Genomic DNA, 72,089 nt, shown 5'->3' with positions numbered 1-72,089 from the left:
TAGACTGCACCCATTAAGTAAAGTGCTTACTATTACTTTACATGGCAGCTTTATTAAGCACCCAGAGACCAACTAGTACTGCTGCAGGAAAAGCACCTGGTCCCAGGTTTTCACTTTCTCACTCAGGTTTGCAGTTTAAACACAATTTTAATCACAAGCATGATAGTTAATTATAACCATTAAGGTTATCAAGCTGGATTTTGACACAAAGCCACAATATACAGTACAGGCCAGAAGTTTGGACACACACCTTCTCATTCAATGCGTTTTTCTTTATTTTCATGACTATTTACATTGTAGATTCTCACTGAAGGCATCAAAACTATGAATGAACACATATGGAATTATGTATTTAACAAAAAAAGTGTGAAATAACTGAAAACATGTCTTGTATTTTAGATTCCTCAAAGTAGCCACCCTTTGCTTACTAGAATGTAAGACACGTTTTCAGTTATTTCACACTTTTTTGTTAAGTACATAATTCCACATGTGTTCATTAATAGTTTTGATGAATTTACAATGTCAATAGTCATGAAAATAAAGGAAACGCATTGAATGAGAAGGTGTGTCCAAACTTTTGGCCTGTACTGTATGTCACTGCTTTAATATTTCCCGTCCTTTATGGCTTTATTGTGTTTTCTGTCAGGCTGGTGAGATGTGGAATGGATTAGGGATGTCTTAAAGTTAGGGGGAATATCTAATTAAGGCAATCTGAAAAGAAATAACAAGCTCCCTTTAATGGAAAGGCTCAGGTCAATATAGGGCATTTGTACATGCAGCAAAATACAACTCATATTTATGTTTCAGACTGTTCTCCACCACCATCTTGCTGACGTAGTACAAATGATTAATAGTGATGTCACACTTGGAGCGGGAGGGAGGTGGAAGGGTTGAACAAACGGCGCACTTTCAACCAGGAGAACCGGCTTTGGTAACACTTTACAATAACCAACTAAATAATGTTTATAGATGTTTATAAACCAAGAATTAACATTTACAAAGTATCTAATCTTAAAAAAATTTCAACCAATTTCTTAAAGGTATATGAATCATTTCAAAATCATTAACATACTTAAGTTGGTGTTAAAAATGTTAAAATGAGTGCAACTAAAAGTGTTAATAAGCTATTAATTATAATTGAATTGTTTGTTAATGGTACAGTAACTATAAACTTACATTAATATACCATCTATTTGTCATTTATAAATTATTTAGTTAGTAAAACATTAATAAATTATGTATTTACCATTCTAAATTGCCTATATACGGTTTATAAATGATGATTAAACATTAGTAAACTGTTTACCATTTATAAATGATGGTTATTGTAAAGTGTTACCCCGTCTTCTTGTCCCGCATGAAAACAAAAGTCTTTGGTAACACTTTACAATAACCATCATTTATAAATGGTAAACAGTTTATTAATGTTTAATCATCATTTATAAACCACATATAGGCAAATAGATAATTTATTAATGTTTAACTTACTAAATAATTTATAAATGGCAAATAGATGGTATATTAATGTAAGTTTATAGATACTTTACCATTAACAAACAATTTATAAAAATAAATTAATAAAATAAATAATTATTAAATGTTTATCAATAGTTTTAGTTGCACTCATCATACCAATTCTTTTTACATAACTTCTCACATCACCCTCGCAACTACTTCACTCCTGGCATTGATGTACTTTTTTCCCTGTTTAAACTGTCTTTTATAACGCCTAACCAGGAAGTGTTGTGCCCTAAACATAGGTCAGAGGTTTTGTAGCCTAAATTCACAGAAACTGCAGCCGCTTTTTACAACCAAGAACCGTACTTGTTTGTATTATGACGTGTGTGTTATTTTTAGAACTCTCCACTCTGTACCACAAGCCGTGAAACACTCATATGAAACGTCATGGGTGATGCTGACAAATGGTCTATTCTGTTGTTTAGACTGGAAATGTGGTTGAAACCACCACTGGTAAGCAGCTTGAAAAAACAAACCCAGGGAGCATAAGATAGCTCTTGTAAACCAAAAACAAAAATGGCTGTCAAGGAAGCCTTTAAAGAACACAAAGAGCTGGGTTTAAAAACCACCCAGGACAAAGAACAGAAAAACACTAGGAATGATCACTACATGTAAGAGAAGATGCTCTCAGGACCTATGAAGGCGATGTGGTATATTTTATAAGTTCCCTGCTTCACAAAAACGCCGCAGTATGACCTCCAGATCATGTAACAGCTGGTTTAAACCAGAAATAACGTGCTGTAGGATCTGGGATTTGTCAGATATTAGAAGTGTTTGCAAGCAGAATATAAACAGTATAAGTTGTATCTTTTTAAGGTTAAAAGTAGACTTAGCAGCGTGCACGTTCACGGAAAACGTGCCCCATACGCTGGGTGTGGGATGTAACAATTGAATTGTTAAATGCCCTGACACAGACAGAAAAATCAGAGAGAACTCAGGGCTTTTATTGGAGAGACACCTTTTTTCCAACAGTCTTAAAGATTGGACAAAGTTCTCCTCCGCTGTACCTAGGCAGTGTATTCTGATGTCTGATAATGAAGAAAACTAAAAGGAACATCCACATGCTCTTTGATTCATTTTTTTTCACTCAAGGGAGGTAGTAATTCCACTACAGTGACACAATGGCCTCGTTCAGACTGCCAGCCAAAATCCAAAAGAGCCATCCAGTTCCAGTCTGGATGGGCTAAAAATAGAAGTCTGAACAGTCACAAATCACATGAAAGCCGATTTTTGCAGACCGGATCGAAACCACCTTCGGGAGGTAGTTTCAGATCGCATTTGGACAAATGCGTCTCAGTCTGAACCGCTCCAAACACTCAGATCGGTTTTGACTGTCCGTCACATCTCTCTATGCGGCATGCGTAGCGCGGAGACGAGGTGTCCACCGGCAGCCGGGCCCGTAACGGGGGCGTCCATCCGCCCGGTTTCTCCCCTGGTGTGTCTGAGATGTTCTGCACCTCTACTGTACAGTGATAAGGCCAATATACTGAGGTGACCTGCCTCCATCATGTTTGTTGTTGTTGTTCTTGTCGCTGTCGCAATTATATGACGTCAGACGCTCTGACGCCGTTACTACAGCAACCTGTCAGATCAGTCGATAATGTGGCCCAGTCTGAACAGAGCCATATCCAATTTGGACACTTGCTAAAAACAGTGTGGACAGTCAGCCCTAAAAATCGGATTTGAGTAGGAATCTGATTGGAATCAAATTCTCCTGCAGTCTGAACGCGGCCAATGAGTCAGCACAGAGCACTGAAACCCACACTGTAACAAATTGTTGTAAGAAAACAGCCAAATTGTGACAGCAACATACTGTTTTCCATTTAAAAAGGTATTATACTGTAGAAAACAATGCATTCTGGGCAATATTTGTAGGTAGCTTGCCATTTCCCATAAAATATATGATATGTTAATGGCTGTATTTTACTTAACTAACTCAGTCAGTATATGGTATATTCAAATTACTGAGGTTACAGTGAAGACAGCGCTTAATTCATAGTAATTGGCTTTCAGACAGTAATAAGGTCTATTTACAAAAAAAATGACTGTATTCTATACTACAACAATATTGCAACTAGCTAACCAAAAAAAGACACAGAATTACCAAAAAAGACACAAAATTATTTTAAAAAGACACAAAATTACCAAAAAAGACAAACAATATTGCATCTAGCTTCAGCACTATACTGTGTTTTAGTCTACAGTAAAATTCAATGAAATGCAGAATTTTACTGTAATTCAGTATGTGGTTTTATCACAGTAACATACTGTAAAGTAGATAACAGTAGATGAACTGTAAAATTAACAATAGAATGCTGGCAACCCAGCTGCCAGTATTTTACTGTTAATTTACAAGACAATCGTTTACAGTGCAGCTGCATATAAAGGCCTTACACACCTGGGCCAAATCAGGGGCAATCAGAGACACACACACCTGACCTGCACTAAACTGGTCACTGATCCACACTCACTGAGTGGCAAGTGTGAGTACCTCTCACAGTTTCATACAGATTCAAACAGCTCCAGCTCATGGTTATCACGATGGAAAGTGGTGCACTGCTCCTTTATTATCTCAACCCTCTGAAGTACATGAGGGATTGGGCTGCATGTCACTCCCACCTGATGTGTTAAATGCATGTGAAGTGTGACCCATACATGACACACATACCCTTACACTGGTAAGGGGAGTATGGGAGTTGAAGTATGGAGATGTGAGACGTGAGGGGGGTGGTAAGTGGGAGTGACAGAAGTAGAAATGACATGATGTGGGGGTTAAACATACTGGGTAATGGAGAGATGAGGAGGAGGGAGAGAGAGAGATGATGGGAGGGCATATGAATATTTGATCTTGCGGTAAGAAGGGGTTGGCGAAATGGGAAAGGGCCGTCCCAGAAGCCTTTGTGATGAGTGGTGCTGTAAAAATATTTACCTTAAACACAGCACTGTGGGATATGAGCAGCAGGGAGGGAGAGTGAAGAAGTGGGGGGAAAAGGAGGAGAAGGAGAGCTCTGATGTCCTCGCTTCCTTCCTTCCATCTTTCCTTTCCCGCAGCCTTCTTCTTCTTCTTCTTCTTCTTCAGCTTCCCCGTCAAATAAAGTGGGTCAGCATTACACATCAGTACAACCCGCTGGAGGGGAGGAAGGGGAGGATTTAAGCTACGAGAGAGAGAGAGAGATAGATCGGGATGATGGGAAGAGAGGTAAGAGAGAGTGCAAAAAGAAAACTGCAAAGTGTTTATGCATAGAGAATGAATGGCAATAAGGAGAGAGGGAGATAGAGGGGAGTTTGAGAAAGAGCAGGGTTGGAGGAGGGGAGGAATAAAGAGTGAAGAGGAGCGTGGAAGAGAAAGCAATGATTAATTCATCTTTATGTTTCGTGGGCCACAAGCAGCGCGGGTCTGGCGGCTGCTGGCCCTAAGAGGCTCCACATGATGGAGAGTCGACCATTACCGTGTTTAAAGCATCGCCTCCCAACACCCCCCTCACATCTTCTCTCACTCCTCATTTAGATCCTCGGGTTTACGCAGATTTGTTGTCCAAGTGTGGGTGATGATGAATCGATGAAGGCAGAGAGCCGGGGGAGAAGAAGAGAGAGTGAGAGGTAGATGAAGAGATTGAGAGCAGGATTAACCCGGCCATGTGTCAGCCTGCGCTCGTGGGTGTATTTACCGTATCCGGTATCTCTGAACACATGTTTACCCACCTCGCAGACTTCCACAAGGCATTCGTCATATTTCCCTCTGCGTGCCCCACAGGCCAGCGTGACATCAGAGCGGGCCAAAATAGTCACAGACTGTTTCTTATTCTGGGCAGAGCGGTCGCTGATACAAACACAGGTGATAAAAAAAAACCAGGAGGGCACGGTTTGTTATCTCACCAGCATGGATACTACATACTAAACACAGCACAACTCACTTTACTCACCTTTTTATGAAAAGAGTAAAGATTACAGTCAGAGTAAAACACTGAAACAAACATTTATATTGGTTTTAACCCTTTGATGCACAACATGGGTCTAAAGTGACCCTACAGAGTTTTTATGTTCTCTTTGCAATAAATTATTTTCATCATTCAGTATCCCAGGTTTTCCTTAATTAGTTTGTTTTTGATCATCATACATCCTAATTTTATGTTTTCCTTTATTCATTTTTTAAGAAAATCCCTTTTTGTGTCACTAGTCTTCTAATGCACAACATGGGTCAAAAATGACCCAGATCCATTTTTTTAGCTAAGTAGCTTGCTAAGCTAACTACTTAGCTAACTTCTTGGCTAAATATTTTGCTAAGTATCTTGCTAAGCTATCAACTTAGCTAACTTCTTGGCTAAGTAGTTAGCATAGCAAGCCACTTAACCAAGTAGTTAGCTATGTAATAATACAAAAACTTTTTTTTCTTCATAAAGTATGAGAGGCAAAATGGAAATAATAATCCGTTATCAAAAACAAGATATTTAAAGAATAGCTACCTGGACTATTCAATCATAAAATAAGTTGTTATCAAAAGATCGAGCACAGAAACACACAGCAAGCATTAAATAACATGGGAAATGAATGCGAATGAATTACATAATCCATACATTCACTTTGAGCTGTTTCCATTGGAACTACTTTGTACTGAAGAAACAGTTTAAGTGAAAACTATTGAGACTGTGTTCTGTGGATATCCAGGATAACAAGGGCATTTATTTATAAGGAAAGAGATGTTGCTGCTGAATTTTTTAAATGTCATTTTTCACTGTGCTGAGCACGACAAACATTATTCCATTCTCCTCCTCATGATGTATTTATTCAATCATATTTTCTGTACATTTTATTTCCTAATATGAACATTTAAATTCTCTTTCTACACCCACACTCTAGAAGGCATTGATGCCTGACTGTCCATAATCAGGAAGTAATGGATGATGTTGATGAGTCCATTAATTCCTGATAACGGACACCTTGAAGAGCTTTATACCCCTAACACCATGATCCCCTGTTCAAGAAAAAAAAGACCATTAATTTGAGTTATTCACAAGCCATAACTCACACCTGAGGGGTTGACTAATGCCTGGAACAATCATTACCACCCCGTGGGGTTCTTGCATGCAATGAAAACATTCTCCAGTAAATAGGACAAACCTTTCACACAACTTGGCAGCAGGAGGATTCAAAGTCAATAATACTGTGTATAGTCAAAGGTAATATCACTTGACAGTGATATAAAAATTAAACTGTCTTGTTTTTGTCCCTAAATCAATTTCAAGAGTTTTGCAAATGACAACAGTAACTTTCAACATCTTCTTATCATTCAGCCATCTTTTATTCAAAACTGGGGGTTTGGGGGGCAGTGGAAATTTAGGGGGAGACAGCAGGTCAACAGTAGATGTCAAATAGAAAGCGTGTATATCATCTAAAACCTGAAGATTAATTTGAGATGCGGCTCAGCACTGCATGTCAAGTTGTTCTGATCATAAATCTTTAATAAAAAATGACATAATAAATCAAAATCAAAGGTATATAAGGGCTCAAAACATTATATAGGCTACATACATTATATTTTTTCTTTCTGAAGTCTTTCCATCTCAACTATGTCCCATAAGATGTTGCAGCAATTTGGGGGTTGATACCATTTGTTACACTCAGTTGGTGCTGAATTAGGCCTTTTTTCTTATTGGAGAATTGATAGAAATGGTAAAAAACAAAAAAATGTATAAACCTACAGAATATTACATCAATACACCAAGACCTTTGGAACAACACAGAAAAATCCATGCTGTGATTAGGTTTCAAGAAGAAACATTTTGACATTTCTGTATTTTCAGCAATTGGATGACGAGCACTTCTGTTCTCTAAACTGTTGAGAAACCTCCTTATTGTCAATATAGTTTATCATAGCTTGTGATAATGCTAGAGGTCACAGCAGCTCATTTTATACACTGAGCTCAAGCTTCACTGACAAACATCATCACACATGAAGAAAATTGGGCTCATTGAATCCATAAGAGTCTCAGCATTCCAATGATACAAAGTTTATGCAACTCACAGACTGCTTAGTGAGCCCAGTATGCACACATATGCAGATACAGCAGGCAAAAAATAATGCACGAGAAAAAGGAGATTTGTGGCATTTTCATTCACATATCTTGAGGTCAGAGGCTCGTAAATTGCCATGTCCTTGCTAAAATAGCCCAACTTATTTCACCCCCTTCAAAACATATTATGCAGTTTTGATGGGTTTGTATATCCAAAGTGGTAGATACCAAAATCTACCTATTTATTTATATTCTGTTGACATAAAAATTGTCCAATTTAAGTAAATAAAGTCTTAATGTACTGGAGTTAGTCTGTAACTCAGTAACCCAGGTCAAATAATTATTCGTTATTGACTTCCCTCAAGATGTTGACAAGTTATGGAAATATTCTGAGCTGTTGACTTTGCCAAACAGAGTGTAAGCCAGAGTCAAGGAGACATTTTGTACATTCAGTCTGGTTCCAGCTCCTCTCTGTTTACCACTACATCACCTCTTCACTTTCTCTTTAAGCATCTGCCAAGACAAATCCAGCACATCTGAAGCAGCTCAACCTGTGCAAACCAAGGTGAAGTGCCTTCGCCTGATGCCATCCAAACCCAGCTCGGTCCCCCTAAAGCCTGCCAGGCTTGATGAAAACATCAGGACTTTTCTCAGGCTTTAAGAAAAAAAAAAACTACAAAGCAAAAAGGTCTTTTTAAGTCTGGCGCTGGGACACCGTCGTGAGCGCGTGGCTCAGCTCCTCGCCGACATCAAACGGTTGGCAGAGGGTTTGCCAACCAGCTGGTGCAGATGGCCGGACTCAAACGGGGCATTCTAATGAGAAGCAGGTAGAGCATTAGTAGTCTGGGCAGGGTGGCAGCGCCCAGGAGACACATACATCCAGCTCTAAGCAGCAAAATGCAAAGAGGGGGTGTGTGTGCATGCTTTAAGGAGCGAGGAGGGGGAGAGGGAACCAAGGTGGACTCTTGACAACTTATTTTATCCTACAGACACATTCATATATCCATATGAACACATACATATAGAATCATCACATAGCTCAGTCAGGCAGCATGCAGTGTCAGAGTTGAAACAGCATAAGACAGCCTCATATCTGACACAGAGCTGGCTGCTGGAGGATCCTCTCACTCTGGGGTGGAAAGTGGGGGTTAATCAGTTCATGAGGGCCAGTCAACAGCAGGCCACCACTGCCACCTGGTGGGCTGAGTGGGTAACCACCCTCTGAAAGGAGGTCAGTGTTGAGGGAACAGCAGTAGGAGGAACATGCATGCCAACTCGAGGACACTGAGGTGATGTGATGAATTTAACCAGTCAATTATCTTTTGATGGAGTTAACCCTCTGGAGTGCATGAAAGCGCCAGAGCACGACTTCTTCACAACGTAAAAACGAAGCAGCATGGAGCCCTGCTGTCTCTCTAAAATTTTGGCTTTTCCACAAGTTTCCATGTCCATTTTAGTGCGTCAACTCTTTTTCAGCAAAAGTTAAAATAACCACGATTTTGCAGATTTTGCAGTTTGCGTTTCAACATTTTTAATGCAATCTTTTTTTTGTTTACTGTTTTCTTTTTGTGATTTTGGGCTATTTTTTGTGTGTTTTTTGTGTGTGTTCTGTGTATTTTTATGGTGATTTTTGCAAAATAGTGAGCTAATGTTTGAGTTTATAGTTGGTGGGTACATGATTGAGTGGATTTAAGCCATGATTTTATTTTAGATTTAAAACCAACGAATGTGCTGATGTCTCTGATCTCATTTGGTACTGAGTTCCAATAAGAGTTCATTTCTTATTTTAAGCGTTCAACATGCTTATTTCTAGATTTAATAATCTTAATCTAATCTGATTACACTTGAGGGAAAAGCACAAGACACCAAATGACAACTAGAGCAATGAAAGTCATGTGCTGTTTGACCCTTCCAACCACCCTGTCCTTACTTTGTCATTCTTAAAATATGGAATGGGATGTGTGAAGAATTAAAACAATGTTCAAACATGAAACACTTCAAAATCAAATATAAAGAGCATGTGTTCACACGATATAGGGATGAAAATGGGTGTGAAATGACAGTAGGTGGTTATTGTTGATGTTTTATTTTTTAAAGGTATTACTATTTTCTTTTTTTTTGTGTGTTGTTGTTTGTTTGTTTGTTCATTGTTGTCTCATTATGACTAAATGGGTGTGTACTTATGTGTTTGTAAGTTAATAACAAGTTATGTATGTTAATAATGGTAATAACAAGTTTATAAACTACATTACTATGTGTTATACACACATATATATAAATATTATTGTTGTTATATAACTGAATATAGTAAATTAACATAGGGAGAAGGGGTGGGATTTAATAAGCTTTGGCTTCTTCCCACTCCTTTTGAACACAAATAAGTGTTGAGTCTTGTTGTATTTTCATTTTGTGTTGTTGTCTTGTATTTCTTGTTGTTCGTTTGTTTTTAAATGTTCATCTGCTGTGTCTTATACCTTATACAGACACTAATAAGGTGCTTTCTGCCTCAGTATCATGCTTTACAAAGCATGTCTGACAACTTTAAACTGGAAATTCTGCTTGACTGGAGGCATTCATTACTTGCTTTTAAAATGTGTCTTGGGTGATCGGATCACAAGTGTTTTCTGTAAGTCACTTTGGATAAAAGTCTCTAAATGACTAAATGTAAATGTAAGTGGTCAGTATCAAATACAAGTGTAAACATTGTGTAAGTTGCATTGTGGTGTAATATCATGTGACTCATACTGGGGACAAGTGGTGAAATCTAATGTGTACTCAAATAAAGGTACTTAACCCTCTAGAGTCCATGAAACCACCTGCACATTACTTCTTCATGACGTGAAGACATAAAAATGAAGCAACGTCGAGTCTTGCCATCAGCCTCCCTCCCTTTGAAACTCCATACCAGATTTTTTTTTTAATATTATATTTGGCCAAGTAAAACCGGAGATAATGTCAAATATATTTAGTATAAAAATAGAGAATATAGAGATTATCCTCATTTTACCTGTTATATGTAATATTTGCAACCTGTGTTCGTATTTGCAACATTTAAAATTCTGTGTTTTGAAATATAATTTTCAAGATCAGATTTTATGTTTTCTTTTGTTTTTCTTCTGGGTTCAACATTTTTATCAAGTAAGTAACGCCAACATGGCATGGTGAAGATTTTTTAACAGACATAATAGCCCAAGATTTCAGAGGGTTAAGTACAATAATGAGGTACTTGAACTTTACTTGAGTATTTCTATTTTATGTAATTTTATACTTCTACTCCACTACATTTAGAGGCAAATATTGGACTTGTTACTCCGCTACATTTAGCTGACAGCTTCTTCTTTTTTTTTTTTAAATTAAACCTCATAACAGTATATTAAGTAGTTAAAATGAGCTCTATCTTTTAAAATAAAGTGCATCGATGATAACACTCAAATAATATATTTATAATATATAAAACACTCTGCATAATGAATACTTTTACTTTTGATACTTTAAGTACATTTTGATGCTGATACTTTTGTACTTTTACTTCAATAAGATTTGAATGCAGGACTTTTACTTGTAGTGGAGTCATTTAACAGTGTATTAGTACTTTAACTGAAGTAAAGTGATCTGAATACTTCTTCCACCCAAGGTTATAATAGTTTTGGATTTTTTATTAGTCTTAGTTTTAATATCGTTGTGAATTTTTGTTTTCAAATTCAGTTAGTTTTAGTTTTTAGAGTGAGTTTTCTAGTTTTAGTTTAGTTTTTATTAGTTTTACTTTTAGTTTTTTGGAATGGGCTATGTGTTGGGTGTGAGATTCAAAGAGGTCTTAATCAATTTAGCCTTTATTTCCTTTGGTTTATCCATCTCAGCCCCAATAAGGTTATTAACTCTTACAGTTCTGCACTGTAAAAAAATGTTTGTAGAAATAACAGTAAAACACTGTCAAATACATCAGAAATAGGGCGTAAAATGAAAAATTGTATATCACCGTATTAGACACTTTTAATTACCGTAAATCAAAGAATAGCACAAAACTTTTACTTTTACTGTCATAAACTGGAAGAAACACACAGTTTTGGTGTAAAAATATAACATTTTCATGCAAAATTTATGGAGAAATACCATGATGTGTGAATGAATGACACAATAACCCTAAAAAATAACAGGATTATTCAGTCTAAATGACATTTTTTGCTGATATTTACATTTAAATTTAGAATAGAAAACCCACTCACTGTAATTTTTACGGTGAGGTTCTGGCAACCACAGCTGCCGGTATTTATCCGTAAATTAAACAGATTATTTTTTACAGTGTGGGTGTTTGAATTTTGGTTGCAGTGTAGACTTCCCAGTCTCAGGAAACATATTTACCATGTGTTCCTGCATGCTGACCAACAGAATCCTCTTTCTAATAGAAACACTGGATTATGTATGAAAAAAGTTGACAAAAACAAAGGACATTTTCACTATAATTTTCGTTAGTTTTAGTTAGATTTGCAACCATATAATACAATTTCAGTTAGTTCTCTTTTTTTTTTTTAAACTCTTGTTTTTATTTCACTTAAATGTCAATTCATTATTTCGTTAGTTTAACTATAACTATAATCATCTTGCTTCCACCACTGCTGGGGACTAAAAGTCGGATATCTCTCTCATTTGTTTTTAAATCTGTCTCTTGCGAGTCCTCAAACTTTATGAAAGTGAAATGCTGAATAAATTGAGTGGCCCTTCAGCTGGCTCATTAGTCATTGAAGGAAGACATGAAACATGTACAACTTAACAGGTTAACATCAAACTGACCTACATACTAGCTTTTAATTTCACCACTATTTTCTTACAAACAGCATTACAGCACAGCACAATTTTAACAACTAACAACTAAAATTGTCATGTGTTGGATAAGCCAGTGCAGTCTGAGGCTGTAATGTGTGCACTGCAAAAAAAGAAAAGTGGGGTGAACTCAAAATGTCAAGGCAACAAACTTCGATAAAATTTTAAGTTGGAAAATTAAACTAAATATTTTAAGTTTTGTTTTTTGAGTTTGCTCAACTCTGAATTCAGATTTTTGTCAACTCAACTGTAAGTTGTACTAACTTATAATTTTACATTCTAATAACTTTTAATCCTTACTTCTGCTAACTTCTGCAATGTGCTGAATTGGCACGATTGTAACGCTGCTATGAAATGTCAGCTAATGTTGCGACCACAATTTTGAGTTAGCATTGAACTATTAGCAGAACTATTGTCCCTTGTTGTGAACCCCAACTTAAAGATATAAGTAACAGCAACTCACCAACTTGTTTTTGAGCAGACAACTGGCTTCCTTTGTTGTGCTAACTTACATTATTGCCCTAAATGTCAATAATTTATATTTCCAAGTTTTACCAACTTAAATCACTGTTTTAGGCCAAAAAATACAAGTTGGCTTTTTTGCAGTGTGTCCATTGAGGATCTGCAGCATAAAAAGCTGCAGTAAATGAGTTGGTTGTTGATGGATTCAGTGAAGTAGAATGTTGTTTGCAGCGAGTCTCCAGCAGAGGTCTGTGTTCAGCAGTCTATGTCCTGCAGAGCAGACAGGCTGCAGCAGGAAACAGGCCTCTGTGGAGAATGCTGCCTTCAGGGGATCTGTGTAAGTTTCTACTCCAAAGTTTTAAACATAAAACAGTATATTGCATGTAAGATGCTTTAAATTGAAAAAAAAAAAACTATTTCCTTATGCTATGTTACTTTAGGTGGAAGTCATTTTGCATTTCAACTTGCACAACTTGCATCATCAGAGATTAGTTTTAAATAATTAACTGAAGAGTATTTATTTAGAAGCCAAAAGTAGAGCAGTGAACATTTCTGGCATGGTGACCCTGATGTGTTTTTAATAACATACAGGTCACAATAAAAATGTATTTTTAAAAACGACATTTTTTAAGTTTCTCAAAAAGAAACAAAAGAAAAACAAATCAGATGTTTTATTTTTTTTTAAACTTTCACATTGTTGTAGCTTATTGCACACTGACTTTTTTTTTATTCAAAGAAAGAAAAAAATGTATACAAACCTTTTGAGAGTAGAGAAAAGAAAGACTGAAGGAAACCTTTACACTTGCTTTGATTTGTTTCTGCATATACATTTGAATTATCAACCAAAAGGAAACTGATCACAATTTGTATCTCGTGATTTATATTCTGTCCATGTTGTTGCTGATAATAAATCTTCCTCTGAAAGTTGACGAAGAAGTATGATTTGTATTTGCTCACAAACTTGAATTCAGCTTTCTGTATTATGCTGAGCATGTGTTCACTGTTACTCAGCCTCTCCCATCTGAAAAGTTTCATTTTCTATCTGTTCATAATTACTGCTCTTTGTTCTGCTTTCACTTGGATTAGATTTATTGGATATGTGATACCACCAAACCCAAATCCTGCCACAGAAATATGATAGATGTCAATACGGCCGTATTTCAAAGCAGATTATCTTCTCAGAGACTGTAATTAGCAGAGGGTCGCAGTGTATGAGCCTGTGGCACCACACTGTTCTGGACGGGAACACAGAGTTTTGAGACCCGGTCAGTGGATAAAATCATGGAAATGTTTATGAATATGATCAGAGGCGGCCACAGATGTTTATGGAGAGATTATTTTTTTTACATACAAACTGTGGTCTGTGCAGTTTATTTTCAGGAAAAGGAAAAAAGTGTGTAGATATGTGGACCCCCCAGAAAAAGGCTTCTACTAACACCTTCCAAATAATACATGCAGTCATTTAAAATATATATCCAGTATACATTATTGTTCATGCCAATTTATTTGAGCTGACTTGGCAAAAACTCTGATTTAATTATAATAGCCAGAAAAATTAGCTTTGCACATTTGCAACCTTTTTTTGTTTGGAGTAAAAATAAGTCTATAAAAATGTGAAAATAAACAAGCATTAAAATGTGTCTTTGTTCTGGAAATGGGCATGACTTAAAGGCTGATAATTATCTGAGTCCATAAAATGCGGCTCTTTTTCCTCGGCCCATCTCTTTTGTGGCCTGTAAACTGGGATCATATGGGTTCACTACGGGTTGAAATCAGTCACAGTCTGTCTACCTTAAGTCAAGCAGACAGGGATGATGGGCTTTAGGAAACCATTCATTGCAGCAAACACACACTTTTCAAGCCCCATTGAAACATTGACCTGCTCAAATGATCTGAGGGCAGAGTATCTGTTGCTGTTACCTCACTGCTCCCTGCTTTGTCTTTGTTGTTTCCACTCCTCTTTTTGTCGTTTATACATTTTAAAAACACAAAAAGTGCTTAAATAACTTAAGTTCAAACTTAATGTGAAGCTGGAAGAAACTGTAAGAACTGTTGTAAGAAGTTCACAGACACCAAACTTCTGTCTTAATAACTTTTTTTTTTTATCTTTAACCCTCTGGAGTCCATCTATTTATTGAAAATACACCGAGCATGTTTTACAGTGATAACTTTATTTAGATATTATATGTAGACAAGCTGAGAAAGCCAGTTGAAAGTGCAATCGTAGGAGCTTTCACAAGCTGTGTCATTTATGTTTCTAGACCTTTTTTAAAATGTGAATTTTCTTTGTACTAAACTATTACTATTTTTAATTTATATGCAAATAGACACGTTGTTGATGTTTTTATAGTTATTTATTTATTTCATTATTTTCTGCTGTTTTTGTGTGTATAAATAGTGAAAAAAAAATTGGTACATTTCCATAGAAACCAAGAAATGCATAGGAGATTGACACATTTGAACCAAAATCTCCTGGAGTTCAGAGGTTTAAGTGTGTGTGCCTCTAGTCTTCATGCAGAAATATGGGTACATTCACATGATCCTTGCATGGTCCCATTTCCTGAATTGAGAAGTTGTTCTTCCGCCTTCGCTGTGAGCTTTTAGGTCATAATGTTCAAACAACATGACCACTTCAAAGAAGATGTGTTCTATTTTATTGCTTTTCCCTAAAACCACTAAAATATTGCTTTGCCTCACTTGTTATCAGGGTTAATGCAATAACAGAATTAATAAAATGTTCCTTATCATCAACCTGTAATTTTATCAGCCAAGGAGGCTACCAAGTTGGCAAATAATGTACCAGCATTTTTGACCTGCGGGGGCGCTCATACACTGCAAAAAAGCCAAAATGTATTTTTTGGCCTAAAACAGTGATTTAAGTTGGTAAAACTTGGAAATAAATTATTGACATTTAGGGCAATAATGTAAGTTAGCACAACAAAGGAAGCCAGTTGTCTGCTCAAAAACAAGTTGTTGTTACTTATATCTTTAAGTTGGGGTTCACAACAAGGGACAATAGTTCTGCTAACTCTTATTTCTTTGTTGTGAAATGCAGGAAAGCGGCGAAATTCAGTCATTAGCGAAAGCTAGCGGCTAACTGATGCTAGCGGCTAACTGATGCTAGCGGCGCTGCTTGTTAAAGCTACAAGAGTAGCCATTAGCATATCAATGCTAACTCAAAATTGTAGTCACAACATTAGCTGACATTTCATAGCGGCGTTACAATCGTGCCAATTCAGCACATTGCAGAAGTTAGCAGAAGTAAGGATTAAAAGTTATTACAATGTAAAATTATACGTTTGTACAACTTACAGTTGAATTGACAAAACTCTGAATTCAGAGTTGAGCAAACTCAAAAACAAAACTTAAAATATTAAGTTTAATTGTCCAACTTAAAATTTTATCGAAGTTTGTTGCCTTGAAATTTCGAGTTCACCCAACTTTTCTTTTTTTGCAGTGTAGGGATTTTCCAAGTGTGATGCTTTTGTTCCAAAGTCCTGCTGATCCAGAAGCTCAAGCCCAGTCCAAAGAACTGATCTTTCTCTAACCCTAACCAAGTCTTTTTAGTACACTAACCATTCTTCAACCACAGCATTGCACCATGGAACATCATTCTTTTTACGAAGCTTGACAATATTTGTGTTTTCACAGTATGAATAACACACACCTTGCCCTGGACACACAAGGCCACACCCATCTCATTAGGATACAAGCATTTCCTAAATGGGAAACTTTGTGTAGAAAATACAAGAAAAACATCATTAAATGTGCCAAAACCAAAAGGAACAGATTAAAAATAATGAATTAATGCATAGTGAAGTAAACCTTTAAAAGTTTTAAGTAAACAACTGATTTCAAAAAAGCTGGGACACTATGACAAATGTAATAAAAACAGAATGCAATGATCTGCAGATCTTGCGCAACTTACATTCAAATGAACACAAAACAAATTTGATGTTGGGAGAATGTTTTTTGTGAAATACATGCACATTCTGATTTGATAAGTGCTGGAATTTATTTACACAGCATCCAAACTTTTTTGGACTAGGGGTTAAAGTATAAAGCTTCATATAAGACTTTTTTCTGTTATTTAACAGTATTATCTGTTATATTTTTAACTTATCAACCATTTATATTAGCTTTTGCCACTTTTTGAGGCCTTATATCTTACCATGGAAAATCAAAGTGTGTGTGTCATCTTTTTTGTTCACTTCATGCATATAAATCTAAACTCTTATATAAAATGTGTGTTGCTTCCGCCATAATGCCCAGGTTTGTATCTGCAGTGCACATAAGGGCCTGTTTGTTCCCATCCTCTGTGTGTGTGTGTGTGTGTGTGTGTGTGTGTGTGTGTGTGTGTGTGCCAAGGGCCCATCTGGCTCCTATGAGGGCCGCTGCTTCACGGTGCCTCAGCCTGATTCATGGGCGCTGGACAGCCTCAGCTGCTATCCCACTTCCACCGTTTTACATCACATACCTCTCCAAAAAACACTACGCATACCTCCCAGCTCCCACCGCTCTCCCACCGTCACACCAGCTCTGCAGAGACACTTTATTTCTCCGGGTAGGTAGAATCCTCCAAGAATGTTGGCCATCATTTACATCTGCTTCCGTCCATCTGCTTCATGAAATCCCTGCTTGTACTTGATCTGGGAGTTACTGTTCAAAGCCATCTTTGTCTTTTCCCCTTGCTTTCTCTCAGGGATTACCAATTTTACCTCAAATGCCACAAACCCTCAATACCACGCCCTTTTGGAAGGATGTGTGTGCTAATTACAACCAACTTTCCTCTGTGTGTTGTTTTTCCTTTCTCCTCCTCCTAATTCACTCTGCATCTTAATCATTCACTCCCTTTCTCTTGTCTCTTCAGCTTTCACACTCGCCAACATGACGTAACCACAAATACGAGGTTGCCAGTGTGTCCTCAGACTCCTGGCCAAACCTCGCTGCATTGGCTGTGCAACTCGAAGGCGATTCTGTTGCACAATCTGCAGCCACGAGGCACATATGAGTACTCAGATATGCTCTCACAGACGGCCCCCTGTCAGTCATGCAGCAACACCGCAGAGCCAGTAAAAAAGAATACGGCAAATAAAAAGCATGAGTTATGAATGGATGAATTCAAGTCCTCTGCTGATATGACAGTAACCTTTAACAGCTTCACTTCTCCTTATCAGTGTTCTCAACTAGAATGACTGTAAGATACATTTTTATCAAATTTACTGTGTTTTTTAACTACCTTTCCCAGATTGCTTCAGTCAAACTGCTTTTGTTTGGTTTCTCCTGCAGCAGTAGTTACATTGTTTGAATGCAAATATAGTCTATTCTTTGGTACAAATTACAAAATAAAAGATCAGCGTTTAATGTAGAAATTTAGGTTGTGACCCTCAGCAGTCGGTAACCAACTAAGTGATGTTTATAGATGGTTTATAGACGAATTATTAACCATTTACAAAGTGCTATACATATTTAATCTTTAAATGTTTTCAACCAATTTCTTAAAGGTATATGAATCATTTCAAAATCATTAACATACTTAATATGGTGTTAAAAATGTTATAATCAGTGCAACTAAAACTATTGTGTTTTATTTTATTGTTATATGGACCACCCCTGTGTCCGAAATAAAGTGTTGATTGATTGATTGATTGATTGATTGATTGATTGATTGATTGATTGATTGATTGATTGATTGATTGATTGATTGATATTATATAACTTTTCATTTTAATTTAATTGTTTGTTAATGGTAAAGTTACGATAAACTCACATTAATATACCATCTATTTGCCATTTATAAATGATTTTGTTAGTCAAATATTAATACATTATGTATTTACCATTCTAAATGGACTATATACAGTTTATAAATTATGATTAAACATTAATAAACTATCTGTTTAACATTTATAAATGATGGTTATTGTAAAGTGTTACCGTCCTTTCCATTAACTCCAGTGTGCTCTGTGATTAGAAAGTCAGATCAAATAATAATAGTGAAACAGCTCAATCTGCAGCATACAATAGCAAAAATATCATGGCAGCTGAGTGTCCGATGCTCAGTAAATGTGATGGTGTTGACAGAAGAGGAATTGGTGCCTTGGGCAATGAAGAATGAGCTAGTTTCACATATTATCTGTTTATTATTTTTATGCATTGGTGTTGACATTAAAAAAATGACCACAGTCGCTGTTCATTTTTTCTCTCCATAACCTTAAAACTGCACAATGTAATCCCGTAAGGTGATTCTTTGTATTCATTATTCAAAAAATGTAAAATGGTATTAAATATGTCTTATAATTAAAAATTAAATATGATGGATGATATTAGATAACATACTTTTTAGGAAGTAGAAACTCAACTGTACCACTAAGCTTAACCTCTTTTTATGGACACAGAACTTTATTTTGAAAAGCCTGTTTTCATGCTCGAGTGGCAGTCACCAATCGTAATAGTGTGATTAGATTTGTGAGATTCAAGTCAGGTCAACCTCAGTTGTCCAGTTATAACTTACAAAACTAAAATCATGAGTTCATGAGCTTAAATGAATAGACTTTAAGGCTCACTGATGATTTACTACGATGTTATTTAAGTCTGTGTTTCCCAGCATTCATTGTATTTGGGTTAAAGGACCCAGGAAGCTCTTTTTTTTTAGACTGTTACATAATGGAGGTTTGTCGTCTGATTTCTCTTTGAGTCACAGGGTTTTTGCTCATAAAATCACCTGTCCAGTCCTGATCCACTTCAAAGACTCCCACACACTTCAGACATTAAAGTCAAATTCGGCCAGCAATAAGACAAAACCAGCAACAATTTAAGAATGTGACCCATAAAACAACAGACTGTCTGCTTTCCCTAATAAACTGAAAATAACAAAATGTTAAATTCTACAGCTGTTATTTTGACTTTGAGTAAATGAACAGAAGAAAAAAACTAAATCCTTATATATTATATTAAAAATTATTTTAAATGTTCAATGTTAAGTTTGCTGTTAAGCCTGAAAATATAATTTTCCTTGTAATGTACAGGTGAGCTGAGGATGAATCATGTGTGGAAGACAAATACAGAGTTATCTAAGATAGAAATTAACTGAGAAGGTGTGCACACCTGACCATTTCTTCATTATACAATCATGGAACAGAAATCTAGCCATTTCCATGGTTTTCTTGATAATAGCCAAAATCATTATCAAGAAAGCCATGGAAAACGTCTAGATATCAGCTCTCAAATTAAACCCTAATGAGCTATTTTTGTTGTTATCATTATATTTGTCCAAAGAAATGTACCTTTAGTTGTACCAGGCAATAAAATGAAGAAGAAACTGAACAAAACAAGGGTGGTCTAATAATTTTTTCCACGACTGTAAAAATATACTCTAAATTTCTGAGTGATTTCTGGTGACATATGTTGTGCAAAAGTGTTTTGGGGTAATTCTGAGTTGGCGTTTTTTTTCTTTTTGTTAGGTCAAATTTTTGAATAATTAAATGACAACAAATTAGTACTATCATTGTGGATAGTATGGGCGACAGCATTCCGTACTGTCAGACAATTTAGTTATGTTATCGTCTTTTAAAGGAACACTTGGACATTTGGTGAAACACTTTGCTTTCTTGCCAAGAATTAGAGCTGCTGCTGTGCTATGATGGAACTATGGAGCAATTTGTGAGCATATATATGTATTCATTCATTATTCATCAATTATCCAGAACTCTTATCCTAACTAAAGTTGTATACTCACCAGCCACTTTATTAGCTAGCAGGGTGTACCTTATAAAGTAGTGGTGCAGTCTTCTGGTTGGACGTGTTGTGGTTCAGAGATGGTCTTGTCAGACCTTGGTTGTAACCAGTGGTTATTAGAGTTCCTGTTGAACCAGTCTCCATTCTCCTCTGACCTCTGGCATCAACAAGCATCAAGGCTCTCTGGAGATTTTCTCTTTTTGGGACCATTCTCTGTAAACCCTAGAGATGGTTGGTAGGTCAGCAGTTTGTGAAATACTCACCCCAACAACCATGCCACGTTCAAAGTCACTTAAATCACCTTTCTTCCTCATTCTGATGCTGCTTTGAACTTCAGCAGCTCGTCTTCACCATGTCTACATGTCTAAATCCGTTGAGTTGCTACCACGAGATTGGCTAGTTAGATATTTGCACTAATGAGTAGTTGAACAGGTGTACCTAATAAAGTGGCTAGTGATTGTGTATCCTGGGTGAAGCTCTGTGTTTGTCCTTTACACTTCATAACGTCTGTCATAAGTACTGGACCACTAGAGGGTGCTGTCCAACAATAAACGTAACGATGGATCGTTAAAAGCATAACAACTTCTGGATTTTAGATGCCCCCCTGTTTCCAGTCTTAATGCTAAACGAATTGGCTTTTGACCATTGGTATACCTCCCTTCCCACTGGTAGACGGAGGCCGTCAAGCTGAGGAAGAAGGCCTATCGGGCTTGACTGGCCAAGGGGTCTCCGGAAGCAGCAGACAGATACCGTTTGGCCGGAAGGGCTGCAGCTGCAGCAGTCGCTGAAGCAAAAACTCGTATGGTATGGTATGGGAGGAATTCAGGGAGGCTATGGAGGAGGACTTTCAGTCGGCCTCGAAGAGGTTCCGGAAAACCGTCGGGTGACTCAAGAAGGGAAAGCAGGGCTTGGCTCAAGCCCAAGCAAGTATTTAACGGAGTATGGAAAGGAATCTCTGGCCAATTGTCGAACCTCAGATTCAGGAGGAACAATGCAGCTTTTGTCCTGTCCGTGGAACAACGGACCAGCTCTTTACCCTTGCAAGTCTTCTGGAGGGGTCATGGGAGTTTGTGTTTTGTGGACTTGGAGAAGGCTTACGACCGTGTCCCTCGAGGGGTCTTGTGGTGGGTACTGCAGCATTATGGGGTACCGGGCTCATTGCTCCGAGCTATCCGGTCCCTATATAACCAAAGAGCTGTGTCCACATACTCAGCACAATGTCAAACACGTTCCCAGTGGGTGTTGGCCTCCACCAGGGTTGCCCCTTGTCTCCGATTCTGTTCGTGGTCTTCATGGACAGGATCTCAAGGTGCAGCCGGAGGGAGGAAGGGATCCGGTTTGGTGACCTTAGAATTGCATCTCTGCTTTTTGCCGATTATGTCATTCTGGCTTCATCAGACCTCCAGCATTCATTGGGGCGGTTTGCAGCTGAGTGTGAAGCGGTAGGGATGAGAGTCAGCACCTCCAAGTCTGAGGCCATGGTTCTCTGCCGGAAAACAGTGGACTGCCCCCTCTGGGTGGGGAGAGAGGTACTGCCTCAAGCGAAGGAGTTCAAGTATCTTGGGGTTTTGTTCACGAGAACGGAGCATGAGATGGACAGGCGATTTGGTGCGGCATCAGCAGTGATGCGGGCGTTGTACTGGACCGTTGTGGTGAAGAAGGAGCTGAGCCTGAAGGCAAAGCTCTCGATTTACTGGTCCATCTATGTTCCAACCCTCACCTATGGACATGAGCTTTGGGTAGTGACCGAAAGAACAAGATTGTGGATTCAAGCAGCTGAAATGAGTTTCCTCCGTAGGGTGGCTGGGCTCAGCCTTAGAGATAGGGTGAGGAGCTCAGACATCTGGTAAGGATCCTCCCAGGCGCCTCCCGTTAGAGGTGTTCCAGGCACGTCCAACTGGTAGGAGGCCCCGGGGAAGACCCAGAACACGGTGGAGGGATTATATCTCTCGCCTGGCCTGGGAACGCCTCGGGTCCCCCAGCTGGACGTTGTGGCTGGGGAGAGGGATGTCTGGAAAGCCCTGCTTATCCTGCTGCCCCCGCGACCCGGCCCCGGATAAGCAGATGAAAATGGATGGATGGATGGATATATATATATTCTATATACTGACTTGAGAGTGGTATTTCCCAAAATGTGAAACACTTTTATTAAGTATTATTATAAATGATTGTGACTTTTACTTCCTGAAATCCCAACAAATATCAAACATAAAACGCATCACTTCCTCTGAACAATAAGGGATTTTTTTTCCAGGAAAAAAAATGTCCACTGTAAAAGTAGAAGCCTTGGCTAAAAAAAGTAAACCCGGGGTTGAGCGGGGTTCTGTCTGTCGACAGATGTCTCTATGTGAGTCCAGATGACTGTTAGAAAGAAATAAGCCCTGCCAGGAAGTCTGTTTCAACTTCAAACTTCACCGCTTTGTGTTTGTGCCTGCAATCAACGCTCAATAACATTACCTAGTCTTGTTCAAACTGTCCGTGGCATGTTATTGTATCATGATATTAATATTGTTCCTCTAAGTCAAATGTAGCTCTGCACACAGGAGGCCCTTAAGCCACAGTGTTAGTGACCACAACACACACACACACACACACACACACAGGACATGTGATTTTCCCTGGGCAAAGTAAGTCCCAACCAGCAGTGCCAGCGTGCAGTTGAAGAGTGGCACAGCGCTCGTATTGATGCAGTCACGTTGCTCTTGTTTTGCTAGCCGTCATTTCCTAGAAATTCCTGTCTGACTTCATTCCTCCAACCCTTTTCCCTCTGATCTGCGTCACCGTCTGACAATTGTCTTATGGTTCTACAGAGAAACACATGCAAGCTGGAACTCACACACTGTATATCGCTTCCGCTGACATACATAAAAAACACTGTATATATTGTTGTCTGCAGTCCTCTGCTCCTCTCCGTCTCTCTCATCATGTGATTCCATAAAAAAGCAAGAAAAAAGAATTTTGAAGGTTTTGCTTTTGCTCCACTGCTGTCAAAACAGTATCTTGGCTGCAGTGGATTCCCCTTAAAGTGATACGCCACACAAAATCTGTCATTCCAGCATCAAATGTTCACCAACTGTTGGCTTGAACGGCTGTAAAAGGTCAGAAGTTTTCTTGTTAACATAGAACAGCAGCTGTGGTCAGGTTGTGGCAATTGCCTCGAAAATTCATGATGGAAAAAAAGGATCAGAAACTTTCTCTAAACTATTCCTGCAGAATAAACCTTCCATGTGCAGTATGTTCCAAACACTCATAGCCTTCCCCAATATGGCTAAATATCCAGCTTTCACATGAACTTTGAGAAGTTGTGTTTAACTTTCACATTTTTACTCTATTCACTTCTTGCCAAGTGTAAGGCAACATAATTGATTGCACTCATGCTTGTCCGTTCAATAAAGTTGCAACCAGCAGCCCGTTAGCTTAGCTTAGTATAAAGACTTAAGACTTAGACATAAGCAGCACCTACACACAGTCTAGACACCAGAAAAAAACCAATGTTGGCATTGCATGTTTTTGCAACCAGATTGTTAAAATTAGAGATAAAAAATTTTGGCCAATTGCTAATGCGATTACGATATATGCAAAATGCATTCCGCCATTATCTTTTACTGATTAACTGCACTCGGGTCGCAGGGGGTGGGGGTGGAGCCGATCCCAGCTAACATTGGGTGAGAGGCGGGGTACACCCTGGACAGGTCGCCAGACTTTTCATGATCTCATTCAGTCCTACAGGTAATTTAGAGTCAACAATTAAACCAAACAAATTTATGGAACCTTACTGTTCCATGTTGGACGGCAAGATTTGAGAATGGTTTGCAGTGGTTCAGAAATGTCAAGATTTAAAGTATGTGTGGTTTGCAGAAACATACAATGAGAGAGAGAGAGGAGCCGTCCACTGCTGTTTTTTTGGTCCATAAAGGTTTTGTGTAGCGGATGATCTGGGTATTTCAGGATGGACTAGAACATGTTGACAGGTCATCTCTCCACCACCTCCTCCAGTGTGTCCAACCTGGCTCCAACCACAGAACCAGCTCTTTAGACCAGTCTGTCCAACCGCCTTCATCTCTGTGTGTGATGCTGCCTCCCCAGCAGACTGCAGCATAAAACAACACACTACCACCACAGACTGATAAAACATCTGCAGCATCTTACTACAGATGTCCAGAGATCTGAGCTTCAAGAAGAAAAAGAGGCGGCTCTGCCCCTTTTTGTAGAGAGCGTCTGTGTTTAGGGACCAGTCCAACTTATTATCCAGGTATACACCTAGATACTTAGAACTTGGCACCACCTGATAATTTGGTTGGCCACACATTTTTGTATATTTAGCTTAATTCATACGAACTACCTGCTCAGCACCAAACAGCAGACATCAGCGATCAGTTGAAGAAAGCAGAGTGAATGTTTGATACTTTCAGCAGGTGGACAAAAAAAGTCCAAATGAATGCTAATGTTGCAACACATCTGCTGGATGTGTTCTACAAGCAACTGTTGGCTAACAAGTCCGCCATATCAACTTAAAAGGTGTGTTTATGGCTTCTATAACCAGAGTGCTGGGACATATTGAGTGAGCATATGGTGGAGAAGTGTGAATAAAAACATACTTTCATAGCAATATGTTTGACTGTTTTATTTCTCTAAGGGGGCACGCAAACATGAATCTGCTAAACTATTTTTTCTCACACACAGACAACAGTATTAGTCTTTGTGCCTCTTTAAAAATAAATCATGATGAAGGCTTATTAGTTCCCACAGGAGAACTGTTCAGCTGAAGCAGCAAAAAAATAAATAAAATTACAAAATATTGGAATTTGAGGATAAAAATTAATTTATAGTTTAAAGTCTGGAACACTATAAACATATTGCTGTTGCTTGATTAAAACCTTGCAACACCTACATTTCAACAAAACTGTGTTGTTTGTGATTGAACCACCATGCAGGTTCCTTTCCTCTTATGAAAGGATTTCCTCAGCCTCAGGGCTTTACAGTCATCTTGTAAGTAAAAATATGAACCACCAAATTTGTTATGTAGACGTTTTTTCACATGACAGAAGAGCTATTTTGTAAAGATGGAGACAAGAGATTGAGTATTTAACAAATGAGGTCGATGATGTGTCACTTTACAGTTGCGTATCATCTGTTGGCTGTCTGCCAGTCACACACACACACACACACACACACACACACACACACACATACTGATCCCCCATCCTCCTCGTCTGTTCCTGTCACCCCCCTCCTCTCCTTCAGATGCCCCCCTTCTCCTCTGTCGATGTGTTTTTCCGTCTGGAGGTCCAGAGGTTAAGTTGTCCCCAGCATGTGTTAGTGCTCAGGTCAGCAGCAGCCAGGACCTGTGATGACAGAGTGTGTGAATGCTGTGGAGTGTCAGGGGTTAAGTGTGTGTACAGGGGTTTGCACGGCAGGCTGGGGTATGTAGGAGACACCCTGAAACACTTCCTTCCACCTGGTTACCTCCTGGGCAGAAAGAAGCTGATCGAACGGTTGAGGATTGACATACTTATGGGGCAGTGCATCAATGTATATTAATAATTAGGCAAAACTGAAATACTTTAGGGCACATTAGTTTATGTATAAGCCAGGGAATAGTCTGGGCCTGTATTTGGACTGAGTTTGCAGACTGATGTTTTCTGCTTTATTGTTAATAATATCTTAAAAAAAAAAAAAAAAAAGATGTAAGAACACTTTTTTACCTACTGCAATTGGACTTTATAATGACTCCCCTTTTAGTAAGGACAGAAGAAAATGCATTTAAACTTTAGCTTAAGCTGCTTATACTGTATGTATACATCAAACTGTATTTTTACACATGTATATTTGCACACCTGTTTATTTACACACCTGTATATTTGCACACTTGCTGTAACTGTTATCTATGAGTAACAGCTACTAATGCACATGGACCATCCATTCCACTTTTTCTATCCTAGGCTATGTATTGTAGGCTCATGTTTTTTATAGGTGGAATATGTATGTATACATGTGTTGTGTTGTGTTGTGTTGTGTTGTGTTGTGTTGTGTTGTGTTGTGTTGTGTTGTGTGTATGTTGGCTGCTGGAACACCTAAATTTCTCTGCTGGGAAGAATAAAGTATATCTTATCTCTCAGGCAACAAAAGGACTTGATTAGGTATAAAAACTAGTAATGGTTTGTGTTAAAATTAGTTTAAAGTGTGTGATCAACATCTTTCCCAACTTATCAGATGCTGATGCTTGTGGTCATATAGGGATGTACAAGCCAAACTTTAGTGTCACTTTCTATGAAAGCCTGAAAGCGCAATGTCTTCTGTGACAGTATCTGACGCAGAGGGTCTTGACAAAGTGTTGGTATTAGTCGAGAGTGAGACTGGGCCCTAGTTAGATACGTAGTGTACATACATAATCTAGAAAACAAACGGTAAATATTCAGACATCGGACTAGGAGAACAGGGTTTGTGTCCTATGTGTAAACTATGTAATTTAAACATCACTGAACTTCTGTGCCTCACGTTTCGTGCGTCACATTTTTACGTTACTATGTCACTTCGGGTAGTCACATTGTCCTCGTAACTACTTCACTTCCAGCATTTACGTACATTTATTTACTGTTTAAACCTTTTATTTTCAACCACGAACCGTATGTGTATGTATAATGACATGTGCGGTATTTTTAAAACGCTCCACTCAAGCTTTTGTCGGGACTTTTTTAGTCCCTGTAGAAGAGCAGGGTCTTTTTTCTCCCCTGAAACAGCCTGGTTACTGATTGGATAGATCACTAAGCAGGATGTAACGTAGTACTCTACGCGACAACAACACTCGCCATTTGTAAAAGCCAGCAAAGCAGTGTTCCCAACTTAGCCACTTTGTTGCTAAATTTAGCGACTTTTCAGACCCCCCTTAGTGACTATTTTTCAAGAAAGCAACTGGAGACAAATCCAGAGACTCCTTCTTACTCTTCTTAAGGAGCCGCTAACGAGCCGGAGGCTTGTTAAGAGGATCTGCCGTTAGCTGCAGTTAGCTACAGTTAGCTCTGTAGCAGTACAGTGTGTATGTGCTGCTGCTGCAGGAGGTGTTCACTTAGTGATCTCTGTTTATTTGCAACAAGCACTGGACACACTGTGCATAGTTAGCAATGCTGTTAATTCACAATCACTATGTTTATGATCAGGGAGACTCTGTGCATAATTGGCCATGCTGCTTTCAGCTGCTGACGTTGTGCACAGTTAGCGACGGTGAAAACCATACGTCACCTCCAGAGTCTCTAAATCCCTCTGGGGGCTAACTTGAAGTGGAGACACACAGAGTGAGGGGACTTTTGAGAGGGTGTGGCCTAAGACTTTCCTGGTGGCCACTTTTCCCCCTAAAGGAAACACGGCTTAGGGGTCATAACAAGCTGCTTGTAGAAATGTTCTATTGGGCTGTTTCGGGTGGCAGGACAGTCTTGTTTAGATAGCTGTCTGATAACTGCAGCTGGATTTACATCATAGATAATTGGATCTATTCAAACATTTATGCATCATTTTCTTATGCATAGAGAATGCATCTATTATTAACTGTTCATTGTGTTCAGAACAAACAAGCATATTCATCAAAATAGATTTTAGAATCTTCAATACCCACTGTATCCCCGGAGCATGTGGGGAAAACCCACACAGACACATGCAAACACCAGGGAGCTGGTCATCAGATTCAAACTGAAAAGCTTCTGTGCCAACCACTGAGTCAATGTCTCTGCCTACACAACCATTGTTACGTTATTTACTGAGACACACACATGGTGGAGGCGTAGAGAGTCAGAAAGGGTTCACACACACACACACACACACACACACACACACACATTTAACAGAGTGAGAATGACAGAAGCAGCTGCTGGCGTGATCTAGAGGTCATGTTGGATCACAACACTGAGGAAAAAAACATTCTTTAACCCAGGGGGTTGTCTAAGATGTGAGTTAGTGGATCACATGGTTACACAAGGCTACAAGTGTTTCCCTTAATGTGTGTCTGTGTGTGTGTCTAAGAACAACAGAGGCAGAGTGACTTACTGTGTGTGTGTGTGTGTGTGTGTGTGTGTGTGTGTGTTTGTGTGTGTGTGGTTTTACTTTAAAAATGTTTTTACTTGCTCCATTTTATTACATTTAATTCACTCAGAAGTCTAAGCAGGAGCCTATTTGTCACAGCAGGAGAGTCTTTAAAACCATCAGCTCACACTATGCAGAACATAAAATTAATTAACACCTTTATAAATAATTACTCAGTAGCCCAGAGCCAGCACAGGTGTGTACGTTGAGCCAACAGACAGATGAGGGATGTTACTATTTTGTGTGCAATACTAAAAATGTAATACATCCATAATGCTAACAAGCACAAGTGGCCAATGCCAGAGACTCATATTTGTTGGGGTTTTTCTGGAAAAAATAATAAAAATTCAGAAAATAATCTTTTTATTTAAAGTGGCAATAGACCATTATTTTGTGTAACTTGTAGTAATGAAGTAAACGTTTATTACACAATGGACGGCTGTAGAATAATGACACTAGGTTCCCTATTAGCATCACTTTCACTGTGCAATTCTGTCTGCCAGCTGGTCTGATATCCCTGAAAAATGAAGGTTCAGTTTTCGGCACACAACAGGAGATGATAGCACTCTGAAATTGTCCTTCCCCCAAATACTCATGTATTGTTTGTACAGTAGCTTTTTACAGGGCAAATTTAAGTTTGTAGGTAGCGACGGCTTCTAGTAATTATGAAGGACGCCAAGGCGGAGTGGTGTTATGGAGTGTGAATGCAGGGGAAAGCGAGGATATGGAGTTGAATAAATGACAAGGTCCACAACAAAAAGGGGCCAATAGATTGCAGAAGGGTACTGTACATCAACAGCTTAAATTTCTAAGTGTATAAGGTACACCTGAATGCACCATGAAGTCCCTGTTGGCACCCACAGTTTTTACATTTAGCTGTTAACTCACAGCAATGGCAAAATATTCCCAAACTGCTGACTTTAGTAAAAGGAAAAAAAGTGCAGCTGCCTGCTGCTGGTAAGCTTTGTGGTGTCATCTTTCAAGTGATTTTTCTATTTTTCTTTCGTCATTTTTCAGAGAGTTGTCAGGACACCCAGCTTGAAGTCAGACTGGGACGTTTGGTCTGGCTAAGAGAGATACAGCGGCTGCACAGCATATAAAGTGATGTGTGTGCGGTTGGAGCAGAGAAGAAAACTTGTGATCCATTGCATGCAGATGATTTGTGAGCTTGTAACACTTATCAATTTCATCATGGCATCTTAATTAAACAAAATGTATCGCTTTGTGCAGCGACATCCAGTCCTGAAAGAGTAATGTCTATCTGTTTAGGAACCGATAAGCAGAACCAAAATTTCTGATTCATTTGGGATGTTTGCTGCTTTGCCCAACCCTTCCTCCCATTGGTCTAACGCATAGATATAATGGGTCCGACACACTGGAGTTCAGTGGCTGCTGATGTGCTTCTTAAAAGATAACTATGTGTTGTGTCGTGACAACGCTGTGGGACCAATGGGACAACATAACAATGTTATGGCACCACGATACGCTCAGGAGGGACAGTTGAAACGCTGTCTGTTTCCACTTTAATTTGTTTTTTGTTTTTTTTAATAAAGCTGTAATATGTGGAGCAAAGAGACCTTTCAAAAAGAAGTTCTGCTGCCAGACGAGGGTCCGACAATCCAAAAATCCATCATTATCTGGCAGTATGTAATACCATTAAAATAGTTCCATTTAACTACACTCTGGGGTGTATTAAAGAAATAATAGCCTTTTCAGTGCTGGGGAGGGTTCATTAATAAAGGTAATGTCTTAGCTTTGGAATTTTGCAGGTGTGATTTGTCTTCATCTTTAATGGTATGGACTGATTAAGAAAGCAAACAGTGTGTGTGTGCCCATATGATTAGAGCACCCCTGCTTTTACTTTTCCAGAGTGCGTGTGTGTGTGTTTGTTGGCATGTGTGTCTCGGGGTCCTCTCATTGGTTGAATTATTCAGGCTTAGCAAACAGAGCTGACAAGACTATGAGTGATCCTAAACGTTGTTATTGACTTAGACTTTATTTATAGAGTGTGTGGTCCCGCTGCACGAGCTGCACACAGCGCCACCCCTCCGAGGCCTGCGAGCAGACACGATTAATCAGAAGAATGTTATAATTAGGCTTAATACCCTCAGGCTGCATGAACACACACAGAAACAACACTATATGTGAACATGGACATAATGTATGAATGCATGTGGTGCACAAACACACACAGAGCGGGCCCTGTGTGTGTGTGTGTAAGCAGAGCGGATGGGTTGCAGAGGTTTTTGGAGGGACTGGGTATGCTGTTTGTCCAAAAAAACCCTTTAAGGCTTGTTCTCTTCATCGGAGAGGTTGTTAAACAAAAGTCAGTTTGTTACAGTAGCGGGGGCCGGCGGGGGTATTAATACACACCAATGCAGATGTCTGAGCATTTACAGCCATCTGTGAGAAAGCCTGTTGTGTTCAGTGTCAAATCAAATGTCTGGTGATCCCATTTGGCCGGGCTTAATTTGGTTGGAGGCTTCACATGAGCGCTTTCAGAAAATACATATTTGTCTTCCATTTTTCTGTAGAGTGAATTACTTTCTTTTTCTCATGTTGTGGTAAAAATAAATACAAAGGCTCCATTTAGTAATTACAGTCAGATGAACAAAACACGGAATAAATCAAAAACCAGAAGCGGCTATTTTCAGAATTTTTATTTTTATTATAAATAGTAGTGATAATGCGCTTGTACACATGACATTATGTCATATCGCTTTGTCAAATAATACAAAAAATATATCAAAGGAATGAAAGGACTGGTTCATTCTAACATATACAGATGTACGAAACAAGACTCTGTTATTCTGAGCCCAAAAGTATTGCCACTCACTTGTACACTGTGGGAGATTTTACACTGTTGACATACTGAACATTTGACACAATAAATATGTCCGGAATGCATTAGAAACCAAATCATTATTTTTCATGCAAAATGGAAACAAGAAAAGGTCCCAAGCAACACAAAAAGAATCAAATAAAATAAAGTTTTGGCTTTGTCATTCCTGGTTAATTTTCTGTTGACATTGGCATCCACTTGTTTCATTCTTTTCTTCATGACACTACACTGATTTAAGTCCTTACAAATGTGCTCCTCCGTGTGCTATGACAGCAGTATTAAGAATGTTTCTTATTTGTTTTGGACCCAAAAGCCTTCAAAGGCACATGTGTTGTTCCTTTGCAAAGTCCCAAACTAAATCCAGAGAATAAATCCAAAGTGTTTCGTAAGACTTTAAGAGGCACGTTAGATTTTCTTTTATTGTCTTTAATGGGGACTCTTAAGATACATGATATTGCACTTCTGGTCAGCTGGGAGAATGGCTGTCTTTAGTCAAAACTCTCTCTGTTTCTCAAGTGTCTCTCGGTCGTGACTTGTGACCCGGCGGCTTTTTCTCGCCAGGAGAGGATCTTTAAAGGTTTGTTAACCCTGTGATCGATCTTGCCTATCCCCCACCTCCCTCCCTCCCTCCCTTTAAAGCCACTTCTCTCCTCTCCTGCTCTCTCATCTGTCACTTTCCCTAAATTCACCCCCTGACCTCCTCCGAGTTCCTCTCCAGAAAACTACAAAAGGCTCGGGATCCCTGCCTCACCGTCCAAAACATCAATGAGACAGAAGGAGCGAGACAGAAATGCGAGAGGAGCGAGGGAGACGGAGGGGGAGGAGGAGGAATGTTTGAATGAACTTTCACTGCAGTACAGCTGTGGTGTACATTAGAGTTTGTGATACAATAAAACCCACAGATTCGTGTTTGTTTTCTCTGTCTCTGGAATTTCTCTCCATGTGTGGGATGCAGAGAGCTCAAATAAATGCAATAAAATCAACAAAGCCCTTTTCTTTTTTCCCCTTTCGGCAGATACAATTTGGGGATTAAATTGGGAATACATGGAATTTCATATGTACTCATGTGGCCCTAAGATATGTAAACATGTTCCTTCAAGCACCGCCTTGAAGGCTGGCAGATTATGACGAAGAAATTTAGGATAGATATCCTCACAAAGACCCCACATGCTGTTTGGTCATTGGATTTGTTTGTGGAAAGCGCCTCTTCATGGCCCTGTGGAGCTCCACCGCGCTGACATCTCTGCAATGTTCAGTCAATCAGCAGTTTTTGGTCTGATATTCCTTCTTGTGGTCCCTTCTTTTTTTTGTCCATTTCTCCAACAAGAATTCATATTATAATGTCCTGCAGTAGACAATGTGTCCTGGTAATTGGTAGCAAAATAAATTTTGGTCCAGATATTAAAAGATTTCCATGGCTGTACACACTAATGTCCCTCTGTGAAGTCCGGAGCTTGTGATCAGGTGATTTCAGGCCTCAGATAAGAAAGGGCACCTGTGAAAAGAGGATGAAACAGTTGTTAAATTACTAGTGAAAAGGGACTATGTGGTTGAAAGATGATAAAAAAAAAGATATATGGGTGCAATAAATTTGGGGCACATGTTTTAGCCTGGCATTCGGCTCACATATGGCTATTGTTAGCATAGCATGTGCTAACCGTGTTTTGGGGTGTAAGGTCAGAAAATGGGGAGAACTGACGGGGTGTGGGGGTCTAATAAAAAACAAAACTGCAAGATTTCTCAAAGTCAGAAGCAGCAAAAGCACTGGAAGAATTTTATATCCATGATATGGTCAAGGTTTAATGCATTATTTTATATTTATTCATTTATGTATTATGTTTACATTGTACTTTACACTCAAGTCAACAACCACCAGACAACAAAAGGTTTTTAAATTGTTTCATATATGTAGGCATGTCATATTTGATATTTTTAACCAGTTAAGTGCTCACATGTGTTGATCTGTGAATTGTATTTTACAACATGTTCTAAAGCGACTTTAAAGAAACATTTTAAGCTCATTTTCATGTTCATACTTGTATGTTGGGTTTCTACAAGAAAATGTTTACATGCTTAAATGTTTTTTAAAAAAAAACACATTATCCTTCTCATACTTTCTGTCAGAACATAATTTCAGCCTATAAAATACTCATCATTTAATCTTTTTTAAACTGTAAAACATAACTCATAAAATCCCCTAATTATTAATCATTAATAAAAGAGTACATGCCGTCAGTGAAAAATACTGGGAGAATATTATACTGGAATCTTTCTGCATGATAAACCCTTGTGATTTGTTGACATTGGTTTTAATTCCTGAACACTAAAAAATTCACTTTTTTAAAACTTTTTTAATTTAGGATCAGGGATGTGTAGGTCCGTACACTCAACACCAGTGTATTTAACTATGTTTTACAGCTGGAGTTTACAGACCAAAAACAGAAGCATTTTCTGAGAAATATCATCACTTCAAAGTCCAGCATGGTCTCCTAACAATTACATTCACACACACAATAAAACTACAGTTATAATTAAAGACGTATTTTCTCTGTAGCTGATGCTTCGAAAACCAGAACCTTTCAATTTGGAAGAGACAAAGCAATGCATATCCATGGCTCTGTGTATATTTAGATTCCTGTAAACTTGGTTCTGGGTGCTTTCATCTCAGAACTTTGACCCTTCCACAGTGTGTTTTCACTTCATGCAAGTTACATTTTGGTCACCTAAAAATGTCTTGTTCAGCATTCAGATGTACTAAAAGACACTCTAAGATGTTAACTGTTTTTCACGTGATAAAATTAGCATCATAATTAATATCATCGTAAACATGAATTGTGGCTGCATTTTGCTAACTTCACATTTGCTGTGTCAATGCACCTGCACAATTTAGGGAGTTAGGGCTGGGCAATATATCAATATAAAAGATATATCAATATATTTTAAATGTGAGGAATGGAATTCCATGGAATTAGACCATATCGCATATATCGATATAGTTCAAATTTGCACTGTGATCCTTGCTCCAGGCAAGCTGCGGCTTTAATTTAAGATATTTTTTTATTTAAATGTGCACTTTATGGAGCTTTGATTTTTTTTAAAAGGTACTCCTGTTGTTTTACAGTATTTATGTTCACTTAAATAAACGGTTTCAATAAAACTACTTGTGACATGTCATATTTGGCTTTGACTCTGACTCAACATTTGCTTTCACTTAGCAATAAAAATATTGTGATATATATCGTATATCGATATTCGGCCTAAATATATCGGGATATGACTTTTGCTCCCTCTCGCCCAGCCCTAGGGAGAGTGCAGGATTCTGCAAACCAGTTACTTCTGAACATCCCACACTCTCAAATCTTGAGGTGACAGAGCTGTATCAGCTTTTATCAGAGCTGGCTTTTAATTCTAGTTGAGCTGGACCCCCTAAATATTTTATTGCAGCTATTTATTGTAACTGTGTTTTTATTTATTTACTAAAAATTAGTTTTTATTCTTTGCTGTCTATTGTATAACCTTATTTTACCTTGTGCCTTTTGCTCTGTGTTGAGGCTTAACTGTACAGCATTTTTTGTTTTAAATGTGCTGCAGAAATAAACTATAAAATAACGAAAACTAGAATTGAAAAAAGATTTTCGTTAACTGAAATAAAAATAAAAACAAGAGTTTTTTAAAAAACGATAACTAACTGAAACTGTATTTTGTGATATTTCTGGTTTTATGACTTAATAAACTTATTGGGGCTGAGATGGATAAGATAAAGGAAATAAAGGCAACATTTATTGTGATTTTTTTTAATCTCGCACCAAAAAACTAACACTAAAATTAATAAAAACAAAACAACAAAAACAACAAAAACTAAGCATTTTCCAAAAAAAATAAAAACTAATTAAAACTAGCAAACTCACTCTAAAAACTAATTTAAACTAACTGAATTTGAAAACAAAAAATCACAACGAAATTAAAACTAAAATTAAAACTATTATAACCTTGGGTCAAATTCAAGGCTTCATAACAGTAGTTCACAACCCAATGGGTGATGTCACGGTGGCTACGTCAACATCTTTTTTAACCCATTGAAGCCTGGAAAGCGGATACGTCGTTTTGTAGTATTTGTATAAGCTCTCAAATACCTTTTTGAATTTCATTTCTATCTGCTACAGAGGCTGAAAAATCTATTATTTAGTAGAAGAGTTGACACTTTTTTTTCCAGAATTTTTCCAGAATTTCCAGAAAATTAGAGGCTTATTTTAAAATCGCCCAGCGATTTTTCAGGCCTCAATGGGTTAATGTCTATGGGGCTAAACAGGTAATGAACCTACATTAACAGACATAACTCGAAAAGTAACGACTGCAAAGTGCTGTGCTCAGACATGGCAGCATGGCCTGCTTAGCAACAGAGACATTACCTAAATAAAAACAAGCGAGCATTTCATGGATGACCACTGTAGTTTCCGAGCGGCGGTGCAGCGAGAGCTACATGTCGTCAAACTGTGCAGCAGTGTGGAGCGTTCTCCACTAGAACGTGGAGCAGCTCTCTCCAGCACTGCTTCCCCAGCTGACCTCAGTCCTAGCACCTGTTTCTAATAGCCGCCCTGCCAGAGGCTATTAGGATCCGTCCACCCCCAGAAAGGACCTTTCCTCTGCAGCTCCAAACCCAACCGCACACCGGCTATCCAGTCGCACTGATTAATCACATCAAGATGGACTGCTCGGCCTTGTAACGCTGTGGAGGTGTATGGGAGTGTGTGTGCTGTCCTGGTGGCTGCCTTTGAGCTTGTGTGTGTGTGTGTGTGTGTACATGCACAGTGCCACATGCTAGAGGTTTTTCACGTGTGTCGCCGTAATTCTTTATTCTGTTCGCTCTGAGATATCTGAGCGAGATATTTCATTAGACATTTGCTGCTCTCGGAAATTAAGTCAGATATTCATTTGATACAGGGAGAGTCAGACCTGTTGGAGCGTTGCCAGGCTCTTTGAAGGGCCCCGGTTGTCTGGAGGTTGCAACAAGGTCAGTGGATGAACCTGATTGGTCAACCCCCTGTGGACCAAAATTGGAAACGGCGGCCGCTGTAATCACGATGTGACGGAGAACGACGTTGCTTTCCAAAGCTCGATGGAGATTTGTTTGAAGTTGATTTTAACCCTTAAAGTAACAGTAATGTGAAGTGAAAAGACCCTCTCACTGCTGGACAGGTAGGTATTCTCTGAGGGCAAACAGTCCGAGGAGGGCTATCAGCCACCGCCGCAGCTGCACTTTACCCTGATGGGAGCTGACTCTGCAGTGTACCTAACCACAGATTTCAGTATCGGCGCTGGCCTGATCACTTCATAGATGGAATCAGATCTGCACAATTAACCCCAACACTTGAGACTGCATGATTGGACCCGCTGGCCTTAACAAGCAGCACTGCAGCAAAGAATCTGCGGTTACGAGTTGTGTGTTTTACTACCAGAAAACCCGATAATCATACACTGTATCGGCTGACTTCTAATTTCCTGAAAATAAGTGAAAGGACTCTCTAAAACCAGTCAGTGGTTTGCACTGGAACCCTGGAAAACTCCTCAAATTGCATTAGGTCATAGATTTAAAAAAAAAAAAACAATCGTGTGGCTTTGTTGTTTTGAACTCTAAATCAAGCATATTCTCAAAACATTTTTTAAGATTTTGAGGGACACAAGTTACATGACTGCAGTAATGGTTTCATGAAAGCCTTCACATCATTACAAAACGTGCTTATGATAGCTGAATCAAGCTATGAAAGTTGTGAAATGACCACCATTCATTCATTCATTCATTCATTATCCTGAACCACTTATCGGCACCCGGGTCGCGGAGCTGGAGCCGATCCCAGCTGACATTGGACGAGAGGCGGGTCCACCCTGGACAGGTCTCAGACTATAGACATATGTCAGCTGATGGTTACACTCTTAATATAATAATATATTATAATAAGAGTGTAACCATCAGCCGGATCAATCATCTGCACTATAATTGATTCTGAGCGTGCTAAATAAAAAGTCCTGGCTGACACATAGAGACAGACAATCACGCTCTCATTCACACCTACGGACAATTTAGAGTCACCAATTAAACCTAAGTGCATGTTTTTGGACTGTGGGAGGAAGCCGGAGTACCCGGAGAGAACCCATGTTTGAACATGCAAACTCCACACAGCAGAGCCGCAGGCCGGAGTGGAACCGGGGACCCTCTTGCTGTGAGGCAAGAGTATGACCATCATCTGTAAATTACATTAATTCAGTGTTTTTTTCCTTTGTCTCTTCTCCTTGCTCTCTTCACATTTAGGTTTCTGACCAACGAACAGGATGAGCTTGTACAGACTAATTCTGCAGAAATGATCAAACTGCAGGAACAACTTAAAGTGTTACTTATCTGATCTAATGTTCACACTGTAAATGCATTTGGGCAGAAATACAAGATTTGCAATATAACTGGAAACTAGCTTTCAAATAAATATAGTGGAGAAAAAAACACAATAGTTACCTCGTGAAATGATCATGGGTGCAAATAAATATAAAAACATAATTTTTCAGGTACAAGTACGATGCTTAAGTGCTACAATCTGTCCCTAGCTCTGATATAAAAGAATCAACTGTGAAAACTAGGACTAAGCCTGCATTAATTCCTAATCAATCAGATTGGATTTTTCATGTCAGGACCAGAAAATAAATGTGTGTCGCTTTTAAAGCTATCAAGCATTGCCTAAAGATGACTAAACTACGACCCTGAGTCCAGTATAAAGACTATCTAATGCTCTGTACAATCATTCTGAATCTGCATCTTGCTTTTATTTACATTTCACATGGCATCCCATACCTTGTAAACCATAATATACGGTCTTACCACATTATATATTGCTTTATATTTCTATTTTGCTATATTATTACAGACAACACAATCACAGGGTATATTATTCAGTTTACTGTTCATATATATGTACTGGGCTTGCTGCTATTAATTAGTTTCACTTTGTCTCCTAAGTTTGTCTTAAAGTTAAAATTGTATAGTTGTTTTTTTCTTTCTTTTTTAATTTTCTTTTTTTTCTTATTCTAGCTGTATGTCTCTGTATCTTCATTATATTATCTTTATTTATGTTTATACAGGCTTTTCTTGTCTTACCTTATCTTAAAAAATAAATGAGTATTTTAGTTTTTCTGCTATACTTTATATCTACTCAATCACATTTTGGAGGGAAATATTGTGTTTTTTTCTCCACTATATTTATTTGAAAGCTAGTTTCCAGTTATATTGCAAATCAAGCTTTTTTCATAGAAAACGTGAAGACACATTGTGTCGGATTAATGGCTACGAGTATACAGTTAGTTTGTTAAATTTTGCTCCATCGTGAACCGTTATAACTTTTTTTTTTTTTTTGCTTAATATGGACAATGCATAATACATTCTTGCACCAGATATAACTAAATTTTCCATCTGTTGTCTGCTATATGATGTATATAGGATATTTTTCTGATTGTCCCTAATACTTGTTGTTTTCACTCCTTTTGCTGCTGTTTTTTGCTGTTTTTTGTTATTTTTCATGAAATGCACTGTAAAGCCCTTGGTTGTTTTTCCACAAACGAGTAAAATGTGTCAGCAAATATTATCATTAACCCATAAGAACCCAGAGCCAGTAATCCTTAAAATGGAAAATTATGGGGGATATACCATAGACCAAGTGGACCTTATGATATATCTTATTTTTAAATGAATAAACTAGACACCTTTTCTGCTTACAGAAACACAAATTTGCCTTTTTCTTTGCATTTCCACCACATATATCAAAGCTGTGACTTTAATAGTGCTGTTAGACAACAAATTCCATTTCAGATTTGTTTTTAAGTAACAAAATAATAATAAATCGAGAATAAATAAATATAAATAACACTGCCTTAATGGACGGCTTCTCAACAAGCTACTGTAGCTGTAGAACACTAAAAAACACACTTATGTACTTGAGAAAACATACATGAACATTACTAGAACATTTGAAATGTTTGTGACACCCATGTCACCGTGGGTTCTTATGGGTTAAATGTATGAATTTGTATGTGCATTGTGGAAGAAGAGGGTGAGAATAAAAAGGTGAAGTCTATTGACCTTACTTTGTCCGTACTGGCCGTACTGGTAGGACGCCACGTGGTCCACGGTGTAGCCCGGTGAGCTGTAGGAGGGGGGGCAGTAGGACTGGGAGCTGGGCAGGGAGGGCAGAGCCGACATGGAGGGGACGCTGGTGAGACCCTCCAGACCCTTGATGTGATCCATGCGTTGGCTGCAGCTGGCCGCCATGCCAGCAGGGGGCTCGAGGCCGCCAGTCAGAGGGGAGATGGCGTAGTCACTCTGGGGCTGATGGGGCACGCCACCCGGGTTCAGCAGACCCATAACCTGGTCAGAAGAAGAGCAGAGTTACATTTGTTATGGGGATGAATTTTGTATTTTTTTTTCCTGTGCGACTATGCATGTATGTCTGGGTGTGTTTATGTGTTTGTCTAAACTGGGTATTTTGAATTGTACATATTTTTTTTCTTTTTATATTTATATTTTTAGAGACTCTTAAATGTTGCACTTACTGGAGAGCACTTTGAATTTCGTTGTACATGTGACAGTAACAAATAAAGACCTATTCCTATTCCTATTCCTATACTGTAAGAGCTCTAATGGTAAAGGACTTGCAGTATTGTTGCAGTCGCAGAAACTGTAAACTTGTGTTGAAAATGAGCAGAAGACAATACATTTTTCCCCTTTTATTTGCTGAATTTCAGCTTAAAAAGGTTACATAATCATAAGGCATAAGATATGTTTTCTATTGTTTTTAGCTTCTGACAAGGCTTTAATACAACCCAGATTCCAGAAAATTGTAGTAAAACATGCAATGCTTTGCTAATCCTTTGTGACATATATTCAATTGAAAAGTGTACAAAGACAATATATTTTATGTTGTGTTATTGTAAATATACACTCTAAACTCTGAATTTGATGCATTCTGTTTTTATTCACATTACACACAGTGTCCCAACTTTATATGAATCAGAGTTGGTAGAATAACTATCTCTCGTTTTAAGCGCAGGAGTGTGTGTAATATCTTTCAGACAAACACACACACTCAGACCCACATAGGAAATCCCCCTGTCGCGGACATCAAAAGGCTCCCAGCGAGCCCGTCCCAGACAGAGATAGCACCAGAGAGGAAGAATTAAGCAATTTGTCTCAGATCCACGGCTCCACTTATTCTAAAATTCCTTTTTGACACCGCTCCAAAAACCCGTGGCACAAGATAAAGACTTATCTCGGGGAAAGATACGCCGACAAAGATAACACAAAAGAAAGGGTCTGTGTGAGCTCGGCTCTGTTCAACCTTAGAAAAGATTTGCAGTTTGAGAGATCCGTTAGCTCTTGACCTGGTCTTTATTAGCGACCAGATAATCAAATTTGGGGGAATATTCCTTGGCCAGCAAAGGACGGAAAAGAGCCGTGGGGCAAAGTGTTTCAACTGGCTTCAAAACAGACTTGGTACCGGCGACCCCCCTCCAACGCTCGCTGACTTTACCTGTCCGTCATCAAAGCTCTCAGTAAACCGTTAATAAGAAATCGAGGCTGGCTTTATCACTTGTGAAAGTAAGTCTAACTGGATCTGCTACCCTAAATGTATCATATCCCACCTCCTCCTCAACACAGCTAAAGGCCTCAAGGCTCCTCCAGTTGTCCTAATAAGAAGCAGGTACGCTGCTCTTTGGGTCCTCTCGGCCCTCTAAGTGACATATTATTCTACATCCACACACACACATGGTCCTGCTTAAATCATTTCCCAAGTAGGGGAGGTGAATGGAGGAGTCCATGTTGATTTGGGAGAGGGGAGTTGTGTTTCCTCTCATGCCCGGTAACATTTTCCTAAAAAATTAACCTGAGTTTGGAAGGAGAGAGAGGGTTAGGATACGCTTTGGCTTAAACAAGCCACAGGGAGCAGGAATACATGCTGTTTAAACTGACAGATTCCCGTCTGACTTTCATGTTTGTGCTTTTTGTCTTATCTCTTTGACCTGACCCGTCATCCCGCTCTCTCCTGAGTCTTTCCCTGCCTGCACACTGGCCCGTCCAGGGTGTTTCATATTGGAGTCCTGCCGTTGCCAGCGGCCTGAATCAGTGCTAGCAGGGAAGAATGTCGGGATGGAGGGGAAACATCTGAGACGGGACATTCCTTCCCCGCTGTATGAAATATATACAAATAAATTAGAACCTTTGCTTTCACATGGTAGGAATGTCGAGGCAAACATTTTAAGAATGCAATCACGAGGAGCTTCCCTTGGGGCCACTGCACAGCAGTGTTTGTGCACATATACATGACCGGGAGGATGCTGTGTCTAGCTGCCTCTGTGGACAGTAAAGGAGAGTCTGTTCATGTTTTTTGCATGCAGAAATGTAACTCTGTATGAAAGCAGCAGTGGAGGAAGTACTGGGATGTTTTATCTAAAGGAACAGTATGCAGGATTTTACAAAATTAGAAAATCTAAATAAAGACTCATATAGAAATAATACCTCTAAATCATGACTTATGATCCAGTGTGGTGGTGTGTGTTTCTGCAGAGACCCTGCCCTCTGCCTGTTTTTTCTCTTTTCTTTTCTTTTTTTTTTTGTGTTTGGGACATTTCTGGGCACGGACCTTTGGGCACAGCCCTAAGAAAACATTTCTTTTTTTTTTTTCAAAGAACAGCAAAAGCAAATGCCAAGTGGACAAAGTCTGTTCCAAAACAAGAGTGAATCTGGGGTTTTTTTTTCTTGGGGAGCAGAAGACAAAGTTTGAATGTTGTTGAATGTTGAACAGTAAACAATTCCTGCACAGTATGCCTTTAATGTAAAAGTAGTAATTCCACAGTTTATATTATTGTTTTAAATCTTCTATTACAAGTTAAAGTCCTGTATAGGCCCAATTATTGATGCATGCATGTGTACATGCAGCTTTTTTTTTTACTACAACACCAATTCCAAATATGTTGGGGTGTTGTCTAAAACAATGATATATCAGATTGTTTTCTAATCCTTTCTGTGATGGAGTAAAAGGTGCAATATTTGCTTCTGAATATAGTGGAAATACAAAGCAGCAGAAGTTGGAAATACTCATGAAAGTTCTAGTACTTCAAACTTGTTCCACTGTAATGAGGAATTATTTAACAAATAATAATACAGCGATTGGCCCCATGCTCCAGCCCTCGGCAGCAAAAAATGGCTTTTTTAAAATGGAAAACGGCTGCAGCATCATGAGTGGAAGAAATGTTTTGCTTACTCAGTATGTAAAAGTGCAAATGTGCTTTCAGAGTAAGTGACTCAGTTACCACACACACTTATTTCCCCCCAAATTAAAAAGTAGTGTGATACTTATCTGTGAATACAAACTGATACCTGTATTGATGCTGTATTATAAATAATAATTAAAAAAAACAGTAATCAATCTTCCCATCTACAAAGAAGGTTGAAAAGTTGACTTAGCCATGCTGCTCAACCATGTCATGTAATATTTGTGTAAAAGATGTTGCAAAATCCTTAACTGATCCTGGAAATGTCATGGAGTTGATCAATTATCTACACTGTGTGCGTGTGTGTGTGTGCGTGTGCGTGTGTGTGTGTGTGTGTGCCCCTGTAATAATGTGGACCTGAGAGCATGTGTGTATTAGTGCGGGTGTGTGTCTGTCTTCACGCGGCTGCGGCCTGTTCTCTGAGGAGGAGTGAGACTGTGCCAGGCTGAAATCTCATTTTCTGCCTGTTAGGGTCTCTCACTCCTCTGTCTCCTCCGTCCTCCCCTCTGTCTAGGTGCAGAGACCTTGGGACTTCATGCCTGGATAATTGGCTGTAATTGTCTTTTCACTTCTCATTTGTCACACACCCAACTGTCCTCTGTCCTTCTAGAGTCATCTCACTTTTCTCCTCCAGCAGTCAGTGACCCATCCTGCAGCATTGCAGAGGAAGTGTCCAGTCTGTGGTGTGTAGCAGATGTGTGTGCATGTGTGTGTTGTGCAGCCAGGTGAGATATTCCTTCAGAACAGTGTTGTTGAAGCTCTTGATGTTTTCTGTGTCTGAGGGTAAATCAAGCGTACCTCAACCGGGTTCAACTCTTTGAAATCATGTTTAAATCTAATTCTGCCCGGCTCTGTGTGGCATGTTTTGGGTATTATCCATGCAAGCAAAAACTATCTGAGTCTCTCGAGGCACGTACAGTGTCAAACACACAAGCCTTATTCCTGTCAAACGAATACACTGCAAAAAAGCTTCTGATTCTCTAGTATTACCTTTGTGTTATTTTTGCCTGATCGGAGAACTGGGTCAGAAATCGACTCGTCCAAAGTCAGTTTTCTAAATGAAACAATAACAAACCCATGTGGGTTGTCTGCCGTGCAAGATGCTTTTGACTCTTGTTATGGCACGCTAGTGATGTTTTTCGGAAACTTGACGTGCCTTTGAAAAATGACCCTTCTTTATCCAACCTGCTCTCAAACTTGAGGTAAACTTTAATCCTGTAACTCCTGTTTCCAGTATAATCAAAAAAGTAAACTTTGACTTTATCCACCTTCATTTCTCTTGCAGATGCCAAATTGCTGATCCCCATGAGCAACAAGGAAGTGAGATGGTTCACTCCTTGGCTGTTTCCATCATCAGCTCTGGAGAAATTATGTTTAAATTTCTTTTACCACTCGCTGATTGGGTAAGTGAGTTGCTAGATTTACTCACCTCATTAATAATTTTAAAAATACTAGTGTTTTATGGAATCAAATCATGTCATGTATAGCTATATTTTGAAAAGTTAAGTTAAATTATCTTCATCTGTTAATCAAAAGCTCATTTTATACCAGTATTGCTAACACTGGAAAAAATGTAGATAACTAGATTCTATTTGATTAAAATTTTTCTAAAATTAATTATCAAATAAATTCAACATGCATTTTGATTTATGTCTGTGTTGAACTGCACAAAAAACATTCTTACTACTTATGATTGTCCTGTTTCTATAGAGCTGCATATATATATATATATATATATATATATATATATATATATATGTATATATATATATATATATATATATATATATATATATATATAGTACGGGCCAAAAGTTTGGACACACCTTCTCATTCACTGTGTTTCCTTTATTTTCATGACTATTTACATTGTAGATTCATCAAAACTATTAATGAACACATGTGGAATTATGTACTTAACAAAAAAGTGTGAAATAACTGAAAACATGTCTTATATTCTAGTAAGCAAAGGGTGGTTACTTTGAGGAATCTAAAATACAAGACATGTTTTCAGTTATTTCACACTTTTTTTGTTAAGTACATAATTCCATATGTGTTCATTCATAGTTTTGATGCCTTCAGTGAGAATCTACAATGTAAATAGTCATGAAAATAAAGAAAAACGCATTGAATGAGTAGGTGTGTGTCCAAACTTTTGGCCTGTACTGTATATATATATATATATATATATATATATATGTATAAACACTACTTGGGGTTCAGAGGGTTTAGCAACTCAAACACACATAATTCCAGCTGTAGTCTCACCTGTGGAGAGAGTCCGTTTCCTATGGTGGGGTTCATGGGATTGGCCGGTCCTCCGGCACTCACAAAGCTGTCCGTGTAGCCTGAGAAGGAGTGGCGTCCGGAGGCGAGGCAGTAGGCGGAGCCTCCCTCTACCTGCCCTCCACCAGCGCTGGATTGGTGGCCCGAGGAGGGAGGGAGAGGCTGGGGCCGATGCACCGTGCTGGGGGGCTCCGACACTGCCAGAGGCATTACAGAGAAAGTTAAAACACGTCAGGATTGTCAAAGTTCAAAGTTGCAAAACATAACTAATGCTAAATGATGAGACCTGGGATCAGAGAAAGTGCAGTTAGATCCAGAACATTGTATTCTAGCAGAGTGCAAAACGACCGGATTCAATATAAACTTACATTTGAAAAGAAGACGTTGAAAATGTATGAATTCAAATGTTATAAAGAGTTGATGTTTTTTAATACAATATTATTTTATCAAGTCTTTCAACAAGATGTATCTTATTTTAATTTAATAAAAAATTTAAAAACATGCAGTTTCTACAAATTAGTAATGGTTATTGAATAAAACACTTTTCAATATAAAAGTATTCATTTTTAAAAAGGAAATCAAAAGGCATGAGTGCAGGAGAGTAACACAACTTAACCTTATCTTAATACACAGAAAAGCCTCAAAATCAGGGCTGCAACTAACAATCATTTACATTATCAATTGCCCCAACAATTACCAATGAGATATTATTAAAAAAGTTTCTGTTGATCAACTAACACATGAGTCAGCTACTCAAAATAAAAGGCAGCAAATACTTTTCTCAAGTTTACTAACTAAAATTTTAGACCTCAAATGAATGATTGCACTTCTCTTTTTTATTTATAATAGATTTTGTCTTTATAGACTTTAAGCCTTCTTTTATTTTCCAATATATTATTTTCATCAACAACAAATCCTACGCTCATAGTGTGACTACACTACAAAACTGTGAAGTGAATTTGATTTGCTGCAGTGTCTTTGATATGAGTGGCTCTGGTCTGTTACCTTGTGCTATAGATGAGGGGGGGTAGCTGCTGTCAGACAGCTGGTAGGGGGGGATGCTGGACATGGCTGAAGGTGGGAAACCCCCCGGGATCAGGTGATTAAATGCCATCAGTTGACTGGCTCCTGCTTGCTTCCTCCACCTCGCCCGCCTGTTGCTGAACCAAACCTAGAAGGACGATGATGTCGTTCAATCAGCGTGGGACAACGTTATTTTCAGACATCAAACTCAAAATGACATTTAATTTGTGTAAATGATAAACACACATTCACACTTATCTTAAAGCGAACGCAACACAGTACATTTCCTGTCAATTCTATCAGAGTGTGAAGAAAAAGTTTGTGTGTGTGTGTGTGTGTGTGTGTGTGTGTACTAACTGTTCAGTCAGGTGAATGCTGCTATATAAAACCAAAGAGGCAGGAGTAGATAGGAATCTGTTTTCTCTTTTTTCAAATCTCTATATTCTTTTCCTTTCTCTGTCTTATCTATTGGCAGTTACATAATGTTAGTGATAAACAGATATGCAGGAGAAGAAATTGTGCCAAAAAGTCAGAAAAAAGTGTTCAAAAATGAATTTACAGTGAAAATAAAGTCATGTCTTAACTGGAACTCAACTAATAATTATTTTTCAGCCAAGTAAGTGTGTGTGTGTGTGTGTGTGTGTGTGTGACATGCTGTGCCCATATGGACGGGGCTCATGCTGTGCCTGCTTACACTTCCCATATGGAGCCTGTGGAGGAGAATTTACTGGACTCCAGATCAGAAATAGGAAAGTCCAGATTGGGCCCCTGGGAGTGTGGACAAGAAGTGCATGTGTGTGTGTGTGTTTGTGCTTTGCATGGAGCAAACAGGTTGCTTTTAAATGGTTAGAGAGTTTAAATGTGTGTGTGAGGGATGTTCATAGTAAGGACAGGTATTTGAGTACATGCTAGTGTTGCTGCTATCTTGTAAACATTTTCATTTTTTAACTCCTGTTGAAGGATTTCATGGTTCTCTGTGAAGCTGAGGTCAAATTTACAACCCTTGAGCTTGTGAAATTCTTTTCAAAGTCACATAAATTCCTGTGTTCCACAAGCTGAAATGTGTTTTCGTTTCCCCTCAGTACCTAAACAGCTTTCACACATCACACGTACCTGGACCCTGGCCTCGGTGAGTTTGGCCCTCTGGGCGAGCTCCTCCCTGGTGTAGATGTCGGGGTAGTGGGTCCTCTCGAAGGCCCTCTCCAGCTCCTCCAGCTGCTCCGCTGTGAAGGTGGTCCGACTGCGCCGCTGCTTCCTCTTAAGCGGCAGATCAGGCTCTGACTCCACGTCCGAACCCTCATCGGAGTGACTCGCTGCTCAAAACACAGGACAAAGAAAAATAAGAAAGGATAACTTTTCTCCAATCTCACATGTTTAGATGATGATCATCTTCACTCTATAAACCCTAAAGTTAACAGCTAAACTCTGAAACCCTGTTGAAGAGCAAACATGCCGATGTTACAGACCAGCGATGGCCAACTGGCCCGCAGGCACGCCAAAGCTTTATATCCAGCCCGCAGAATATTAATGAATTCAAAAAAATTTAATAAAAACCACAATCCTCTGTGCTAAAGTTACAAAAACACCCAGTATTTCCACTGCTTTCTGCCATTAGTGATGGTAGTTACAAGATGTGACCTCAGTTCTATGAGGAACTGCAAGGAGAAGAAGAGGGAGTGAGATCTTTCACCAGATTTGCTTATAAAAATGCAGAACACATTAACGATACAGATGTTTTATACTCCGGACTCTGGTCATGACTCATAAATTATCATAGTTTATAAAATGCAGCAAAGTGAGAGTATATAGACAAAACTGCCTACGGTTGACTCATATTTCTGCAGTTAGGCTACTGTACTGTATGTATGTGTGTATATATATATATATATATATATATATATATATATATATATATATATAATTCAAAATAAATGTCTTTATCAATGTGGATTTCCCATGTATTTTTAGGATTCCGAGAAAATACAAATATTTAACAATTATAGGCTAATACATTTAATTAAAATAAAATAATAAAACAATAATAGCTGCTAGAAGTCTGACCCTTGGACAGAGAGGTTGCTGATCCCTGTTGTAGACCAACACCTCATGGTCCTGTAAGTGTCATTTTCTGTAAAATGTTACCTGTTTTTCTCTCTGTTTTCATTTGTTTACTTAAAGTTTTCACTCATAGAACTTGGGTTATTTCTTTTCTTTACACACTCACACTCACACCATAAGGCATGGGTCCTCCTCGTGGTTTCGTGGCCAAACAGACCTCCATTCAGAAGAAATATTCTGAGCCTCAGGAATAATCCCACTGGACAGGATTCCCAGAGCACCACAGGGGGACGGGTGGACTAAAAGCCACACAAAAGGCTAATTTGGATCCAGGGGCCATTCTTTGAGTGTGTGTGTGTGTGTGTGTGTGTGTGTGTGTGTGTGTGTGTGTGTGTGTGTGTGTGTGTGTACTAACTGTTCAGTCAGGTGAATGCTGCTATATAAAACCAAAGAGGCAGGAGTAGATAGGAATCTGTTTTCTCTTTTTTCAAATCTCTTTATTCTTTTCCTTTCTCTGTCTTATCTATTTGCAGTTACATAATGTTAGTGATAAACAGATATGCAGCAGAAGAAATTGTGCCAAAAAGTGTTCAAAAATGAATTTACAGTGAAAAACATAGAAAATAAAGTCATGTCTTAACTGGAACTCAACTAATGATTATTTTTCAGCCAAGTAATTATCCTTTTATCTAAAGTCTAGTGTCAACAGGTTGGACAAACACACAAATAAACCTTCAGTGTAAAAAAAGGTTAATTAATCATTTATGCCCAGAGGCCATAATATGTGTGATAAGGATTAAAATAGATTCACATCCTTTGTTCTGATGGGTAGTGCAAGTATTGAAATTCAGTATGGACATACATTGTAGATGAAAAATCACAGTTTTATCAAAAACTTCATTGTTCTGCTTGTATTTTCTGTGTAATTTTCTTATCTTAAATTAAGCCTCTGGGCACATGGGACTTTGGTTTTTTCCTTAACTATATGGAGTCTATGGCATAAAAAGCAGTCCCATGTGACCAAAGTATAGATAGTATCTGCAATAATTAATTTTGACAGATTTTGATATTTTCTAACCAGCCCAGATCTGCTAGCACAAATGGAATATTTAATTCAACTAATACTTAATCTGGGGCTCCAATTATTAATTAATTCTTTGTCATCAAAATATTATATGCAATATATAAATGCCCATTAAAAAAATTTCCTAGAGCCCAAATTCAACTACAAATTCCTTGTTTTGTCTGACCGACAGCCTGAGGAAACAAACTGAGGAAAAACAAGGAGCAAATCCTTGTATTTGAGATGCTGTAACCAAAGAACATTTGGTGTTTTTGCCTTAAAAGTGACAAACTTTAAATGAAACTGTTATCCATTATTTTTGTATCAAATTTTTATCACTAATTGGTTGATTCTAGCACTGAACATTTCAGCAGAATTTTATCTAAATTGTAATATGGTTGAGTGAAATTAAAGTGGGAGCAAAGCAAAATGTGTCAAAAATACCATTCTGGATTAAATATTGTGGTGCTGCCTACAAATTATATTCTACCAATCAAAATATGTTGTTTGGTCAAGATCCACCCAAAATTGGCACCCTGATCATTTTACATACGTTTCAATTAAAACGAAAATTATAAAGAAAAAAAGAGAATTCCCTCCAACACTGCAAATCGCATTGCAACTGCAATAATAAATGACCATATCAGAGAAGCACATAAATTGTATTTTCGATTTGTCGTTAATCTTCAGCCTGACTGAGCTGCAGTGATGTTATGCGTCCTGACAGCTTTTGAGTTTCTACTTTTCATCTCGCTCTCAGATCACTTTTAATACTATTGTGAATATGTTCTATAAGCCACCAGCTTGGTTTTTAACTCACTACTTCAAACACTCCATTGGCTCCCTTCTAGGTTCACCAAGGCCAAAGCACCCACTTTTTGTGTTACACTTAATTAATTCCCCCTCAGCATCGGGGAAGTTTTGTGTGCAACACTGTATTAGTTCCCCCTCAGAAGCAACAATAAAATACAAGGGGTCCAAATATCTCAGGGCCCCTCATGTGAAACTGATCCTCTCTCCCCCTTCGGCGGTCTTCTCCTTGCAACACCAATAGCAGTGGGAGTCAACTTAACATGCATTAGGAGCAAATTGGTAAAGAAACATTCAAGCATGAGGGAGGCAATAAGTAAAATATTTTCAAAGGGCGAGCGAGAGAAATGGAGACATTGCCTTAAGCCTCTGCTGAATATCTTGCAATTTTGCCCTCGTAGATTTCTAGCTCTTTATCAACCTGTGTGTGAGTTTAGCAGTTTAACGAGAATGATACGCTGCCGCTTCAAAATGGCCACTGTGGATTAAGATTCAGTTTCATCAGCTGTTTTAGAACTTCATCACGGCGTGGTGACAAACGCTTTCCAGCTTTACAGGCTGCATGCACAACCATACAGAAAACAGAGAGGTTACAGGACTTGTGTTTTAGATGGAAAAAGCAGGAATTTGGGATGTGGATTGCGAGGCTTTTAGAGTTTTGGACAGGAGGGCTGAAAAACAAGAGATGAGGCCTTTTGTAGCCTTCCCCCTCCAGTTCCTGCATGGAGGAGGGCCGCCAGGAATGCTTTCTCGCTCCCCCTCCGACTTTAGCAGCATGCACGTTCCTCAGCATTTCACAGGGATTTGGGCCCTGGGAAAGCTGAGGCGGCCGGGAAAATCCTTAATCACTTTGGAATTACCTATCGGTTATGACTGCTACCGGGGTTTCGAGAACTTTTCAAAAGAAGCGACAGAGTGGCACCCTTGAGGTCTCAGGACTCTGCCTGTGATACAATCCTGCATCGGATCCTTTACAGGCGACTCAAGCGGGCTCATTTGTTTCACTTGGCTTCGTGGGATCGCTACATCACCTGTTAAGATACGGCGAGATAAGACGATTGGACGAAATGATAAGGATGTCAGTGAGGAAGCTGGGTCAGCAACAGAATGATACCAAGAGAGCAAAAGCATTGGCTGACAGGTAGAACACTGAGTGATGAAAGTGGCTACCAGTCCAGCTTGTATAAGAAAGCACAAAGAAAATGTCACACTTGCACATTTTTCACTTCAAACGATAGCAAACTCCAAATCCTCTCCACAAACTTTTGGCTCTCCGGCACGCCACCCTCCTTAAACAAGCACCACCTTCTCCTCCCTCTCCTCTCTCTCTTTCTCCCTCCTTTTCACCCTCTCTTTGTCTCCCTTCTCCCCATCTCTCTCTTTTCCACCCATATTTCTCTCTGTGACTCTCGGGCTCTTTGTTGCTCCACAGAGCTGAGGTCTTTGCCGGCGATTTCCACGCTCCATCTGTGGAATCCGTCATGGCTCCCTCGGCCCTTCACAGTGGAGGGCTGTCACCTGCCCCACGGGGGAGCTGAGGGAGGGAGGGTGGGGGCATAAAGAGAGGCTCCGCAGAGGGCTTGGGGGGGGTGGGGTAGATGGGTGCACAGCCGGGGGCATTCTACTGCTCCCTCCCCCCAGAAAACACCCCTTCCTCCAGAGGGAACTGTAAGAGCACCTGAGGGGGCGAGAGGGCAGCGGAGAGGGGCAACAAGGGCTGTTGCTGCCGATGTAAATGTCCCCATGGGGATAGTCTGTCTGGGCATCTGCGAGGCTTTTTATTGTTGTTGTTTGTGTTGTTGGAAGCGTACAACACCCGTGGTTTGACGCATGGACACAAGCTGAGGTGTAAGGAAGTTGTTCCTCCATCTTCGGCCCTTACTTTGAGAGAATCAAATGCTCTCCGTCTTGTTTTGCCATTTGTTTTCTGTACTGCTATTCTTTATGTCATATGCTGGGCCAATATTTATTTATTTTGTCTCTGCATAATGTACTTTATTACCCGTGTCTTTTTTATCTACTGCTGATTTTAATGAGTTTTTCTCTTCCTTGTTTCTGGTTTCTGTAGCACTTTAAGATTTCTGTATGAAAAGTGCTTTACAAATAAAATGTATTATTATTATTATTATTATTATAATCTAAAGGCAAGAAAACAACAGCAGGTGTGTTTGTGGCTTAACCGGAAAAATACTTTAATATGATGCTAAAATAATGCTGTCACTTACAATTTATCTTAATTAATTAAGATAAATCAAAAGCTTTCAAATATTTGACTTCAACTACCCAGCAGAGGCTGGTGTTCCGGCTTTGTGCAGTATTTATACCTGTTTATTATACGCTATAAAGAATTTTTGTGACATTAAAATGTATTAAATAAGGGAAAAATTAATTTGTAGGAACAGAGCAACCACTGCTTACACTGATTGTTATGAACTGTAAACTCATAAAGCAGCTAATAATTGTGAGCTTTAAGTTCACTGTAACATCGGTGACGCCTGATACTTCAAATTACAAAATAATTACACTCAAAATTTGAGTGTAGGGAGATGGAGAAAGAGTCCATAAATGCACAATACTAAACAAAAGAACACTAAATTATTTAACAGGTGCTGGATTTTTTACACAATATTATAACATGCGTATTATAAACGTGATATTGATATTTCATATTAGAAGTATCAGGGGTATCGGTATATTGTAACACCCCAAATTCCTGCTTAAAGTAACTTCTGCTGCAGCCCTCAGATACTAACTACAACTTGTTAAGATGATGGGTAATCATTTTTGTCACCAATAACAGTTATATCTTTTTAATTAGTGCTGTCAAAATGATTTATATTTAGCAAAATAAAAGTTCTGGGCTGTAGAGGGCTGAGTTTTAAAGTTGTAGTGAAGTATCATATGAAACTAGAAGAAGTGTTTTTTGCTAAATAAGCTCACAGTAACATTCTACATATGTGTGTGTGTGTGTTTGTTAAAGAGCTTTGATTGCTCTGGTAACACTTTACAATAACCACCATTTATAAATGGTTAACAGATAGTTTATTAATGTTTAATCATCATTTATAAACCGTATATAGGCCATTTAGAATGGTAAATAGAAAATGTATTAATGTTGAAATATAATTTATAAATGCCAAATAGAAGGTATATTAATGTAAGTTGATAGTTTCTTTACCATAAACAAACAATTACATTATAATTCTTAGTTTATTAATAGTTTTGCACTCATTATAACATTTTTAACACCATATTAAGTATGTAAATGATTTCAAAATTGTTCTTATACCTTTAAGAAATTGTTTGAAAACATTTAAAGATTAAATATGTATAGAATTTTGTAAATGATTAATAATTGGTCTATAAAACATCTATAAACATCACTTAGATGGTTATTGTAAAGTGTTACCATTGCTCTATAAAACAACAAGCTAAAAAAAGTTAATCCTATTGCTGCACGCATCCCACATGTCTGCTTGAGCATCATCAACATGCCTAAAAGTCTATACAAGTCTATGCAAACTATAATGCAATGCAAATTAAAGTGGCAGGTGATGAAGATTCGTGGGGTGACAAATGGGGATTTTGGGGTGGCAAACTTGTGCCAAGATGGAGAGCAGGGTAGTCACCCAATCACCCCTGAAGCTCGCTACTCCAAACAGCTTGGCTCAGAAGCTCACACACACATAAAGCACATGACCTCGTACACACATGTCCACAGCACTGAGCTTCCCCTGCTTCTACATGCATTTTAAGGCTACGTTAATCGAGCTTGTCAGCCCTGAGGCGTCCCCACTTTAGCTTCCATTAACAGCCATCCCCCCTGCTCACATGCCTTTCAGTGTGGTCAAGCCAACACACACACACACACACACACACACACACACACACACACACACATATACACAGTACTTGCCAAACTGATCTTTGTAAAAATGGAATATAATGCTAAATCAGCATCAGGATATGTATTAGCTCTCCTACTGAGACAAAGAGGAGGAGAGGGAAGAGTAGAAGAAGCTGAAACCTTTCCCCTGCTCCCCCGGATCTTTTCCAACCTTGTAAACCTGTGGTTTCAGAGTGCCCCGTTTGCCGTCATCGCCTCGCTATCCCTAAGATCTGATCGCATCGATTTGGCACCGTCAAATAGCCTTGGCCAATCAAATTATCCACTCTAACCGTCGTATCGCTGCCTGCCCGTATACATATGCTATATCTTAAAATGCTGTATTTAGAGCCCCTGTAAACACTTGACTTCTCTCTGTATACTTTTGCTCCACCTCAGCTTAGAGGAGCGGGGGGTTGCAGATGTGGTCCTGGCTCTTGTCAGCTCATCGAAATATGAGAAAATATGAGCCTTAAAAGGGTAAAATTATCTGAGCAAGGAGAAGGCCTGGAAAAGCAAGCCTCGGCAAGATCGCCCGGGAGCCGAGGAGCATTAAGCTGCAAAATAAGAGAGGAGCAGTTGGAAGGGGGAGTGGGTGGGAAGGGGTTAGAGGAGAAAAGAAAACTGTTTAATTTAACCAAACTGAAGCCCTGAGAGGCACACAGTGCATGGGACTCCAAGCCAAAACAACCTCTCCAGAGCCAAGAAAGCCCAAAATGGATCCCACCGTGCAACGCCATCCCAGGGAAGAGAAAAACAAGGAGGAGAGGAAAGAGAATAGAGGATTTAGCTGAAACAGGCTGTTGGAAAGATTTCAGCATTGCTCTTTTTTTTTTAGAGCGGTGGGGGGAGTTGCATGGGGACACAAAAGCTTAAATATGTCCACTGCGACATGAGACAGTAGACACTGAGCGTACGTGAGAGACAGATAGAGAGGGAGTGAATGGGGATGTGTCAAACTTGGATTTTGGGACTTGGGGGAATTGACCGACCATATGTGGACCATTTACACCCCTCTTCGGACATCCCAGTAACTCTTCTGGGGCTTTTGGTTAATAGCGAGGGTAAATTGAGCCCCTGACACGTCGCCCCCCCTTCTCTCCACCAACCCCTCTCAAAAAACACAAAACAAAAGGCAGAGGAGACAAACGCAGCATTTATTTGGGCGGGCCGACCGTGCTGCTCCTATTCAGGAGCCGGGGGACTAAGTGACTGGCCGACTGCATTAAACAGTATATAGAAGTCAAGACAGGCAGATGCTGGGCCGGATAATGGCTTTACTGACAGCTTATGGACCCATCTGTGACTCTTTCTGCTGGGTTAAGAAAAAGATGGTCTGTGTGTGTGCGTGTAGATTTTTGTGTGCGCGAGGGGGGGGGGTGGTGGGCGAACTCACTTGACTTGCTAAGGAGGAGTTTCAACCTTCACAGCTGCCCTGAAAATGAGTGTGCCAACGCTGCGTGTGTGCGTGTTCTTTAGCTCGGGTTTGTGATTACACACAGAGATGTGAACAAACTCATCACTCACAGCCTTGTTATGCAACAAAACATGACCAAGGAGGAGTCTGTCAACAAAGAGTTATGGGAGTTGTTGAGGATGTAGGGGGTATTAGGAAGTGGTTACCTGTCATTTGAAGCTAAATATGTTTCTAACCCTGTTTCCTGTGTAGAACCGGGGGAGAGTGACCCTCCGTGGCCCTGTGACCCTGTGGTTCTTCTTTTCTCTTTTAACTCACAGCTCCAGTCAGTGGGGCACTTGTTGAAACAAGGTGAGCTGTTAGCAGGTTAACTGTCACTTTCAATTATTTTAGGTGACAAGAAGGATGTTTGACCGTTTCATCTCTGTTAATTCTGCTGTCAGGCTGCCTCGATTCTGGTTGCACCAGCTGTTAATCTTGCATATGAATTAATGTAAATCTTAAAGAAAATGTAAGGCGAATGCAGTTCATACACACATTAACTGTAGTTATTTCCTCTTACCTACAGTGCTATTTATCTGTCTAGACTGTTTTGTTTTGAGATGCAGTGTCGGACATAATGGAAACTATATGGTCCCTAAAGTGGCAAAAAATAAATAAATTTTTTTAGGAATTATACAAGAAAAACAATAGCTCCTGCAGAAACTGAAACTGCTCACAACAAGATCTGTGGATTATCTTGAGTAAATCGGCCATGACTTCTGAAAAGAGAAAAATATTGCTGTGGAGTTTTTCAAACAACAATTCGATCTAGTTCCATTATACTGGAGAGAAGGCGGACATCTCTATTACTGCAACGTATTCTCATGAACGGGTTTATGTGATTTCTTGTGAAAACTTTTGCAACATGGTTCGTATGATATCCTACAAAAGAGCAGTCACAGTTTTCAACATGTGACAGTCGAGAAAAAAATAACAGTTTTCAGTCAGGGAGCGAGGACATCCACCATCCACCTTCCTATTCGCCTGACCTTAATGCGTCTATGGTCTGTATGCAACATAAATTGACGAAATTTCTTGGGATAGCTACTTCTCATGGCCAATATCTCCAACACTCAGTAAATAACACCAAAACAATCCACACTGATAAACAGCAAGACAGGGAAGAGGAGAAAACATATGCCTTTTTGATTTGTCTGTTACACAAAGTAAAGAATTGAACAGTTAGAAATCTGAATCAGTGCAATTTCTGTTATTTTTCATAAAAATTGAAGTATAATAAGATCCATTGAGAGATTAAAAATAGCAGTAATGCACTGCATAATGCTGCATTCATGTTACATGGGTGAGGGTAGATCTAAGTTTCCTACCTCAACTTTCAGATGGTAAATATTACTAAGGAACTCCTGGTTTGGCAGAGAATCCCTATTTAAACACGGAAATACTTGTAATCAAGTTCTACACAGCGGGACATTCATTCAAAAAAGCCTGAGCAAAATTGATTATGTTCATCGCACACTGCTGGAAAGCTGGAACACCAGTACAACTTAAAAAGTGTGAAACTACAAAAAAACAAAAAGCACGATTCTGTGTGTGCTTGGTCAAGTTTGAGAGTGTGCACAGTACAAAAGATATTCCCACATGGCGTGACTACAGCAGAAACACACATTTTAAGCCTCTTTTCCCGACGAGACACAAAAGCTTCTGGTCTAATTAGTTAACAAAGCTCTGAATGAAAGTCAGGCTTCATCAGCCAGGTGATTGACAGCTGCCTGTCCCCCATCAGTAGCATAGATGTTGCGTTTTCTGGCCTCTAGCTGGCCTCCGCAAACTTTGACACTCGACCCTAACCCCCGATACACACACACGCATGCACTTCTACACACATTAAAAACAGCCATGCTCACAAACACATACACACATACAGATGCATGAGAGGAAAACTCACATTCTTCCTTTCTCAGAAACACACACACAAACACACTCATGCACATTAAAAAACAACCTCTCTCCCCCTCTCCCCCCCAGCTGTTGTGCCTATAGTGCATACTTGCAGCAGATAAAGAGGGGCCTTATTCTAAGGCGAGCCATTCTACTTGACCTTCGCTGGGCCTTTTCACTCTTTCACTCCCTTCAAACCGTCTTTGGGGCTTGCTCGCTCTCAGCTCAATGTGGCTAGTCCATCACGGGTGAAGGCTGGGGCGCTACAGCGGGTCTTGAAGGGGGAATACCCCAAATACCCCCTGCCCCCTTCCACCTACACACACACACACACACACAAGCAAGCCCCCTCCCTCTCAGAAATCACCCTGACTTCAAAGTTGGTGTGCATTCATTAATTGCCCTTTGAATTGATATCAGAGGGTCACAATAAGAGTGTGAAAGGAAAAAGAGGCTTTAATGAAGCATAGAGCAGCCATTCATTTGCAGATAACTATGTTTTCATGCTTGAATAGTCATCATGCATGGGCTTATTAGAAAAAAAGGCACGAGAAAGGGAGGATGAGGAGAGAGGGACAGAGAGACAGAGAGAGCCCCGGGGTAGAGGAGAGTGATTTGGTGCTCGCCACTTGGCCCTCGTGCCCCCCTTTGCCCTCGTGCCCAGGGACTCACTGAGTGACACATTCATTCTTTCAACGGACACACAGAGCCCTCTTCACCAGACACTTGGCTCAGTAATAGCCAATAGCTATTATAAGATCCATCAAGAGCTTATTGCTTCTGTCTTTGTCTGATGTGATGAGACAGAAACAGCAACATATTAGAGCTACAGCTGCTTACTATTGTCATTGTAAATTACTGTACTTGTTATTTACATTACATTTTATTGTATTTTATTGTAATTTTCATATTTTATTGCTTGAAGCATGCCTAGGTTGTTCTTTTTATTTAATTATTTAATTGTGTAGTTATTGTCTCTGTGTGTAATGCTGCTGCTACACTGTAATTTCCCAGCTTGGGATAAATAAAGTACATCTATATATCTATCTATTCTCAATTATTTCATCTGTTGTTTGGTCTCTTAAATTGTAGAAATTGGGAAAAAATTATAATTCAAAGTTCATCGAGTGCAAAGTTTCCTCATCTGTCTTGTTTTGATAAAAGCACCAAAAACTGTTGGCTATAACTTTTCTGTTGATTGGCAAATATTTTCAGCTTTACAACTTCCATTAACATGAAATATCGTGTTTGATATTTTAAAGCATTAACTCGATTCACTGACGGTATATACCGTGTGATGGTAGAAAGGTGTCAATTGGCAGTATGGTTTCCACCGCAATAGCTATTTTTGCGTGGTCTTGTGATCTCACAAATCCAGCTGCCTGCAAATAAGTGGATTTGGGCCAAAACTGAGAAGCTGAGTTGTTAAAACAGATCTGATAACTTTAAAACCTTTAACACTGTAACAAACACATGAAGTATTGTTCTTATAGGAAGCTTCTATTAAAACAATTCTAGTCTTATTGTTTTGAGTCTTTTGTTTTTAACCCAAGTTTGTTTTTCAAGTTTAATTTTGGAAGGAATGTCAAATGTGACAAAGCATGATATAGTTATTTTACAACAGAACAATTACGTTTCCATGAAATAAACATTTGGCCTCATCACCCTCCCCTAATTCTGTGTGTTGCCAACGTTGCTTTGAACGCCACTGTAGGTGAGACAATAAGGCAAAACAATTGAGCTCATTGATCATTTACTCAGCATGCAAAGACATGAATAATGTACTGGAAAAATACATGGTCGCCCAAATTAATTGCGGTTTCATTTTCATTGTGATATGTTTGGAAGAGATGGATTATTAAAGTTTTTGAGAAGATATACACTTTATCTGTCGAGAATAAATCTCATTGTCACAATAATTTCATAGATATAGGTATCATATTGTATCCAAACTTTATGGGCCACCATGTAAAAAGTTACTTTGATATATTCTCAGTGTGAGTACTTCAAGTTCCTATAATAACCGAAAAGAAAAGTTAATAGAAAAGTCAGCCTCTACAAACACCATCATCACACTGCTCCATCTCCACCCATTCTCTGCCTCCACCTCTTGCTCCCTCACTTCTTCCTATCCCTCCTTTTCCTCTCCTCCTCTCCTCCTAGCTGGCACTGATCCAGTGTGTGCCCACATATTACATTTGCAGCACGCCATCCTTCACCCCGAGTGGCAGAGAAGCCCAAGTTCTTCATTCACTCGCATTATTTACACAAACAAAGTCCCACTCCGTTTCTGTGACAAAGCCAGCTAAATCTTTATGGCTCTTTCATGTATTGTGTGCTCACGGTTCCCTTTTGTCCCCCGGCCATTGGCTTGGGCCCTGGATACAATGAGCCCGGGGGAATGGAGGCAGATTGAAGGAATGCGCCTCAATAAACCTAATTATGACATGATGACTGCGCTCACCATGGTAGGGGTTTTTCAAAGATCCCGGGCTTATTCAATTAGCCCTTTCCAGGATCCCCTTTCACCAAATAAAGTTATCCCTTTGACTGTTTGCATTGCAGAGTGGAATGTGTGTGTATGTGTGTGCATGCATGTGGTTGTGTGTATATGTGTGTGCACACTCGGCTGGCCTAAATGGAAATGTATCGGCCCTCAACAAGGCTCCTCTGTATTATCTGGCTAATTTCACCTAACTAAGTATGGACTCTAAAAGATACACTGTGAAAATGTGAAGCAGGAGGAGGGAGGAGGCGGGGACACCGTGACTGTTTTAATCATTAACTTTGTCTCCAGGGTTAATTACTACGACGCTGGGAGTTGGGACGGCCCAGCTACAGGCCTGGAGGGCCAGAGTTACTGCCAGATATAGAAATATTTCAGAGAAGATGTGGAAAAAGAGAGGGGGATTTGAGTAGGGTTTTTTTTTTTACTTCTTCTTTTTATTATTGCAATGGAATTTTGAGGAAAATGTGCTTTCATATTTATCTATATGTCAGATGTTTTTTATCTTAATTAGAACTTTAATATCAGATTTGCTGAGCAGCAGGCATGGTATGTTTTAGCAACTTTTTAGAATAACTCTCATTTTGACCATATTACTCTGAATAAGAACTAGTTATTTGACAAATGGGGCTAAAAGTTTTGGTTTGCATGTTATTGTATTCTTCAGATCCGAGGTATAAAATAAATATAATACTAATCAAATATATATTTAAATACGATTTAGCTACTAATCAGATACTAAAAAAAATGTTAGGCATGACATTTTGAATTTGTCACTAAATATATTTCGAATCAAACCACAAAATGTTAATAATGAACTTAATTAGAAACTTTATGGAAGTGGACTGACTCTCCTTTGTGCGCTCCGGAGGATGGAGCACAGATATGAAGCGAGCTGTGCGCCGCAGGCTGAGAGACAAACAGAAAGAGAGAGAGAGAGAGAGAGAGAGAGTAGGAAACAGAGGGAGAGGGGCGGTGTTGCTCTCCAGATGAAAGTGAGATGAAATAAAAGAGTCGATTTAATCTGCTTGAAGAGATTTGGGGAGCAAGTGGTGGAGAAGAAGAAGGAGGAGGAGGCGGAGCAGAGGAGGGGGGTGAGTTTTCGGAGTTGTGCAGCAGCGCAGGACGGGTGGCCGGGGCCCCCATTGTGAAGCTGCGCTCCGGGCCAGACCGGGGCTCTCCGGGGAGAACATTGGTCCCCATTCACCGAAACCACTCTTTAATACACTCCCTCCGTCATTAAATGTGACATCGCACAATATCGACATCATTTAGAAGACATTATTAATGTTCAAGGGGGCAAGGCCGGGATTCATCAAACAATCAATAATAGATCATGAGTTACAGCCTCGGTATTATTAGCTTCATCCTTCAAGGAGGGGAAGGCCGCCCGGGTTTGTTGGCCAATTACGGTCTGAATATTATGACAAACTCAGCAACTGTATGCTTCATCAAAAGCTGCTATGGGACAGTTTGATTTTTCTGTTTAAAGCGCAGAGAAAAAAATAAGAAATTCCGAAAAATAATATAAAATATAAAAAAAATATAAAATTTTCTTTATTATAGAGAATCTAAATAATAGTGTTTGAGTCCCTAAATGTGTCTTTCCGCCCTATGTTTTTTTTTTTTTTTACTTTCTCTTCAGAATCAAAATCAGAATTATCTTTATTGGCCATAAATGTGCACAAACTAGGAATTTGACTCTGGTTTGCTAGCTCTCGTACAAAAATTACAGAAATACAATATTAAAAATAGCAACAAGAAAGAGACACTTCCAATATGAGCATGCGCCTTTATCAACGCATCTTGCACTCCACCTTTCACTGTGAAAATCAAGGGAAAGTGTCCAATGCTTATTTGTGCGCGCGCACGTGTGCAAAAGGGGGTTTAGGGAGCGAGCACGCATCCTTGGGCAATACGTGAGTGGATTTCAGAGGCCTCAATTGTCCCCATGAATGGCAGTGGGCTCCTTTAGCCGACCCCAAAAGGAAACATTTTGTAGGTGAAAACGGCCATTTTCCCTCGGTGAACAGGCCCTCTAAACCGTGCCGGAGCGCTCCCTGAATAATTCATCCTTCATTGCGGCCTCATAGTGTGTTTTGTCGGGCTTTTCTGTGGAGGAGCTTTCTCTCCTCCTGGCTGAATTATAAACAGGTTGCCTTCTTCTTTAGCGGCGGCCAAAGCTGTTTCCAAGCTGGCCTTTTGTCCGCGCGCAGCCCAAGCGTGAGCCCCAAATAGACTCTCGCGCCTTTGTCTCCCAAGTTCATCCTCGAGCGTCCCGTTGTGCGCGCGAGGCGGGTCTTTGTCAGGAGTTGGAAACCGTTGAACAAATGTTTGATCAACTCATCTGGGGGACATTTTGTCTCCTCAGACCAGAGTCCTTTATCTCTCCTCCCCTGTTCTACTGATGCGAGGACCTAGAAGAAGGTGCCCAAATGGTGGGCAACACCTTACACTGCTTTTAAAAAGAAAAGAAACTGTTTGAACAACTCATTTTGGGGCCCATTTACTCTGTGGTGGTGGTGATAGATTTTCTAAATGCTAAGCTTATTACAAATGAAATATTCAGTGGACATTTTTAAAGTTTGGCTATAACAACACCAGCTCTAATGCTACATACTGACGTTAATTGACGCAGTTACATCGCCTCCGGTGTTTTTCCCAGGAATTAGCCTGCCCCATTTCAATTTGTCACAAGTTTAAAAAAGTGTAATTAACTTTTAGAGTGAAAAGAAAAATATTTAAACTGATTTAATCAAGTACAGGATGACAAGTAGTAAATTATATCAGCACAGTTTGGCTCCTACAAAAAAAGAGGAACTCATCGGAGAGAAGAAAACATGGATCCATAATGGAGGATGTAATCATTTTTGAAAAGTCCCAAATTAAACGAGCGTGACGAATTTCCACTCTAATGACGTAAGCAACAAGTAAAGTAATGATAATGTTAATATGTCTCAACCGGCTGTCAAATCTTCAATTATGCTACTGTCCTTATACTGCAATAAATAAAAATTAAGGAGATGAGTTTTATTCCCTGGCTTGCAACACTTCCTATACCACTTTATACACGTTTCACCAAGAAACTTGGCTGTTAAAATTTTTTAAAAGAGTCTTTGTTACTCAGAAATAAACTTTTTGATTGCACTTGCTTTGAAAAATCCCATTTTGGGTTAAACCCGACCTCGTGAATCCACTAGAAAACAACAAAACAACTTTATTAACTGCATTATTATTTTATAGATGCGTAATCTTTTAAAAGCACTGATAAAAATTGATTTGCTGCATAAAATAAACACAGACTATAAATACAAACAGCCTAAACAAGGGAAATGCTTTCCTAATTTATTAGAGATTAATTAGACCTATTTTATTAATCCCACAATCATATGGTATTACACCTAAATATCGTGCACGGATTTATATTGTTGGACGACTTCTTTTAATATTTTTTTTTTAATATGTGCATTATAATATGCAGCTCTACTGTAACATGGCTATTCATCCACACAGCTTTAAAGCACTGCTGAACATAACACACAGAGACATCACCTGCTGTTTGATTTACGGTATGGCCTCATGGGAAATGCATTAGCCGGAGAGATATGGTCGATAAAGAATTCCTAACAAAGGACGACACACACTCTCCACCCCCATCCAACAACTTTACAGCACGCTAAACTCCACAGAGAGCCCAGTTACACCACCAAATAAAACCATTATCTGCTCAAAAGCAATCAACAGGTTGGAGCTGCTGCAGGAATTCCTCTATAATTTAATTCCCCTGCAAGTTATCCCAATAAGACAAAATATAGGTCGATATCACGTTAAGCTTTCACTTTCACTATAATAATATGTCCCAAAGCTCGAGTTAAATAGACAGTTTAGCAATTATATAAATAAAAATGATACTCCTCCCATATGGGCTCAGTGAGAACATATCTGATCAAACATGAGTCCACTGCGCTCTAATGTGTATGAGGGTCACTGATATGGAGAAGATAAACCCAGCTAACAGCCAACTATTTTCTCTCTACATCAGCCGCAATAAGTGGAGCAGTTCACTCACATCTGTCTCCTAAGATGCCTTCAATGCTGTGTTTGGCCCTCCGGTCGTTCTCCTCCAGCTCCTTCCTCTCGATCTCCTCTTCATCATCCTCTTCATCGCCTTTTCCCCCGAACTTACTCCGCATAGTGCGACTGATGGAGCTCACTGCAAAGGGTTCGTTCAACAAGGACAAATTACACAAATAGAAATAGCTGCTAAATATGTAACACGCACGCGCACACACATGAAACTTGCTTAAGTTTTAGTATTACAAGTGTTTAATGTGAATCGATTAGGGGGGAAAAGTATTCAAAAGAATTAAAAACAGTATCTATGTAATGCCTTAAATACTGTCATTATACTGTGTGTTAAATAAATTCAAAGTTTAACAACAAAAAATAATTTAAACAGTGAAAGAACGATGTATATTTGTCAAAGAAGGGATATATTTAGTTTTTATTTACTTTTATTAAAACCACATTTATTAATAATATATATTTATATTTATGAATGGTAACCTGTTGTGGTCGGAGTTAAAGTTTAAATAAATAAATACATAATAGCATGTAAAGTAAACGAAAACAAAAGTGTATAATAATAATAATAATAATAATAATAATAATAATAATAATATGTAAATTGATTTCTGTCTGCCCTTTTTTACCTGAAGGCACGTTGTTGCGGTCACATATCCCATCCTTCAGTAATTTATCCCGAATCTCCCAGCTAAACATACCCGGGTTTTCCCGCTTGTATTCTTCTATTCTCTTCTCTACGTCCGGCGTTGTTCCCTGCTTCAGGGGTCACAAGAGTCGCAGAGTTTATTCACTTTGTTGTGGCCCTTGGGGCACAATGCATACATTGCCTTTATATGCTGTAACTTAAAAATCAAGTAACTATACAGTGTGTAAATATAAATACTGAAGTGTATGGACAATGTTTGTTCCCTGAATTTAAAACTACAAATTCAAAAGACAGTATAACATACAAACATGCTGAAAGATCAAATGGGAAAAAAACAAAAAATAAAAGTACGGAATTTAATTGTTCCTAGGTATTTTATACACATTTTTTAAATTAAGCATTCAAAGTTATACATATATAAATAGGCCTACAATTGCAAATATTACAGGCTATGCATGAGCCAGGGATGTGTTTTGGTCCTTACCTTGGGTTTGCTGCCACCGATGGCCCCGGGTCTGATGGAGCCCGTCTCCTGGTACCGGCACAGGATCTTGGACACGCAGCCGTGTGAGACCCGGAGCTGCCGGGAGATGACGCACGGCCTGATGCCGTGGTGCGCCATCTCCACGATTTTATGTCGGATGTGGTTGGGCAAAGGTCTGCCATTTATGAAAACTCCTCCGAGCTGGTTCACACGGCCTTGACCCAGCGGGGTAGACACTACATTCAATCAGAATATGAGAGGGACGAGTCACCAAAGTGATCCAAAGTGTGCATGCTGTTATAGAGGTTATAGAGGTATAGGTAAAGTTTTAACTGGACGCAGAGTGTAACTAAATACACCAAGAAAACCATATAATAGAATGAAGCTGTCGTTTTATTTAACTGCTCCGAAAACAGCTGACAATTATTAGCCTATGTTACGCAATAACGTATGTAAGTAAGTCAGTTTATTTATAAAGCACCTTTCGAGAACAGAGACGTCACAAAGTGCTTTTTAGGGTACAAAATAGGCATGCATACAAATAGAAAACACAATATGAAAACACAATAAAAGAAAAACAGCTATAGCTATAAAGTCATAAAACTATCCTATTAAAACAGTGGCATTATTTATGAAAATACAAGATATATTGCTGGCACCCTAATTATTTCATATAGCCTTAAAAACAAGTTTGCAAAAACTATTTTTCAAGTTGCTAAAATTAAAACTTTTGTGAGTGAATAAAACAGCAATGTGTCGATTTAAAAATATTATTAATTATAATAACACTAACTAAATAAAAATAAAATAAAAAAAACACTACATTAATCTGTCACTTCAGCTCCAGTCAAATAAGATGGAATGCTAAAACAGTACAAAAAAAGAAAGTAAAAATATGTGTTTTTAAGCCGAGGTTTGGTGCAAGACTGGATAAAAGTGACACATAAAGTAATGGTGACTTGTGGTTAACTAGACCACATATTATCTTCCGCCAGCATCCAGGCTGTAGCCGTCCTTTACCTTCCAGTGGGAAGCCACTGCGGGGGTAGTTCTGAGCCAGCGTGGGTCGCATCATCCTGGGTATTGACCCCGCCAACGCAGTCATACCTCCGACACCCCAGTGATACAGATCCCTCCTCCTAACGGGGAGGCTGCTGCGACAACACCGAGTTTGTAGCAGCAAGTCGCCGTTTAATTCTCCCGTGTGGAAGCCTCCTGGAGCGGTTAGCTTCGGTTAGCCGCACCGGGCTACAGCCAGCAGCAGCGTCCCGGGACAGCCTCAACCCTCCGAGGAGTCAATGTGGCGGAGAAAAAAGGAAGAAAATTCGATTTGGGGGTGTTAAAAAGAGTTACGTTTTCCCTTCGCTCGGTTTTATTCACCAGTTTTGGGGCCTCTTTGAAATGTAGTAGTGCCAAAGTAGTGTAGCAAGCAAGAAGATATTGTTGTTGTTGTTTGTTGACACCGGTTCAAAGTGAGAGGAGACAGTCAAAAGTAGCGGAGCTCTTCTGTCTCCCGGTCAGCGCTCCCGGCTGTGATTGGTCGAGAAGGCACACCCGGTACGCAGCGGAGCGCGGGGATTGGCTGAGGCTGAAAACTTTGGACCAATCAGAGACGCTGTCACAGTTCCAGGGGGCGTCAATTGACAACAGCCAGGGGACGGTGGAGTCACTGCGTGTACTGTTAAAGCGGAGAACAGGCTCTAAAGCTGCTCATGTGTTGAGTGAAGCGCTGGGAGCAAAGCGGAGCAACAAATGATGACTGACGAGACATAATTATTTAATTAATGTGGTAAATTATTATCATGAGGTCACAGAGTAATCTGCACATATGTGAGCCTTTTTCCAGTTCAATTGCTGCCGAAGAAAAATACATAAATAAAGCCTAAGAAAAATAAAATATTATTTATGGCAATTTTACCACAGTCTGTTGTCATACACGGATTACTAGAAAACCCAAAAAGTGAAATGTAACCCAATAAAAAAATACAATAAATACATTTCAGTAAAATTTGCTTGTGACACGTTGCTTATTGCTTTATAGGGAGGACAAAATATTATGCAGGCAAATACAGCACCAGACAACAGAATAAATAACCTCAATAACCTCAATAACCTCAAATAACGTAAGAAAAACAACATGAGAATGTCAATCCCAATGAAAACTGAATATTTAGAGAACTTATTGCTGGACTGCTGTAATTGCATTGCATTATAATTATTTTAAGTATGGTATTTTATTCATTAACATTTGGATATATATCCGGAATTTTCCCCATTGGGATCAGTAAAGGAATATCGTATCTTATAGAGTCATATTACTTGACACCAAAACTTCTCGTCTTCTCAACTTCTCAACAAATGAGAAGTTGAGAAGACATGTTGATAGACGAGCTCGTCATATTTTGTCAGTTTATTTCACATTCAGGTCTTTGTAATAAAACCCCAATTATCCGCGAAAAATGTAATGAAAACACCATGTGATGATTTGCAAATCCTCCCTTCAATGCTCAAACTGTGAAACGTGTAAATATAAAGCCTACACTCATTCTAAATTTGATGCTTTTATTTACGTTTTACATGGCGTTTTAACTTTTTTGAATTGGTGTTGAAAACAGTTCAGCTTTCCTGACATTATTTTCTTTTCGGCTACGGTTTTAACTGAATTTTGCTTAATTTCAGCTCACAAATATAATTATAAAAACAAACATAGGCTTTAATTTAAAAAAAAAATGCAGTAGCCTAATTGGGCAGGACCCAAACTTTTGACTCTGCAGATCTTTACGCACAAATAACTGATTAAAAAAAAAAAAAAAGCAAGAGAAGATATTCATCAGTGAGATCCCCCTTGTCAACAATCTGTGCGTAATATCATCTGCAAACTGTTTATTACATGCCATCGCACACGACCCCTAATTTGTTTCCACCCCGTGGCCTCATATATGACACAAATGGTGCTAAAGTGTGTGCACCTCCAGGAATTTATTGTGGTTTTCAGACTGAGCACTAGCCAGCCGAGAACAGTCTGAAGGGGGACGTGCGCCACAGCAGGATACGACGCCAGGGCGGCCGTAAAGCCAGTCTAGCTCCGTATGGACAAGAGGGTGATTTTCATCCACAAATATTTAATAATCAATACGATCACCGCCGGGGGAAAAAAAAGAACAGGGGAGCCAGGAGTTGTGTCTTTTAAAGTTCAGCCATGGACTCTTTTTCTCTTTAGGGTCACAGCATCCTTTAGTCCCCAATCAATCACTGGAGCAAAGGATCCGCTCCTGAGCTTTGAACCCAGACAAAAGCTCGTTTTACTTCACTGTTCATCACGTGAAGAAAGGCGACTCCGTTCTGATTATTTCAGCCTCAAAGTTGTTACCATGCACCAGTGTGCGAACATAAGATTTTTGGATTAACTGAAATACAATAATTAATTTAATGTAGACAATAAAACAAATATCTATTTAGGGTTAAATATATAGACCAGGGCCTACCTTACGTGGATGACAGCGCATGTTTTCGAGGAAATCCCTGAACCCTTTGTGTGACTCATGCAAACCCCCAGCACCTGATCGGCCCTTTCATGTCCCAGCCCTCACCTATGGGCTCCTGGGGGCCCAACGGGGGGAAGTCCCTGTCATCCACCTTCATTTACGCAGGGAAGAGACATCCCACAGGTTTAAATAGGTTTCAATTAACATTTGCCTCTTTTGGGGGAAAGAAAACGCACTTCAAATGTTGACTTTGCTGTGAAAAACGCGCGGGAACAATGGCTGGGTGCTGGGTTTAAAATAAGCAGGGCTGATGGGGGGTCTTTCACCTGCTAAGGAGGATGTCATTATCTTTTTATCAATGACTGAGTCCTGCAGGTTGTCATAGCATGGCTTCAAGGAGAGGGGAAATGTGACTTTGTTTTTCATTTGTAATAAACCAGGTGAGCTTTGGAGAGCCTATAAACTGAAGGTGATAACTACCTGAGGCTCAAATCAGGCCAAATTTATCATCAAACCGGATGTTATTATGGGCAAATGAAAAGGCCAGTTTGAACACGTGGCGAAATGTTTTTCAGCAGTGTGAGAAGCAGAATAAAGGACGGACTATTAAACTGTATAATAGCAGACTAATATTTGTTTTGCTTTTGTTCTGATTTATTCCTCACAGAAAGAAAACCATCAGTCTCTTTACGCACACGAACGTGACGATTTGGGAGTGTCAGTGATCTTATTGAAATTGGATATTACGGCCGAGAGAAAACAGAGGGGCCAAATGGAAAACAGAGAGAGGCATGATGCATACCTCGGCCCCCTTTCTTTAAAAGCGACACTGAATCTCCGTGTCCAATCCATTACCGGAGGATGAAATTCAAAGTCAGAAATCTCGCTTGATGAGAAATAAATGAGTTGCATCACATGCTCTGCGTAGAGGGCATTCAAAAACACACACATTTGTCAAATCAATTAGTCTCCATTGCGCCTTATTACGGTAATAATTCATGCAAAGATAAAGGGGTTAAAATAGATCTATGACAATAAATAACTGTGTGATAATGTATATTAGGACTTGGCTGTACATTATTGTAGTTCATAATAAAATCCTATATTCTATATATTATTTTGTAACTTACAAGTTAATATAGTTTCTATGCAGGTATTGAGGAAATATTTTACTTTGGTAAAAGTAACAATACCAAAATAAAAAGACTCAATTACAGTCCTGTATCGAAATGTATGTCAATAATAATTTTTAAAAAATAGAAAAAGAAAAAAAGGGAGAGTTGTAAAAGTACATACATACTTTACATAAAAATTGGGAGCACAATGTACATTAAGTAGGCTATTTAAAGTAAAAGTATACTAATAATGTTAAATGTTTCTTTTCAAAAACTTAATTTTAGCTATTACTGTAATATTATTATTAATTGTAGCCTTCATTATAAGATTCTTTCAATTTTATAGCCTGTACTGTTGGACTGTGCATGGTGTATAAACTGAGTTTTATGTAGACGATAAAATCCTGAAACTAGGCTACTGCAGTGAAATAAATATAGCAGGGGAGAGATTTTCTGGTCCTTTAAAGGCAAGAACAACAAAAATATAACATCAACATGTTTGCTCTCTTGGACTGCATTCATCTGCTTTGTTAAAACATCTGAAAGTCTGGAACTGATTTTGTAATTGTAGTTTTATAGTATTAACAGACACAGGAATCAGCTACATTCTGATGTTGGATTTGTGTGTGTGATGGTAACTTCATCATAAAGTTGGGTCAGATGTGAGGATGTGCTGTTCATGTAACTGATAATGTTCAGTTTGTTGGGGGTATTTTGAGACATCAAACATGATTTGTAAAGGTTATAAATATAGTCAGTGTTATTATTTTTTATGTTTGAGTTGAAAAAAAAGACACATTTTTTATGAAATGTTGATGCTTTCTGGGTATTATTTGAATTAAATGTTCAAATTATTTATTTTGGTTGCATCAGGGTTTTTTATATATATATATCAATGCCATTTTAGGATTGTGCCAACCAACAGTGTGACACAACATGATTTACTCACTAATCATCAAATTTTAGAAAAAAATTGTGTGCATTAAAACATATTAATTAATAGCTGGGACCTAAAAGAGGGGCAAATGTAACATTTTCTTTTCCATTTGCCTGAAAAGTCACAGACTAACTGTATTTGTTGAATTGGATCCTGTGGTCCACCGAAGTAACCATTACATAACAAAAATAAGAATAAAAAGTAGCTATGCAAGTAAAAAAAAACAAAAAACAAGGCAATAAAACTAAAGAGAAACAAGCGAGCTACAAAACGAGGAAAGAAAACAATAAATCACTTGTTATCTTTACATATAAGAAACATGCTGTGTAAATGTGAACTACTTAATAATACCATTAATATATTTTCACTGATAAATATATGACTATGATATTTCATTTAATGCAAGAAATCAGACTGACAATTGCCTCCTTGCTGCAGCATTTCTAACACTGAAAAAATAACTCATGTCCCATTAAATCCACTTTACAGAAAACACAATATTCACATTTTCTGCCAAAATCTAATATTAACATCCAAAAGACACATTATTTTTCATACACAAAAAGTATGTTTATCGACGAGCTGTTAAACATTTATGTTAATACAGCCTTTGAAAATGTAATTTTACATTTAAATGTAATGTAATATGTTTATTTTATAACAGAAAAGCATGTCGACACACAAGGTGCTTACATTTGGCCATGTGGCTTCAGAGTAAATATACAACAAGTCCTCCAAACCAAACCACGCCACAGCTCATTTGTTCCTTCTCTCCTATACAACCCACATCAGCCTTTTCTCAGAGAGGTGCCCTTACTTTACCAGTGGCAGAGATCAACAAAGCCTCTTACTTAACAGTTGCAGTTTTAAATATGTCTTTAACAGGGATGGACTGGCCATCTGGCATACCCAGTGGGCCGGCAGGTCTTTATTATATACAGTACAGGCCAAAAGTTTGGACACACCTTCTCATTCAATGTTTTTCCTTTATTTTCATGACTATTTACATTGTAGATTCATCAAAACTAATAAAGTAATGATGGCCACTCGTTTCTCTTTACTTAGCTGATTGGTTTCTTGCCATAATATGAATTCTAACAGTTGTCCAATCTGACTTCTGCAGAACACAACTGATGGTCCCAACCCCATTAATAAGGGAAAAAATTCCACTAATTAACCCTGACAAGGCACACCTGTGAAGTGAAAACCATTTCAGGTGACTTCCTCATGAAGCTCATTGAGAGAACACACAAGGTTTGCAGCTCTATCAAAAAAGCAAAGGGTGGCTACTTTGAGGAATCTAAAATATAAGACATGTTTTCAGTTATTTCACACTTTTTTGTTCAGTACATAATTCCATATGTGTTCATTCATAGTTTTGATGCTTTGAGATGATTTGAGAATCTACAATGTAAATAGTCATGAAAATAAAGAAAACGCATTGAATGAGAAGGTGTGTCCAAACTTTTGGCCTGTACTGTATATATATATATATATATATATATATATATATATATATATATATATATATATATATATATATATATATACATATATATATATATAATTTTTTAATTT

The 72,089-nt window shown here is 38.8% G+C and overlaps 1 protein-coding gene across 2 annotated transcripts; it reads right to left on the bottom strand.

Moving 5' to 3' along the window:
• Positions 1-31,264: 31,264 nt before the first annotated feature.
• Positions 31,265-66,567, bottom strand: pax3b (paired box 3b). Of its 2 annotated transcripts, none has more exons than XM_059331652.1 (9): positions 65,995-66,567; positions 64,975-65,210; positions 64,471-64,600; positions 63,828-63,971; positions 47,191-47,390; positions 46,060-46,225; positions 45,037-45,251; positions 39,581-39,865; positions 31,265-32,956 (listed from the first exon to the last, which is right to left on the bottom strand). In XM_059331652.1, exons 1-9 carry the CDS (start codon positions 66,077-66,079, stop codon positions 32,939-32,941), a joined length of 1,479 nt encoding a protein of 492 aa, XP_059187635.1. In that variant the 5' UTR covers positions 66,080-66,567; the 3' UTR covers positions 31,265-32,938. The 2 variants fall into 2 exon arrangements, with proteins under 2 accessions (XP_059187635.1, XP_059187634.1); XM_059331651.1 differs by having other exon boundaries at positions 39,586-39,865.
• Positions 66,568-72,089: the final 5,522 nt, after the last annotated feature.

Source organism: Centropristis striata, chromosome 4 (genome assembly GCF_030273125.1).
Source record: "Centropristis striata isolate RG_2023a ecotype Rhode Island chromosome 4, C.striata_1.0, whole genome shotgun sequence".
Classification (NCBI taxonomy): domain Eukaryota; kingdom Metazoa; phylum Chordata; class Actinopteri; order Perciformes; family Serranidae; genus Centropristis; species Centropristis striata.
This window is presented reverse-complemented; position numbering and strand designations above follow the sequence as displayed.

What these genes read in the sequence shown, in the direction of transcription:
- pax3b (XM_059331651.1), bottom strand. Translation starts at nt 66,079, where the DNA reads ATGACTGCGTTGGCGGGGTCAATACCCAGGATGATGCGACCCACGCTG. An exon ending in CCGCAACAACGTGCCTTCAG is followed by an intron (nt 63,972 to 64,470) that starts GTAAAAAAGGGC and finishes AACCCTTTGCAG; the next exon opens with TGAGCTCCATCAGTCGCACT. An exon ending in GAAACGGACTCTCTCCACAG is followed by an intron (nt 39,866 to 45,036) that starts GTGAGACTACAG and finishes TCTTCTGACCAG; the next exon opens with GTTATGGGTCTGCTGAACCC.